Source organism: Cricetulus griseus, assembly GCF_003668045.3.
Source record: "Cricetulus griseus strain 17A/GY chromosome 1 unlocalized genomic scaffold, alternate assembly CriGri-PICRH-1.0 chr1_1, whole genome shotgun sequence".
In the NCBI taxonomy this organism is placed as follows: domain Eukaryota; kingdom Metazoa; phylum Chordata; class Mammalia; order Rodentia; family Cricetidae; genus Cricetulus; species Cricetulus griseus.
Genome location: NW_023276807.1, coordinates 3,133,434 through 3,205,522, shown reverse-complemented (window position 1 = coordinate 3,205,522; position 72,089 = coordinate 3,133,434). Strand labels below are relative to the sequence as shown.

At 40.7% G+C, this 72,089-nt stretch overlaps 4 protein-coding genes across 5 annotated transcripts; all 4 read right to left on the bottom strand.

Moving 5' to 3' along the window:
- Positions 1-245: 245 nt before the first annotated feature.
- LOC113838166 (casein kinase I-like) lies at positions 246-1,562 on the bottom strand. Its single transcript, XM_027433987.2, has one exon. It carries the CDS (start codon positions 1,560-1,562, stop codon positions 246-248), a length of 1,317 nt encoding a protein of 438 aa, XP_027289788.1.
- Positions 1,563-26,827: 25,265 nt separating this feature from the next.
- On the bottom strand, positions 26,828-28,151 carry LOC113838167 (sperm motility kinase-like). Its single transcript, XM_027433988.1, has 2 exons — positions 27,196-28,151; positions 26,828-27,065 (listed from the first exon to the last, which is right to left on the bottom strand). The coding sequence occupies exons 1-2, from the start codon at positions 28,149-28,151 to the stop codon at positions 26,828-26,830; spliced, it is 1,194 nt and encodes a 397-aa protein (XP_027289789.1).
- A 19,500-nt stretch (positions 28,152-47,651) lies between these two features.
- On the bottom strand, positions 47,652-56,597 carry LOC113838165 (casein kinase I-like). The gene is given in 3 exon segments (XM_035452415.1): positions 47,652-48,031; positions 55,342-55,405; positions 55,407-56,597. Coding segments are annotated over 3 exon segments (1,635 nt in total).
- An 11,885-nt stretch (positions 56,598-68,482) lies between these two features.
- Positions 68,483-70,180, bottom strand: LOC113838168 (zinc finger protein 58-like). Of its 2 annotated transcripts, none has more exons than XM_027433989.2 (2): positions 69,296-70,180; positions 68,483-68,838 (listed from the first exon to the last, which is right to left on the bottom strand). In XM_027433989.2, exons 1-2 carry the CDS (start codon positions 70,167-70,169, stop codon positions 68,483-68,485), a joined length of 1,230 nt encoding a protein of 409 aa, XP_027289790.1. In that variant the 5' UTR covers positions 70,170-70,180. The 2 variants fall into 2 exon arrangements, with proteins under 2 accessions (XP_027289790.1, XP_035308776.1); XM_035452885.1 differs by lacking the exon at positions 68,483-68,838 and having other exon boundaries at positions 69,444-69,445; positions 69,485-70,180.
- Between the last annotated feature and the right edge of the window lie 1,909 nt (positions 70,181-72,089).

Below are 72,089 nucleotides of genomic sequence, written 5' to 3'. Positions count from 1 at the left end.
GTACTGGAAGGCTACAATTTTAAGTTTCAGGACTTTACAATTCAGATACTAACACACTTCTACCTGGATGGTATTTTTCAGATCCCGAGTAGATCAAGATAGTAGGGTGGACTAATTCAATACAGAAATCACATAGATATTTCTTAGTCAATAACAAAAAGCAGCAATTATCTCAAAAAATGACTTTACCAAAGTCCACATGGTTAGAAAATTGGCACAGACACAATCAGTTAAATTGAAGCAACTCACCCCTGCTGTAAGTAGCCCATCTGAAAGGAACCCAAACTGCAAGAGCCAGCCAACATTCTACTAGCTAGGCTGAGAAGGACAGGGACGACAGTAGGTACCTGTATTGAACCCCCATGGCGGTCAGCGGCCAAGTGAGACATCAGGAATGAGGTATTGGTCTGCCAGCTGGGCTGGATTTCCCACTCTCCTGGGCGCTCTGATGATGCAGTCTGATTTTGAAGAGGCTGTTGTGGTGGCCGATCCCTGTGTGTGTGGCTTTCTTGAGTTATTGCTGATGCACCAGAATCTACATGAACTGATCCTACTGGAGTAGGAATAGGCCTTCCAACCCAATCATAGGCATAGTCAAAGGTGTAGCCTTTCCGTTCAAGCAGATCCGTGAAGAGGTTCCGTAAATACTCATAATCAGGTTTTTCAAAGAAGTCTAATCGCCTGACATATCGAAGGTAGGTTGCCATCTCCTCTGGGAAGTTCTCACAGAGAACTTGGATGGGAGTATTCCTTTTGGAATCACCAATTTTTTGATGTCTCTCTTTTAATGTATCAGCCTTGAGTTCTTCCCAGGGCAGGCTGCCACGGAGGAAGTACATGAACATATGGCCTAAGGCTTCCAAATCATCTCGCCGGCTTTGCTCTTTGCCCAGATGTGTGTTGATAGACATGTATAGTGGAGTTCCAGTTAACCTTTTGTGCTCTCCGTAAGGTATGTGTTTTTTGGTTTCAGGATCAATGTATTCCTTGGCCAGTCCAAAATCTATTATGTGTATTACATGTTCTTTCTTATTACCTTGTCGGCCAATCAAGAAGTTTCCTGGTTTGACATCTCTGTAAATGAGATTCTTTGAGTGTACATACTCCATTCGAGAAAGCAACTGGATGGCTATCATTAACACTGTCTTCAAAGTAAATGTTCGGTCACAGAGATCAAATAAGTCCTGTAAGCTAGGGCCAAGGAGCTCCAGCACCATGGCGTTGTAATTCCCACATGTTCCAAAGTAATATACCTGTGGGATGCCTTCACCTGCACTGCCAAGCTGTTCATAAAACCTGTACTCTAAATGAAGTTTTGGACGACCGGATTTTATTTGTTCCACTTTAATGGCTACATATTCATTGGTGTAGAGGTTTTCACCTAATCTGAGCTCTCCGAATTTCCCACATCCTATCTTCTTGCCAACCCTGAAGTTGGGTCCCACCATGAGACCCCCAGAGGATGCTGAGGTGCCAGATGGTCTGGAACAGTGTGTATTCCTTTGTGCCATGGTTTGAGTTGTCCATTGTCTGTCATCTTTCTCCCTGTTAGAATGGTCCATGATCCTACACCACAGTCTCTGAACAATGTGTGACCTCAGTGTGTATAGCTCTCTTCAACACAGAAGTATGTCCAAATTATCTGCAATCAGAGAATGAGAATGATGAGTTTTGGTACCATATTTATGCTTCTAGTGTACTTCCAGGAGATGTACACTAGATTAGCTCTTGAAGAACATATAGTCTGTAGGTCTCAAGCATAGGAGGACATTTTGTAACCAGTATTGGCCACCCTCCTTGGTTCCAAGAAGGCAGGCGCGGTCCCCTCTCTGAGAGAGGCTGAGTGCTTCTCTCAGCCACCCTTAAGCGATGGATCCCCTTTCCCAGGAGCAGGAGGGAGAGGAGGAGGCAGAACTTTTTTTTTGACAGGGTTTCTCTGTGTAGCTTTGGAGCCTATCCTGGAATTAGCTCTTGTAGACCAGGCTGGTCTGAAACTCTCAGAAATCTGCCTGCCGCTGCCTCCCGAGTGCTGGGATTAAAGGCGTGTGCCACCAACACCTGGTGTCTGGGTCTTGAGGAAGCAACAATATGAGATTTTGCCAAAGTCATAGTATCAATCACAAAGATATCCTGGAAAAAGTGAAGTAGTGTTTCCTAAATCAGCGGGATCCACCCACCCATAGACTGCCAATGTCCCGATTCCAGTCCTGCCAACATCTGGGGGTCTACATAAGCTTGGGCTTGTTTGCAGCCCTTCCTCTGCCCAGCTAGGGGTAGGTAACCTGAATCCCAGGAACTGCTCATGGGGGTTCCCAATTCAGTGGAATCCAGCCCACCCAGAAACTTCCAAGTCTCCAATATCATTTCAGCCTCCATCCATGGAAATAGATGAGACATCAGAGTATTGGACCCATTTACACCTACCAGAAGGGAACCTTGACCCATACCCACCAGGAGAGGAAGAGAGTCCTTTTACACCCACAGGAAGAAGGGATGGGAAGAAGACAATATAAAAATACATTCAACAACAGAAAAACCCAGATGAAACTACTAGAATCTAGGGACCCTACACCAGCACTACCTGAACATCACAACACAGATGAAGCAGAAGAGAATGAACTTAAAAACATATTTATGAAAATGATAGAGGGCCTCAGAGAGAATATGAGAAAACCCATTAAAATATGAAGGAAAAAAAACCAAAAAATTCTAGAAATCAACAAATCTCTTAAGGAAAGCCAAGACAATACAATCAAACCGATGAAGGAAACAATTTAAGACCTGAAAACTGAAATAGAGCCAATAGAGAAAACACAAATCGAGGGAATTTGGAAATAGAAAAGCTGGGTAAACGATCAGGTACTACAGATGCAATCATAACTAAGAAAATAAAAGAGATGGAAGGGAGAATCTCAGGTGTTGAAGATACTTTAGGACAAATAGACTCATCGACCAAAGAAAATCTTAAGTCCAACAAATCCCTAACACAAATTATCCAGGAAATATGGGACACCGTGAAAATACCAAAACTAAGAATGATAGGTATAGAAGGAGGTGAAGAAACCCAAGTCAAATGTGTAGAAAACATATTCAACAAATCAAGTAAGAAAACTTTCCCAATCTAAAGAAAGACAGACCAATGAGCATACAAGATGCCCACAGAACACCAAATAGAGTGGACCACAAAAATGGTCTCCTCCACACATAGTAACCAAAACTCCACACATACAGAATAAAGAAAGAATATTAAGATAAGCAAAGGAAAAAGGTCAAGTAACATATAAAGGCAAATCAATCAGAATTACACCTGGCTTTTCCATGGAAACACTGAAAGCTAGAAGGTCCTGGACAGCTGTTCTACATAAACTAAGAGACCATGGATGCCATCCCAGACTACTATACCCAGCAAAGCTTTCATTCAGTATAGATGGAGAAAACAAGATATTCCATGACAAAACCAGATTTAAACAATACATATCCACAAATCAAGCCCTCCAGAATGTTCTGGAAGGAAAACTCCATCCCAAGGATGTTGCAAATGAAAAGAACTCTGAGATACAGTCTTGGTCCTGTCAGAATTGCTAAATTCAAAAACACCAATGACAGCTTATTCTGGAGAGGATGTGGAGAAAGGGGAACACTCCTCCACTTCTGGTGGGAGTGCCAAGTCAAACAACTGCTTTGGAAATCAGTATGAGGATTCTCAGTAAAATTGGAATCAGCCTACCACAAGACCCAGCAATTCCAGTCTTAGGCATATACCCAAAAGAAGAAGCATATCCAAACAAGGACATCTGTTCAAATATGTCCATAGCAGCATTATTTGTAATAGCCAGACCCTGGAAGCAACCTAGATGCCCATCAACTGAAGAAGGGATAGAGAAAAGGTAATACATTTACACAATGGAGTACTACTCAGCAAAAAAAAAAAAGAAAAAGAAAAAAACAAGGGAATCTTAAAATTCTTATGCAAATCGATTCACCATTCTGAGTGAGGTTACACACTCACAAGAAGAGAAACATGGTATGTACTCACTCATACATGTATTTTAGACATAGAGCAAAGGATTACCAGCTTACATACAGTCCCAGTTGCCAGAAATGCTTGGAAAAAAGGATGACTCTAAGAGAGAGATACATGGTCCGCCAGAGAAGAGGAAAGGGAGAAGATCTCCTGAGCAAATGTGGAATATGGGTGGATGGGTGAGGGACCTAGGAGAATGAGGAGGTTCCAAGAGGAGAGGTTAGGAGGACATGGTTAGGTTAGGGAGCATGAAGTTTGAGATGAGGGAAGAATAGCAAGATAAGTGATAACATAATGGAGGGAGAAATTACAGTTTTAAAGAGAAATCTGGCACTACAGAAATGTTCAGAGATCTACAAAAATGTCACCAACTAGCAATCTAAGCAAGAGAGGAGAGGCTACCTTAAATTCCCTCCACTGTTTATAAGATTGATGACTAAGTTATATGCTATCCTATATCCTTCATCCAGCATTTGGTGGAAGTAGAAGCAGACACCCACAGCTAAACACTGAACTGAACTGGAACCCAGTTGAAGAAAAGGAGGAGTTATGAGCAAAGGGTTCAAGACAAGGCTGGTGAAACCCACAGAAATAACTCAATTGGACAACAGGGAGCTCTTGGTCCCTAGACTGGTAGCTGGGATACCAGGATGGGAATGACCTGAATGTGGGTGTTAGTGAGGAGACCTTGGAAATCTATGGTTCCATTTGTAGTAGATCAGTACATATCTCTAGCATAGGAACAGACTTTGGGAGCCAATTCCACATAGAGGGATGCTCCTTGAGACTATCCCAAAATATATGACAGACTCTGAAGACCCCCTATAGAAGGTCTCACCCTCCCTGGGTAGCAGAAAGTGTATGGGATTGGTAGAGTGTTAGTTGGTGTGGTGACTGGGGAGGAAGTGAGGGAGAGGGAACTGGGATTGACAGGTAAAACAAGATTTTTTCTAATTTAAATAAAAAATATTGGAAAAAAGTGAAGTAGTGCAAGAGAATATTATAAAAGTACAGTAAGGCGTGCATGGAATTGGTATAATCAGATTGGGCATTGTGATATATACTTAAATAAGTTTTAATACAGGAAAAAAGAATCCAAATGGAAATAAAAGACATAATAGTCAAAACCCAATATGAAACATTAATTAATGAAGAAAGGTAGTACACAGGCAAAAATTAACACTAGAACAAACCTAACATTTTAAATATGAGCATGAAATATCAATCATAAACCCCAGCAAGGAAAGCCAACCAAATGAGAAATAAACTCACTATGTTGAGGAGGTTCAGTTAATTAGGGAAGTCCAACACTATCAGGTTCATTGGTGCCTCATTACTGCTTTGTAGGCATCAAACAGTGACTCCAATGTTGAAGGACACGGCCTAGCTGCAGGCTGTGTACACATGGACTAGTATCTTGAATTAGTTATAATTCCTCTTTGAAATTCCACAGGTACCAACCATTCAGGGATTTCTAAGACTTGATAGTGTTGTTGTTTTGCTTTGCTTTCTCAGCTCCTGTAACTTAACAGTGCCCTGGCCATTTTTATTGTGGTTGTGACCAAGTCCCAGTTGAGGATCTGGGAAGGAAAGAATCCTAGGAAGGAAGGGTTAATGTGGACTCAGATCAAACAGATTCACAATCCATGTGGCTGTGGACATCGTGTTCCTTTTAGAGCTGGGTTATCAGGTGGCTGGTGCCATTGCACAGAAGTTCTCTGTCCACCAGTGACTTGCTTCCTAGAAAATTCACCTCCATGATTTCCACAGCTTTCCAAGCAGCAGTAGCTAATGGAAACCAAGTTCCCACAATGCCTGAGATGATGTGAACTAAATCACTGTGCTAGTTTGAATGAGAAGTGTCCTTAGAGTCTTGGGCATTTAAGCATGAGTGTTTGTCTGTGTTGTGAAATTCATGTGGCAGAGCCTTGGTGACTGTATGAGTCAAGGTTCTCTGAGCAAAAGAGCATCTTACACATGATACAATCCCCCCTTTCTGCGGTTTATTGGAATTACTTACAGGCTGAAGTCAGAAATCCCGCAATTTCTCTGTCCACAAGTCTGGATCTCTTGGCAGATCTTCACTGTATGCTGGAACACCCAAGAAATAGACACTAATTCCAGTGAAGGAATGGACTTGCTAACCAGGCCAGGGCAAGGAGCAAATGAACAAAAGCCTCATTCTTCCAAGTTGTTAAATAGTCATCCATCAGAAGGCGTGGTGATATTAAAGGTGTGTCTTCTGGCCTCAGGATTGGGATTAAAGGTGTGTGTTTTCACTCCTCTATACCCGCATAGAAGGAATATTTCCCTCCTCTTGACCCATAGCAAATCCATCAAAAATCATCTCTAACAGTGGTTCCTTAATGTCTGGCTTGTAGTTCATTAGAGGGGTAGTCAAGTTTACAACCAAAAATTGCCATCATAATGGCAGGAGTCCATCACTGGTTCCTTCACTCTCTCTGTGTCTGGATTTAATTTGAAGATGTGACAGTTAATCTTCCACTAAGGCCTTAGTGACATTGGAAAACTGCAGTGTGTCTCCCAGTACATTATTCTACCCAAGGATGTATAGGTGGAAATATTTAGTGCAATTAGTCTTCATTGGAATGGATCTTGTTTCTTTATGCATTCTTTCTGATTTCTTAAGTTTTTTAAAGATGTTTCACTTTGTATTATCTCTGGTTTTCTGGGAGTTCCATTTGAAAATCCATTTTTCATCAGCTCACAAAAATGTGTTTGCCTATGCATCAAGAATGCTGGGATTAAGCCGGGCGTTGGTGGCACATGCCTTTAATCCCAGGACTCAGGAGACAGAGACAGGTAGATCTCTGAGAGTTGGAGGCCAGCCTGGTCTCCTGAGGGAGTGCCAGGATAGGCTCCAAAGCTACACTACACAGGAAACCCTGCCTTGAGAAACAAAAAAAAAAAAAAGAATGCTGGGATTAAGTCAGGTGTTGGTGACACACGCCTTTAATCCCAGCACTCGGGAGGCAGATGCAGGTGGTGCCAGGATAGGCTCCAAAGCTACACAAGGAAAGCCTGTCTTGAAAACCAAAAAACAAAAAAATAATAATAATGCTGTGATTAAAGGCGTGAACACTACCACTATACTAATTGTTTTCTTTTTTTGTCTGTTGGTTTTTTGTTTGTTTGGTGCATTTTGTTTGTTTGTTTCTGTTTTGCAAGACAGGATTTCTCTGTATTGATTTGGAGCCTGTCCTAGAACTCACTCTGTAGATCAGACTAGCATCCTCCTCACAGAGATCCACCTGCCTCTAGCACCCGAGTACTGGGATGAAAGGCATGAGCCAACAACGTGAGACTGAAAGTCTGTTATTTTCTTTTTTTTTCCTGGAACAGAAATACTAGAACACCTTGGAATTTATTTGGGCTATCTTGCTGTTGCCCAGAGTTAGGGTGATCTTCTGACTAGGCAGGTCCTGGAGGGGTTGTGGAATGACCCAGGTGAGTTCCACCATGCCATCCACCTATTTTCCCTTAATTGGGGCCTCCCCAAGACTTGCTGGCTCTACCTGTAAACTTGTATCCCACAGGAAGCACTACATTGCTACTCCAACACCCCCACCCCACCGAATGAGTCTCCCAGCAGGGCAAGCAGTGCTGACTGAAGCTACAAAATATCTCCAAGTCAGGTGCTGGCAGGTGGACCTCAGAAGCTCACAATTCTGGGGAGACATAGGGTTCCCAAGACCCAGCTCCTCCATGGGACCCAGCAGCTTATAGATGGAGTAGCTGTGAGGCAGATGGACTCAAAGCATTGCACCTGGAGCCTGATTCTGCCCTAGTTGGTCAGCCTGACTGGTGCTTCCACCAGTTATGCAGGGCTGCAGAATATTTGTTTAAGTGGTTACCATTCATTGTGTCTTCTGAAAATTCTCAGTTTAGGTTGTTCCACAATTTTATGTTGAATATTGAGTTTTTTTTTTGGAATCTCCTTACTGAATTCTTTGTATATTGTGAATATTATCCTTCCATTGAATGTGTTGTTCGTGGAAATCTTGTTCCAATCTGTAATAAGAAAGATGCAAAATTCAAAGATCAGGAATTCTTCTTTGTGATTTCAGGTCAGCATCACTGTAGTCATCTCTGCATGGCAGTCAGAGCACTAGTGAGGAGACCATGAGAGTTCATCGCACTAAGGATGAGCATGAAGACTGGGTTGGCATTCTTAGACTAAAAGCTGTTGAGATCCTTAAGTTATAAGCCATTTGCTATGGAGAGCTGCAAATAGGCAGTAAAATTGTGCAAGAGGCAGGTATAGAACCATCCAATCTAAGCCTTTTGAAACTGTGACCTGTGTTGTTTGAAACAAAGCCAAAGGATTTGGTGTATTCTGGGCTTCAGTTTTTGCTTTCCTCCAAACTTTCCTCACTGTGGCCCTGTCATCTCCCATAGCTAGGGAACATATATATTCTGTTCCATTGAGTTTTGGAATTATAATTTCCTTGTAGACTACACAAGATGTCACAGTCAAGGTCGTACCATGCTAACCTGACAAAACATGGTATTCAGCCGGGCGGTGGTGGCACATGACTTTAATCCCAGCACTTGGGAGGCAGAGGCAGGTGAATCTCTGTGAGTTTAGACCATCCTGGTCTACAAGAGCTAGTTCTAGGACAGCCTCCAAAGCCACAGGGAAACCCTGTCTTGAAAAACCAAAAAAAAAAAAAACCAAAAAAAAAACCAGAAAAACCCCAAAACAACAACAACAACAACAAAAACCATGGTATTCATAATAAAGTAACAAAAGTGTGTTTTTAAAGAAATTTTGAAAGTCTGCACATTTAACATAAGAGACATCTGTGTGTTGAGTTTGATATGTGATTTAAGCTTTAGTAATATTTCCTTCATAGATGTGGGTGCCCTTCTATTTGAGGCACAGATGTTGAGAATTGTGATTTCATCTTGATGAATTTTTCATCTGATGAATATGAAGGGTCCTTCATCATCTCTGGATTTAGTTTGAAGTCTATTTTGTTATATATTAGGATAACTATATCATCTTCCTTCATAGGTCCATTGGATTATAAAGTCACTTCACAACCTTTAGTTCACGGGTAATTTGACATTGAGTTGTGTGTTTCTTGAATTTAGTAGAAGGTCAGCTCTGTTTTTTTTTTTTTTTTTTATCCATGCTATTAGCCTCTGTCTTTTTATAGGCATTATGAGTCCATTGATATTAAGGGATATTAGTGACCAGGTATATTTAAATCCTTTGATTTTTTGGTTTGTTCTCCCACCAGCAGTGGAGGAGTGCTCTTCTTTATCCACATCCTCTCCAGCATAAGTTATCATTGGTGATTTTGATTTTAGCCATTCTGACTTGAGCAGATGATATCTCAGAGTTGTTTTGTTTTGCATTTCCCTGATGGCTAAGGATGTTGACCACTTTCTTATGTGTCTTTCCGCCATTTTTAGATTCCTCTATTGAGAATTGTCTATTTAGTTTGGTACCCCACTTTTTAATTGGATTATTTGGTGTTTTGGAAACAAGTTTCTTGTGTTCTTTGGAAATTTTGGAGATCAGTCCTCTGTCAGACATTGGGGTTGGTGAATATCTTTTCCCATTCTGTGAGCTGTCATTTTGTTTTGCTGACTGTGCCTTACAGAAGCTTCTCAGTTTCAGGAGGTCCCTTTTATTGTCGATTTCAGTGTGTGTTCTACAGGTGTAATGTTCAGGAAGTTGTGTCCTATACCAATTCCTTCATGTGTACTTCCCAACTTCTTTCTGAGAGGTTCAGTGTGGCTGAATTATGGTGAGGTCTTTCATCCATTTGGGCTTAAGTTTTATGCGTGGCGATAGACATGGATCTATCCAAAGTCCTCTACATGACTGCATCTAGTCACGCCAGCACCATTTGTTGAAGATGCTCTCCTTATTGCATTGTATATCTTTAACTTCTTTGTCAAAAATAAAGTGTTTGTAGGTATGTGGGTTAATATCAGAGTTTTCAGTTGGATTCCATTGGTCTATGTGAGTATTTTTGTGCCAATACCTAGCTGCTTTCAGGACTATAGCTCTATAATAGAGCTTGAAGACAGGAATGGTAATGCCTCAGAATGTTCCCCTACTGTACAGGGTTGCTTTGGCTATCTTGTGTCTTTTGGTTCTCCATATCAAGTTGAGTATTGTTCTTTCAAGGTCTGTGAAGAATTTTGCTGGGATTGGGATGGGGATTGCATTGATCTGTAGATTGTTTTGGCAAGACTGCCATTTTTACTATGTTGATCCTACCAATCCAAGAGCATCTAACATATTTCCATTTTCTTGTATCTTGTTTAACTTCTTTCTTTATTAATTTATTTTTAAAAAAAATTAATGAGAAAAAAGATTATTGTACATGTCATTCCCAGGTCCCAATCACCCCCCCACCTGACACCCTTTCTCTCACACAACCTTTCTCTTCCCCAGGGAGGGTGAAGCCTTCCATGGGGGGGGTCTTCAGAGTCTATCATATCCTTTGTTATAGGGCTTAGGCCCACTCAAACCATACTGATTGGGTAACCCAGTCACAAAAAGACAAACATGCTATGTACTCACTCATATGTGGATTTTATTTGGGAGAACGAGAAGGGGAGAAGAGGAGAAGTGAGGAGGACATGATGGGTCATGGAGGTTGAGTTGGGAAAAGAACAAAACAAACTTCTTTCTTTCCAGACTTAAAGCTCCAACCGGGCGTTGGTGGTACACACCTTTAATCCCAGGACTCAGGAGGCAGAGGCAGGTGTTTCTCTGTGAGTTCCAGGCCAGTCTGGTCAACAGAGCATGTGCTAAGATAGGCTCCAAAGCTACACAGAGAAACCCTGTCTTGAAAAAATCAAAAAAACAAAACAAAACAAAACAAAAAAACACGCAAAGCTCTTGGTGTATGTGTCTTTCACTTGTTTGGTTAGTGATACTCCAAGATATTTTATGTTTTTTGTGGCTATTGTAAAGGGTGCTGTTTCTCTGATATCTTTCTCAGCCCTCTTATCATCTCTGTATAGTAGGGCCACTGTTTTTTTTTTTTTTTTTTGAGTTAATCTTGCATCCAGTCACTTTGGTGAAGGTGTTTATCACCTATAGGAGTTCCCTGGTAGAGTTTTGCCGGGTCACTATGTAAACTATCAAATCATCTGCAAATAGTGAAAATTTGACTTCTTCCTTTCCAATTTGTAGCCCCTTGATCTCCTTTTGTTGTCTTTTTCTCTAGCTAGAACTTCAAGTACAATATTGAAGAGATATAGAGAGAGTGGGCAGCTTTGGTTTGCTCCTGAATTTTAGCAGAATCATATTGAGTTTCTCTCCATTTAGTTTGATGTTGTCTGTTGGTTTACTGTATATTGTTTTTATTATGTTCAGGTATGTTCTTGTTATCCCTGGTCTCTCCAGAACCTTTATCATGAAAGGGTATTGGATTTTGTCAAAGGCTTTTTCAGCGTCTTATGAGATGATCATGTGGTTTTTCTTTTTCATTCTGTTTATATGGTGGATTACATTGATGGATTTTTGTATGTTGAAACAAACCTGCATCCCAGGGATGAAGCCTGCTTTATTATGGTGGATTGTTTTCTGAAATGTTTTTGGATTTGGTTTGCCAGTATTTTATTGATTATTTTCACATCAATGTTCATGAGGGACATTGGTCTGTATTTCTTTTTCTTGGTTGTGTCTAGGTGTGGCTTGGGTACCAAGGTAATTGTAGCCTTGTAAAAAGAGTTTGTCAATGTCCCTTCTGCTTCTGTTGTGTGGAACAATTTTAGGAGTACTAGTATTAGCTGTTGTGTGAATTTCTGGTAGAATTCTGGACTGAAGCCATTTGGTCCTGGGATTTTTTTTGGTTGGGAGACATTTGATGACTGCTTCTATTTCCTCAGGGTTTATAAGTCAGTTTAAGTTTCTTATCTGCTCTTGATTCAATTTTGATAAGTGATATCTGTCCAGAAAATGGTCCATTTCCTTAAATTTTCCAATTCTGTGGAGTGCCTGTTTTCAAAGTATGACCTGAAAATTCTCTGGAATTCCTCAGGTTCTGTTGTTAATCCCCGTTTAAAATTCTGATGTTAATTTGCATGTTCTCTCTCTGCATTTTAGTAGCTTGGATAAAGCTTTGTCTATCTTGTTGATTTTCTCAAAGAATCAACTCCTTGTTAAATTTATTCTTTGAATTGTTTTCTTTGTTTGGACTTCATTGATTTCTGGCCTCAGTTTGATTATTTCCTGGTGTCTACTCGTCCGGGGTTATTTTGCTTCCATTTGTTCTAGAACATTCAGTTTTGATGTCAACTCTCTGGTGTGACTATTCTCTAGTTTTGTGTGTGTGTGTGTGTGTGTGTCTGCATGTCTGGTACATCACTATAGGGATGAGGGTATGTTTCACGTCCTGACACATTACCAGGTGTGCATGCCTGTTTTTCCCTAAAAAGACTTTACACCTAACCATGGATGAGTATGTAGGCTTTTTCTATAGGTAAGCGGCTAATATGCAGTACCTGTCACCTAGTAGCACTTTTGTGTGTGTGGGGGGGGTGGGTGTGGGTGGGTGTGGGTGTGGGTGTGGGTGTGGGTGTGGGTGTGGGTGTGTGTATTTTGGCCATTCAAAAGTGTAAGCTCAGCAGGTCTAACACTTTACCCTTGGTGTTGGATTTGGCCATAGGGGAGGGGATACCTCCATTAACCTGACCCCTAACTATGTATGTTTTTGGAGGTTTCGTCTGGAAGTAGGGGAAAAGGCAGAACCAGATATATAGTCCTATGCTTGTGCCTGTCTGTGTGTTTCTGTCAGTTTGGGATGTAACGTATGGACAGCTAGCATGACCTAACATGAACAGATAGCATGACTGTCCCCATGGCTAACTTTGTGTTTCAGAACATTGAAAGTTGCTGTTAAATTATTATTTGGTTGCTAGTGTCATAGGGATGACACAATGTCTTCCCAGGTATAGCCAATGCTGCACATAGTCTCTAGGACCCTGGGAAGGATTTCTTTTTTTTATTTTTTTATTTTTACAAAATTATAATTTCACATGTCAAACCCTTCTGTCTTCCCCCTCCAGCCAGTCACCCCAAGTCCCCTCCCTCCTTCCCCCTCTGCTCCTCATAGAGTGTAGGGCTCTCCATGGAGCTCCCCAAATTTCACAACATCATCCTGGGTTGGGCTTATGCCCAACCCCATGGGTCCAGGCCAAGAGAGCATCATCCCTTCATGTGGGATGGGCTCCCAAATTCCCTTCCTACACCAGGGAAAAATACTGATCCACTACCAGAGGCTCCTTATGGTGCTGAGTCCTCCTGGTTGACATTCATTTTCAGGGATCTAGATCATTCCTGTGATGGCTTCCCAGACAGCAGACTGGGGGCCATGTGCTCCCCCTTGTTCAGGTCAGCTATTTCTGAGGGATTCACCAGCCGGGTCTCGACCCCCTTGATTTTCGGTTTTCATTCTCTGCATCTGGGCTCCAGACTTCAGTTCAGTGTACAGCTGTGGGTGTCTGCCTCTGCTTCCATCAACCACTAAATGAGGGCTCTAGGATGGCAAAGAAAGTAGTCATCAGTCCCATTATAGGTGAAGGGCATTTGGGGTAGCCTCTCCACCATTGCCTAGATTGTAAGTTGTCATCCTTGTAGATCTCTGGAAATCTCCCTACTACCAGACCTCTCCTCGGACCTACAATGGCTCCCTCTGTTATGATACCTCTCATCCTTCTTTGCTCGACTCCCTCCCCCCCAACACAACCTTTCTGCTTCTCCATTTCCTCTCCTCCCCTTGTCTTCTTCTCCTCACATTCTGCTAGCTCCCTCTCCCCTACTCTCATGCCCCGAATTAGCTTAGGAGATACTTGTCATTTCCATTCTCTGGGGACCATGCATTTTTCTCTTAGAGTCCTTCTTATTTCCTAGTTCCTTTGGTGAAGAGGATTAAAGCTGGCAATCTTTTGTTCCATGTCTAAAAATCATATTGAGTGAGTACATACTATGTTTGTGTTTTTGTGATGGAGTTACCTCACTCAAGATGGTTTCTTCTAGTTCCATCCATTTGCCTGTGAATTTCAAGGTTCTGTTGCTTTATTTCTTCTGAGCAGTACTCTATTGTATAAATGTACCACATTTTCTCTATCCATTCTTCAGTTAAGGGGCATCTAGGTTCCTTCCAGGTTCTGGCTATTATGAACATCGTTGCTATGACCATGGTTGAACATATGTCCTTTTTGTATGAAGGTGCATTATGGGTATATGCCCAAGGGAGGAATTGCTGGATCATACTGATTTCCAGCGTCGTCTTACAAGTTTGCACTCCCACCAGCAATAGAGGAGTGTTCCTTTTTCTCCATGTCCTCTCCAGCATAGATTGTCATTGATGTTTTTGATTTTAGCCATTCTGGCAGGTGTAAGATGGTATCTGAATTGTTTTGAGTTGCATTTCTTTGATGGCTAAGGAATTTGAGCACTTTCTTAAATGTCTTTCAGCCATTTTGGATTCTTCTGTTGAGAATTCTCTATTTAGTTCTGTGCCCCACTTTTTAATTTCATTGATTGGTGTTTTGGTGGCCAGCTTCTTGAGTTCATTGTATATTTTTTAAATCAGCTCTCTGTCAGATATAGGCTTGGTGAAGATCTTTCCCCATTCTGTGGGCTGTCATTTTGTCTTACTGACTGTGTCCTTTGCCTTATAGAAGCTTCTCATTTCAGGAGGTCCCATTTATTAATTGCAGATCTCAATGTCTTTGCTACTGGTGTTATGTTCAAGAAACAGTCTCCTGAACCAATATGTACAAGGGTATCTCCCAATTTCTTTTCTAGGAGGTTCAGTGTGGCTGGGTTTTGTTGAGATCTTTGATCCATTTGGACTTAAGTTTTGTGCATGATGACAGATATGGATCTATCTGCAGTCCTCTGCATGTCTGAATCCAGTTGTGCCATCACCATTTGTTGAAGATGCTATCTTTTTTCCATTGTATAGATTTAGCATCTTTGTTGAAAATCAGGTGTTCATAGGTGTGTGGGTTAATACCAGGATTTTCAATTCGATTCAATTGGTGTGTCTGTCTATTTTTGTGCCAATACCAAGCTGTTTTCTGGACTATGACTCTATAAAAGGGCTTAAAGTCAGGGATGATGATGCTTCCTGAGGTTCCTTTATTGCACAGGGTTCTTTTGGCTATCCTGGGTTTTTTGTTTTTCCATATAAAGGTGAGTATTGTTCTTTCAAGGTCTATGAAGAATTTTGTTGGGATTTTGGTGGAGATTGGGTTGACTCTATAGATTGCTTTTGTTAAGATTGCCATTTTTACTATGCTGATTCTACCTATCCACGAAAATGGGAGCTCTTTTCATTTTCTGGTACCTTCTTTAATTTCTCTCTTTAAAGACTCAATTTCTTGCTGAAGAGTTCTTTCACTTTTTTCTTTAGTATTACCCCAGGATATTTTTTGTTGTTTTTGGCTATTGTGAAGGTGATATTTCTCTAATTTCTTTCTCATTCTGTTTATCATCTTGTATAGTAGGTCTTCTGATTTTTTAAGTTAATTTTGTTTTAAATAACACAAAGCAGGTCCACAAACAGAAATCAGACATCTTATGTGCAGTCTAGGTCATGAGGAAGCAGGAAACTGAGCTTTTGCCAAAGTCATAGTACCATTGACAAAGATATGCTGGAAGGATGAAATATCCCAGGAGAATATCATCAAAGCACAGTAAGGCATGCATGGAAATGGTGTAATCAAATTGGGCATGTGTGATATATACTTAAATAGGCTATAATACAGGAAAAAAGAAACCAAGAGGAAATAAAAGACTTAATTTCCAAAACTAAATATTAGATAACAATGAAGATAGAGAGTACACAGGAAAAAAATTAGCCCTAGAAGAAACCAAACATTGTAAATATTAACAGGAAATGTCAACCATAAATCCCAGGAAGTGAAAACAAAAATCTGGGAAATAAACTCTCAATGTTGATGTTCAGTTTAACTCCAAGTCTATCAGGTTCATTGTTACCTCATGACTGCTATGTAGGCTTTGAACAGTCACTCCAATATTGAAGGACAAGTCACAGCTGTAGGCTGTGTACAAATGGACTAATATCTAGAATTATTCATAATGCCTCCTTAAAATTTCCCAAGCACCAACCATTCAGGGATTTGTAAGTATTGACAGTGTTTTTTTTGTGTTTTTTTTGTTGTTGTTCTTGGTGGTGGTGTTCTGTTCTGCTTTCTCAGCTTCAGTACCCTAACAGTGCCCTGACCATTTTGATTGTGACTGTGATCAAGTCCCAATTCAGAATCAATTCTACGGAGGAAGGGTTTATATGCACTCAGATATCCAACATACTCACAATCCATGTGGCGGGGGACATCCTGTTCCTTTTAGAGCTGGGTGATTAGGTGGCCATTGACATTGCATAGCAGTTCTCTGTCTGCCAGTGATTTGCTTTCTAGAAAGCTTCACCTCCATGATTTCCACAGCTTTCCAAGAAGCAGTAGCTTATGTAAACCAAGTGCTCACAATGCCTGAGATAATGAGAACTAAACCACTGTTCTAATTTGAATGAGAAGTGTTATTAGAGTCTTGTGCATTGAGCATGACTTTTTGTCCAAAGTGGGGAAATTCATGTGGTAAAACCTTGAGGACTGTGTGAGTCAGAGTTCTCTAAGCAACAGAGTATCATATACAATAATTCAATCACCCTCCTTTGTGGAATGTATTGGAATGACTTACAGGCTGATGTCAAATTCCAGGAGTTTCTCTGTCCACAAGGCTGGATCTCTTGGCTGATCTTCACTATATGCTGGAACACCAACAAAATAGACTCTAATCCCAGTTAAGGAATGGACTTGCTAACCAGGCTAGGGCAAGCAGCAAATGAGCAAAAGCCGCCTTCATCCATGTCCTTATGTTGTCATTCATCAGAAGGCGTGACCAAATAAACCTGTGTCTTCTTGCAACAAGATCTGGATTAAAGGTGTGTCTTCATACAGCATCATCCTCAGAGAAGAGGTGTTTCCCTCCTCATGATCCACAGCAAATTCATCTCTCTCAAGTATCCTTAGTGTCCGCTTGGAGTTCATTAGAGCTGTAGTCAAGGTTCCAACAAATAAATTGCCATTATTACAATAGCAGAAGTCCTTCCCTGGACTTGACCTTGAGAGCAAGTAGTCTAGCCTGGTTCATTCCCTCTAAATCCTAATTTACTTTGTAGATAGGAGACTTTCATTTCCCCTCAGACCTTAATGACATCGAAAACTGCAGTGTGTCACAAAGTATTTTATTCTGTCCAATGAGATTGACTTGCAAATCTTCAATGGAATTAGTCTTCATTGGTCTGGTTCCTGCTTTCTTTTTTTTTTTTTGCTTTCTTTCAGTTTTTTAAAGCTTTGTGAGCTATTCTTTTTTTCTTTTTTTTTCTTTTCAGACAGGGTGTCTCTGTATTGTTTTGGAGCCCATCCTAGAACTTGCTCTGTAGATCAGGCAGGCTTCCAACTCATAGAAATCTGCATGCCTCTGCCTCCAGAGTGTTGGGATTAAGGGTGTGAGCCAAGAAGGTGAGACTGAAAATCTGTTTTCTTTGCGTACATAAATACTAGATTCCCATGGAATTTATTTGGGATATCTTGCTGTTGCCCAGAGTCAGGGTGATCACGTGGTTAGGCAGGTCTTGGAGGGCTTGTGGAATGAACACTACTAAGAATGAGAACTACAGACCAATATCCCTCATCAACAAAAATACTCAAAAAAATACTGGCAAATCGAATCTAAGAATGCATCAGAGAAATCATACACCATGATCAAATAGGCTTACCCAAGGGATGCAGGGTGGTTCAACATACAAAAATCCATCAATGTAAACCACCATATAAACAATCTGAAAAGGAAAAACCACATGATCATCTCACTAGATGCTGAAAAGCCTTTGACAAAATTCAACATCCTTTCAGGATAAAGGTCTTGGAGACATCAGGGATAACAGAAACATACCTAAACATAACAACAGCAATATACAAGAAACCAACCGGCAACATCAAACTAATTGGAGAGAAACTTAAGGCGATTCCTCTAAATCAGAAACAAGAGAAGGTTGTCCACTCTCTCCATACCTCTTCAATATTGTACTTGATGTTCTTGCTAGAGCAATGAGACAACAAAAGGAGATCAAGGGGATAGAAATGGGATAGGAAGAAGTCAAACTTTCACTATTTGCAGATGTGATCTACGTCTACATAAGTGATCTGAAGAATTCTACCAGGGAACTCCAACAGCTGATCAGCACTTTCAGCAAAGTGGCTGGATACAAGATTAACTGAAAAAAATCATTAGCCCTACTATATATAGACAATAAATATGCTAAGAAAGAAATCAGAGATACAACACAGTTTACAATAACCAGAAACAACACAAAATACCTTGGGGTAATGCTAACAAGACAGGTGAAAGACCTTTATTGACAAGAACCTTGAGTCATTAAGAAAAGAAATGAAAGAATATCAGAAAATGAAAAGATCTCCCATGCCCTTGGATGGGTAGGATCAACATAGTAAAAACCACAATCTTACCAAAAGCAATTTAGAGATCCAAAGGAATCCCTTTCTAAATCCCAGCACAAATCATCACAGACTTTGAAAGGATAATTCTCAACTTTATATGGAAAAACAAAAGACCCAGGATAGCCAAAACAACCCTGTACAATAAAGGAACCTCAGGAGTAATCAACATCTCTGGCTTAAATCTCTACCACAGAGCTATAGTAATGAAAACAGTTTGGTTCCAGCACAAGAGTAGACATGTTGACCAATGGAATTGAATTGAAGACCCTGATATTAACCCACACACCTTTGAAGGAATGAACTTGGACAAAGATGCTAAAACTATATATTGGAAAGAAGAAAGCTGTGGCTCCCGCACAAGGACTAAGTCAAATGGAACCTCCACTTGGATCCATGCCTCGACTAAGTCCAAGTATCGGGCAAAAGACTTGACATTTAACAAAAAGTAGAGCTGTCTGTCTGCTTGATCTATGTGCATCTGTGGTTTTTACAGGGAGAAAGCAGCCTTATATACAGAATTACAGCAGAGTGGAAAAATCACAGGTCTAAGAGCTCCTGTTCTTGATGCTAATGTAACAAGGCCCGGACTGTAATCTAGGACTAGAAAGCGGGTTGCATCTGTGGTTATCAACTCATGGAGACTCCATGGGGGATGGAGCACAATATCTCTTCCAACAAGCACTCTCAATGAATGGTGCTGGCATAAATGGATCCTAATAAGTAGAAGAATGCAGATAGATCCATATCTCTCACATGTACAAAAATTAACTCTAAATGGATCAAAGATCTCCTCATAAATCCGGGCACACTGAACTTCTTAGAAAAGAAAGTGGGCATTAAAACAGACTCAGAGATTCACAATTAATAAATCGGCCTCCTGAAACTGAGAGGCCTCTGTAAGGCAAAGGACACAGTTAACAAGACAAAACAGCAGTCCACAAAATGGGAAAAGGTATTCACCAACCACACATCTAACAGAGGGCTGTTCTCCAAAATCTGTCATGAACTAAAGAAGCTAGTCTCTAAAACACCAAATAATTCAATTAAAAAGTGGGGTACAGAATTAAATAGACCATTCTCAATAGAGGAATCTAAAATGGCTGAAAGACATATAAGAAAGTGTTCAACATCCTTAGCCATCACAGAATGCAAATCACAACAACTCTGAGATAGGATCTTACACCTGTCAGAATGGCTAAAGTCAAAATAAATGAAAGGTTGTGCTCGAGAGGATGTGCAGAAAGGGGAACACTCCTCCTTGGCTGGTGGGAGTGCCAACTCATACAGCCACTTTGGAAATCAGTATGGTGACTCCTCAAGAAAATGGGAATCAGTCTACCACAAGATCCAGCAAGTCCTTGAGATTTATTTGGGATATCTTGCTGTTGCCCAGAATCATGGTGATCTTGTGGAATGTTCCATGTGAATTCCAGGGTGCCAACCACCTATTTTTTCCATGCTGATGGCCTATCCAGACTTGCCAGGCTCTACCTCTATACGTGTAGCCTGAAGGAAGCACCACTGTCCCAATCCACCCCAACTCCACATACCACACCTAATGAGTCTCCAAAAGGGCAAGCAATGCTGATTGAAGCCACAACATCCCCAAGTCAAGGACTGGCAGGTGGACCTGGGAAATACACTATTTACATTGGACATCTGGTTCCTTGGGACTAGCTCCTCAATGTGCTCCAGCAGGTTATAGATGGAGTAGTTGTGGGGCAGATGGATTCAAAGCACTGCATCTGGACCCTGATTCCACCTGAGTTGCTCAGTATGACTGGGCCTTCCATTAATCATGCAGGGCTGCAGAACAATTCTTTAGGTGGTTACCAATCATTTATGCTTCCTCTTTTGAAAATTCTCAGCTGGCCGTTGGTGGCACAAACCTTACTCCCAGCACTCCGGAGGAATGCAGATCACTGTGAGTTGGAGACCAGACTGGTTTTCAAGAGTTAATTCCAGGACAGCCTCCAAAGCCACAGAGAAACCCTATCTCAAAAAACAAAAACAAAAACAAAGAAACAAACAAACAAAAAAGAATAGTGTGACCAGGTATTGGGGTATTGGTGGAGCATTTCTTTAATCCTAGCACTCCGGAGGCAGATTCAGATAGATCTCTGTGAGTTCGAAGCCAGCCTGGTCTCCAGAGCGAGTACCAGGATAAACTCCACAGATAAACAGAGAAACCCTATCTCAAAATATATATATAAAAAACAATACAGTTTAGGTTCTTCAACAGTTTTTAGGTGGGATATTGGGATTTTTTTTTTACATCTAGTCATTGAATTCTTTTTATATTGTGAATATTATCCTTCTGCTTGATGTGTAGTTAGTGAAAATCTTGTTCCAATCAGTAGGCTTCCACTTTGTCTAAATGACAGTGTCCTTTGCAGTATAGAAGCTTTTCAGGTTCATGAGGTCCAATTTATTAATTGTTGATTTAGGTATGTATGCTAACGGTGTTGTGTTCAGAAAATTTTCCTTTGTCAGTGAGTTCTAGGCTCAATACCAGGCAGGGTATTGTTGTGAGAGGTCAGACCATGGTTTTGTCTGAAGGAATATGGACCATGGGACTATGGATTAGAAAAGCAGTTGAAAACTTTAAGTGCTGCTTAATGGGCCATACTAGTAAATTCAAGGAAGACAGTGGTGCTGAGTTTGTTTTGAACTGTGTGGGTGACTATATTACAAGGTATCAGATGACAAGAATATTAATACATGGCCTAGATATAATTGTGGTGATATTTGGTGAAGAATGTGGCTTATATGAATAGTCTGCCTGAGTCTACACAGAAGAGATTTGGGTTAATCCCTTTGGCAGAAGAAATCGCAAAACAGCCTAGTAAAGACTATATCGTGCCAATATTAGTGCCATCCCTAATGAGGATTTATGATGAAAAGGAGCAAACTGAGCAAGAAAAATACACACTGTAGAAGAATTTGAGTAGATCAAGAGAACAATTAAGCGGACTGGAGTTACACCCTGTGTTTAAGGAGATAAACAGTTTAAGACAGGGATCAAGGGAGTGGTGGCCTCATGGCAAGATCCCACCCAGTTAATTCTCCCTCCAGTAAAAAGGAAATGAAGAATAGTTTAGGGCCAGGTGTAATGGTGCACACCTTTAATCCCAACTCTACCAAGCCAGAGGCTGGATCTCTGAGTTTTAGGCAAGACCAGTCTATGGAGCAAAATCCAGAATAGTCAGGTTCAGCCTGTGAAGGAAACCATGGAAAACAGAAAACTGATTAAGATGTAATTTAACTAGAGGGCCTTGCCCCAGGCTAAGCAGCAGAACTTGGCACCATCAGCTATATGGTTCTTGCTTTAGGGTCCATGGTACAAGAAAGACATTGTAGAATCTCCCTCCCCAACTAAGGAAAGCTGTTGGTGCCAGGCTTTTGTCAGGAAGATCCCTGAATGTAGGCATGTAGAGTCCATTGCATGAAGCTATGTATGTGAAGCCTGCATTACTTAGATTACACCAAGATGTTGCAGATGACATGGGATGCCTGCCAAGGACAGCTGCTTATAAGGAGCAGAACCAACAGAGGAGAAAGAAGTAGTTTTCAGCGAAAATAGCTGAAATTATTTGGATACCTGAAGAGCATTTTTACATCAGATAAGAAGATGCAGAGTTTGTAGTTTGCTCAGCTGTTTTTCAATCTCATTTTGGTCCCGTAATTCTTCACTATATTTTGGACAGTAATGTATATCCTGTGCCAATATATGTTGGAAGTTCAATATTTGACTTTTGATTTTGAGTTTATACGGATTACAATTAAGAGATTATTGAACCTCAGAAGATACTTTGAGCTTTGGACTTCCACACATTGCTGAGACTGTGATAGAAAAAGGGGACTTTGAGGTTGGACTAAATGAATTTTGCAATATGATATTGCTACAAGCTTATGGAGACCAAGGGGGGAATACAGTAGGTGTAATGTAGCTGATCCCATAATTGCCTATGGAGTGGCATTATTAGGAGGCGTGGCTTTGTTGGAGTGGGTATGACCTTGTTAGAGGAAGTGTGACACTATGGATGTGGGCTTTGAGGTCACATATGTGTTCAAGCCATGCCCAGTGTCCCACACCACTTCAGTCATCTGCAGGATCAAGATGTAACTCCTTATCCATCCATCTCAGCTCCTTCTTCACCATGATGTCTGTCTGCATACCACAGTGTCTTGTAATGATGATACTATACTAACCCTCTGAAGTAGTAAGCCACCCAATTCAAAGTTTTTCTTCATAAGTGGTCATGGTGTCTCTTCACAACAATAGAAACCCTAATTATGATAGCATGTTGTATATTAATTAGCATCTGTTTATTTGTGCTTGTCTTATAGGAAAGTTTTTACCTAGCAGGTTCAGATACACATTTGTGTGTGGATATTCTGGCTGGCGCCCAAGTCTGAGGAGACTCTGAGCGCTGTTCCCCCCCCAACCTCCCCCAAAACCCATGCTTGATTCTGCTGGAGCACCTCCCCGGACAAGAGTGGACCTGCCCAGTCTGGAATGCCCACCTTGAGTCTGGACTCACCTCACCCCTGTCTGACATCTTCCCTCTGTTCTCTGGCTGCTGACTGAGCCTGAGGTGAATCTGAGCTCTGCTCTTCCCCAAGCCTCCCCCATCAACCCCTGCTCACTTCTGCTTGAGTCCCCCTCCCACCCCGGACAAGAGTGGATCTGCCCAGACCTGAAGGCCCACCCTGAGTCTGGACACACCTCACCATGTCTGCCCCCTGCAATCTGCCCTGTACCAGCTACCTGATTGAGTCTAGAAGCTGCTCTGCCCCCAGCCTCACCCATCACCCCCTGGCTTGCTTCTTCGTGAGCCCTCACAGACAAAAGTGGACCAGGCAAACCAGAAGGCCCACCCTGAATCCAGACACACCTCGCCCTTATCCATCCACTGCCCTCTGCCCTGTGGCTGCCACCTGAGAGAGGGAGAGACACCACCTGCACCCACTGGAAGAAGGGATAGGAAGACTACAGAGTAAGAAAGCAATCAACAACAGAAAGACCAATATGACACCACCAGAATCTAGGGAAAATATCACACTAATGACTTAACACACACCTGAAAGCTCTAGAACAAAAAGAAGCTAATTTACCCAGGAGGAGTAGACACCAGGAAATAATCAACTTGAGGGCTAAAATAAATGAAATAAAAACAAAGAAAATGAAAGAATCCATGAAACAAAGCACTGGTTCTTCAAGAAAATCAAGAAGATAGATAAACCCTTATCTAAACTAACCAAAGGCAGAGAGAGAATATCCAAATTAACAAAACCAGAAATGAGAGTGAAGACATAACAGAGGAGATCCGAAGAATCATCAGGTCATACATTAAAACCTGTATCTGACAAAATCTGAAAATCTAAAAGAAATGGACAACTTTCTGGATAGGTACCACATACTAAAATTAAATAAAGAGCAGATAAATAAATTTAATAGACCTATAGCCGCTAAGGAACTAGAAGCAGTCATCAAAATTACCCCCCTCAAACTTTTCCACACAATGAAACAGAAAGATCATTGTCAAACTCCTTTTCCGAAGATACGTTTACCCTGATATCCAAACAACACAAAGACTCAAATAAGAAAGAGCAGTACAGACCAATTTCCTTCAAGAACTTTGATTAAAAAATACTCAATAAAATACTGGCCTACTGAGTACAAGACCACATCAAAAAAGAAAGAAAGAAAGAAAGAAAGAAAGAAAGAAAGAAAGAAAGAAAGAAAACCATCCACCATGATCAAGTAGGTTTCATCCCAGAGTTGCAGGGATGGTTTAACATATGAAAATCTATCAACTTAATCCACCATATAAACAAACAGAAGAAAAAATACCATATGATAAACTCATTAGATGCTGAAAAAGAATTTGACAAAATCCAATACCCCATGATGATAAATGATCAGTGCTACAAAGCACATACCTAAACATAACATGAGCAATATTCAGCAAGCCAACAGCCAACATCAAATTAAATGGAAGAAATTTAAAGCAATTCCATTAAACCAGAAACAAGACAAGGCTGTCCACTTTCTATATATTTATTTTGTATAGTACTCATAGTTCTGGCTAGAGCAATAGTAAGACAACAAATGGAGACCACAGGGAATCAAATTACAAAGGAAGAAGTCAAATTTTCACTATTTGCAGAAGACATGATATTATAAAGAAATGATTCCCCAAATTCTACCAGGGAATGCCTACAGCTGATAAACACTGATGAGGGACGTCCTTCTCTATATGTTTCTCTTATTGGTTGGTGAATAAAACACTGTTGGGCAATATCCAGTAGAGGCAGGAAGATAGGTGGGACTAGGAGACAAGGAGAATTCTGGCAAACATAGGCAGAGAGAACCACCAGGTGGAAACTGAGAGGATACAACGTGCCAGGCATTCTCCAGTAAGATAAGGCCATGTAGAAATACATAGATTAGGGAATGTGTGGTAGGTTGTAACAACTAATTTGATGTATATAAGTGGGCTTTAAGTTGGTGGAGAAAGGTTATGTAGCAGGACATGATACCTAAATTTGTCTGCATGTGGACATCATTTATTAGAGGATACCTAAATTTGTCTGCATGTGGACATCATTTATTAGAGGAGACAGTCTCCTTACCAGGGACAGTGAACTATAGTATATAAGGTACTCTCTTGTAAAGCAGGGCATGAGGAAAGGGCACTGTCACCTAGCATTGTATTTGTGTGTGTGTGTGTGTGTGTGTGTGTGTGTAGAGGAAGTGAAATATAGAGAGAAGAGAGGAAAGATCCGTGTTGAATTGTCAGTAGGGAAGGGAATGCCTAGCAACACCTGACAAATACCCTTACATGTATATGAGGAGCTTTTCTGGTAAAGGATATGGTACTACTCCAATATGGAATGCTTGGAAGTCATGGTTGTATAGCTAGCAAGCTTGGAGAAAATGATGTATGTGTCCATGTATTCCTGTGTGTGGTTTTGTGTGTGGATTTGAAAATAGGGGAGAGATACAAAGCAGGTGCACTCAGAAAGGGTGTATTTTCAATTAAATACGATATTTACTAAAATAACATAGTCAAAATACAATGGAAGAGAACGTTTGGGTGGCCAAATCAAATGGGTCTCTTATGGACTGTAGTGTCCTCTCTTTTCTTTGTAGCTTACATGAGGATCCAGGACTCATCATGCAGTGTTGAGGAGCAAATCACAGTGCCCTCAGTGCATAGGACATTTGCTTGCTCATTGGGTTCCAGGCCCTGAATGGCCTCTATCCAGAGGTTGTGGGTCCAAACTTGTAGTGGTCATTGGGCATGTTTGCCCCCTGGATGATTGCCCCCAGAGAAGTCCATGTTCAGAAACCTGATGGGTGTTCCTTCCAGGGTTGACTCATATGAGGAGAGATCACCTGGCAGCCTGTCCAGAAATTCATGTTGAGTGCTGCCACGGACTACCCCAGACAGATATGGGAGTCCCTAGGATTCTGGCTCCAGGAAGACTAGGTGGGTAAGGAAAGGGCAATGACAAACAGAAACAAACACTTAAACAGTTTGAATCAGAGTGTATTTTGCAGTTCTCCAGCAAGGTTTTTAATACAGATTTATTTTTTCCTCAGGGGATGTTTTTGTGAAGCAAAAACAAACAGCTGACATTATTGTTCCTTGGTACAGTAATGCAAAATCCCAAACCATAAAATCATCCTGTGTTAACCAAAATACAGAAGCATCATTGGTTAATACAAACATAGGATCATTCAAGGCTAACTGAGTATTTCTTAAATCAAATTAATAAATTTTTATGGTTACTTATTGTTTAACATCTATTACCCAGTTCTTCTGAGTTTTTGAAATATTGGGCTATTTCAACTTTTTTATAAAAGCTTTCTTTACCAAACACTTAAGCCCACTCTTGGTTACACAAACAAAGTCATGTTAAATTTTATTCAGGGGAAAGTTTTTACTATTGTGCCTATGTGAATGACATGAATGATTTGGAAACCACCCTTTTTTTCTAGAGATGGGGTCATGGCTAATGAGCCCATCTCAGGGGATACAGTCTTGTCTATATCTCTTGCTTGAAATGTCAACATAGGAATATTTCAGGAACATTTTGCTAAATCAAAAAAGGAATAGAACAAACTGAAATTACCATAATAATCCAAGTCTCATATTTTTCTCGGGCCAAAGAGTTTCACCACCAGTTCCAGAAGATTGCCTTCTTTTGAAGTCATCCCCTCAGTCTGTGGAACTTGTCACACGGAATCTACTGGATTTGGTGTTGATAGACTGCAATGTGCACAGTGGCATTGGTGAAGACATTAGCCATTGGGACGCCTCCTTCTGGGATGATTTCATCTGATCTGGGTACCAGTTCCCTGTAGGTGGATTTGTTGATCATGATATAGCTTCGGCTTCTTTCTTGTTCCTTCCATATCCACCTCCTGAAAGTCACCGTTTCTAGCTTCTCTAAAGGTTGGAAAGGCTGGTTCACTGGCTCTTCTCTTCAAGGGGAGAAAAACACGAACAGGGCTGCTGATTAACCAGGGCTTCAAATTTTGATGGTGACTGTCCTCACAGGTCAACTTGTGTTTTAGAATATTGTATGTTGCTCTTACTTTATTATTTGGTTGCCTGTGTCTTAAGGATGACACAATCTCTTCAGAGATATAGCCTATATTGCACATATTCTCTACAACACTGAGATGGATTTCTTTACTTGCAGGTTCTCCATGCTCTTCAATGTGACCCAGCCATCTTCTTTCCAGGAGCTGACAGATTGTTATCCTGTGTTGGCTGGGGACCGTGAGTAACTGTGCAATGGTGATGAGACAGGGTTTTGACAGGTAGTAGGGAGTGGGATAATTTGTAGTAGTGATGAGCCTGGACAAAGCGGGACATGTGGTTTCTTCATATGGGAATTTTCCAGTGACTAGTACATATAGGACAACTCCTAAGCTCCACATGTCAACTGCCAGCCCATCATAGGGTTCCCCTGCCAACATCTCTGGAGCCATATAGAGCAAGGTGCCACAGACCTTCATCAACATCTCCCCCTCTTTGAGCCGAGTGGCCATTCCAAAGTCACAAAGTTTGATGTTTCCAGCTCCATCAATAAGGATATTCTCCAGTTTTATTTCACGATGAGCAATGAGTCTTTCATGGAGAAAGTGTACTGCTGTCACAACCTGTTGGAATATTGGTCTAGCTTCCTCCTCCTTTAGATAGTCAATGTCCCTAATGAACATCTCCAGATCCTGTCCTTCTACATACTCCATGACCACATAAAATATTTGCAGTGTTTCAATGGAGTGAAAAAATCGAACTATATTTCTGTGTTCCAAAAACTGAAGGATCTCTACTTCAGGGACATTGTGAGCCAGACTATTTTGCTTTTTTGCAATCATCTTGACAGCAACCTGTGTATTTGTTGGAAGATGGCAGGCAAGCCTCACTTCCCCAAATGTACCACAGCCTAGAGATTTTAAGATTCTGAAATCATTTTCCAGTATGTAGTCTTCCAAGGGGCCAGCCATGCTGTTTGCCTCAATTTCAACCACTTTTCTCTTGTTGGCAATTTCATGGGACATAATGCTAGAAACAAAAATTAAAGCAGTTTTAGGATGGAGGTTTACTACTATCTCTACCATGAAATCTCAGACAGCTCAAACAACTTAATGAAGTACTTCAATGGCATCCAATTACTGGAAAACCCAATTTCCCATGAATTGATGAAAAATCATTGAAAAGATCAAAGATAGAATACCTGAAGTGTACATGGAAATGAAATACCAGGATATCAAAAACAATGGTGAGGTTATTTTTAAGGTGTTATTTATTTATTATGTATGCAGTGTTTTCCCTTTGTGAATGCCTGCATGCCAAAGGAGGGCACCAGAACTTGGTATAGATGGCTGTGAGCCACCCTGTGATTGCTGGGAATTGAACTCAGGTCCTCTGGAAGAGCAACCAGTGCTCTTAAACTCTGTGCCATTTCTCCAGAACACATGAGGTTATTTTCAAGAATGTATCAGAATGAAAAACCCCAGCCTAAACTGATCAGTAGACATAAGATACAAATTAAATAATAGGTAAAGAAAGGTGAAGTCTTAACCAAATGATAAACCAGGTGATCTTTCAAGGTGGTTCACCTTGTATACCATAGGAAATTTGAAAATATGAAAGGAATTCCTAGACGTGTGTGTGTGTGTGTGAATATTGAAATCAGATAAAAGAAAAAAACACTGAAACATGAGAGTCACAAGCATGGATGATGGGGAATGTCCTACTGTGTATGTTTTTCTTACTGATTGTTAAATAAAATACTGTTTGGCTAATGAGAGAGCAAGTTAGATGGGACTAGAAATCACAGAGGAGTCTGGGAAATGTCGTAGAGAAGTGCTGATCTAGGCAGGAAGTGACATAGCAAGGAGACTCATATTTAAGCGAAGGAGAAACAGGAAGGGCCCCTTTTCCCCTCTGCTCCTGCTCCAGTGTCACAATGTGATCCACTAGCAAGGAGGGACGCCAATAAGGTGTCCGATAAGATAAGTCTTATAAAATATATAGATTTATGATAATTAAGACTGAGCTAACAGATGAGGAATCCTAGTCATTGGCCAAGCAGCTTTGAACCTAATACAAGTTTCTGTGTGTTCATTTGGACCTAACACGGGCGGGCTGCTGGCATAAAGCTCACACGTTGCAGTGGGGCTCAGGAGGCTTTTGGCAGAAAGACTTATTGTAACTCGTGGCTGGTAACAAAAATGGCTGCAAAGCAGGTAGAGCCCAGGCCTCTTGGATTCCCTGAATCTATTAAAACTTTGAAGAAGGATGAACACTGCATTGAAGGCATTTGTTTTCCATCCTAACACAAGCTAGAGTCAGAGAGGAATGGACTTCAGTTGAGGAAATGCCTCCATGAGATACAGGTGTTAGGCATTTTACCAATTAGTCATCAATGGGGGAAGACACAGTCCATTGAGATAGGCTCTGTACTTGGATTTGGGGCCTGGGATTGTGTATTAAAACAGACTGATCAAGCCAGTAAGCATCACCCTTCCATGAATTCTGCATCATCTCCTGCCTCAAGGAACCTGCTTTGTTTGAGTTCCCATCCTGACTGTCTTTAGGGGAGAACAATGATCCTGGAAGTGTAAGCTGAATAAGACCATTCCTTCTGAACTTTCTTGTTGGTCATGCTGTTTTGTTGCAGCAATAGAAACCCTAAGACAAACACCAAGGTTATAAAAAATACTTATTGAAAGGGAAAGGAATGTCTCCAAACTGATCCCTGTGCCAATATTACCCTGAGCCCCCAAGCAAATAATCACAAAAATAAAGTATAAACTCCTTTCTGCAATCAATAGAGATGAGAAAATCATTAATACTTCAGAACCATTCTAGCAACACACTACATATCCCTTCATTCAGGATCAAAATGGCCCCGCCCTAGGACAAGAGTATACTTCAGAGTAAAAAAATTGAACATTAACATAGTATATAAGGAATCTCTGGGTTAGAGACCACAGTAAGCACAGTGACTATTGAACCTCTGTGTAAATATGAAACTAGCTAGAGCCAGATATAGTTTTCATGACACAAAGCAGGTCCACAAGCAGAAACCAGACATATTTTGTATTCTCTGGGTCATGAGGAAGGAGGAAACTGAGCTTTTCTAAACTCATCCCGTCAATCACAAAGCTATGCTGGAAGGAGTGAAATAGTGCAGGAGAACATGATCAAATGCTGTGATCACATTGGGCATGGGTGATGTCTAGTTCAATCTGTTTAATACAGCAAGAAGAAATACATGATGTAGAAACATTTGAGTAGATAAGGATCACCAGTAAGGGGACTACAGTTAAATAGTGTGTTTAAGGCAATAAACAGGTTAAGAAATGGAAGGGATTGGTGAACTCCCTGCAAGATACCACCCAGTTAAGCTTCCAACTTGAGAAAAGGAATTAAAACAAAACCTTAGAGCCTCCTGTAGTGTGAATGCCACTAATTGCAACTTCTAGTAAGACAATGGCAGGTGGATCTCTGAGTTTTAGGCAAGTCCTGTCTACCAGAGCCAATTCCAGAAAGCAAAGTACAGACATCGAAGGAAATCATGAAGAACAGAAAGCTGCCAACCAGAGAACTTGCATGGGACTGACATAGGCCCTTATGCACATATGTTACTGTTGTGTAGCTTGATCTTCTTGTGGGACTCCTAACAGTGGGAGGTCTGACTCTGTTGCTTGCTTCTTGGACCCTTTTCCCCTACTGCATTGCCTTGTCAAGCCTAATAAGAGAGGAGGTGCCTAAACACACTGTAACTAGGTATGCCATGGCTAAATGATATTCATGGGAGCTGACACTTTTCTCAAGAGAAAGGAGAAAGAATGGAAGTGAAGGGTAGAGAGGGGAAGTTAGGGTGATGTACTGGGAGGAGAGGATGGGAGAGGAGAAACTGTCATCTGTGATCAGGTTTAGAAATTTTTAAATAATTAATAGAAAATAAAATTGATCTAGCAAACCTAAAAAAAGAAAGCTGGTTAACATGCAATTAAACAAGAGGGCTATGTTCCAGCCTTAGCAAGCAGCAGAACATGGAATCTTGAGCTACATGGTTCTGACTTTAGAGCAAATGGTAGAAGAAAGGCATTATGGAATCTGCCTCCCCAACTTAGGAAAGCTGTTGGGGCCAGGCATATGTCAGGGGTATTCCTAGATGGAGGCATATAGAGGCTATTGCATGAAGCTGTGTATGTGAAGCCTGGATGGCAGAGGATACCCTGAGTGTTGGAAATGTCATGGGGTACCTTTCAAGGACAGTTGCTTGTGGGGCTAGGACCACCCAAGAGAAAGAAGTATGTTACAGCCAACAAACTCTCATACAATGATTCAATTAGCCCACCCCAATCTCTGTCTTTCTGGACTTTATTGGAATAACTTACAGGCTGCAGTCCAAATAATCCAAAAATGGCTTGCCGTGAACTTAAAGTCCAAAAATCGAGGAGTTGCTCAATCCACAAGGCTGGATCTCTTCACTGATCTTCTGTATGTATATGCTGTAACTTGAAAGAAATAGTCTCTAATTCCAGTGAAGGAATGGACTTGCTAGCTAGGCAAGGGCAAGGGGAAAATGAACAAAAGCCAGCATCAAAGTCCTTATATAGTTATCCAGCAGAAGGCGTGGCCATATAGAAGGTGTGTCTTCTGGCCTCAAGATCCTGATTAAAGGCGTGTGTCTTCCCACCTCTAGATCATCATAGTAGTTCTGTTTCCCTCCTCTTGATTCAGAACATACCAATTAAAAATAATCTCTCACAGGAGTGCCCTCCATGTCTGAGTTGTAGTTCAATAGGATGTCAAGTGGACAACCAAATGTTGCCATTGCAGAGGCAGAATTCCATCACGGGGCTTGTCTTTGAGGCCAAGGAGTCTAACCTTCTTCATTCCTTCTCTCTTAATGACATTGGAAAAGTGCAGTGTGTTACACAGTATATTATTCTGCCCAATGAGATTTACATAAAAATATTCAATGCAATTAGTCATTGGACTGGTTTTGTTTTTGTTTGTTTTTGTCCTTTGGTTTTTCCAAAAAGGATTTCCCTGTGTTTCAGATCTGTTATCCTGGATCTCCATTTGTAATCCAGGTTGGACTTGAACTCACAGAGATCTATGTGCCCCTGCTTACAGAATGTTGGGTTAAAGGTGTGAGCTAACACCTCATATTTTTCTCATTTATTTTGACCATAAATACTGGACCTTCACCTGGATTCATCTTGGCTATCTTGATTTTGTCCAGAGTCAGGGTCATCTAATGTCTAAGCAGGGTTGGGGAGAGTGTGGAATATTCCCTGTGAGTTCCAGGCAGCCAGCCACCTCTGTTCCCTTGTTGTAGACCAAGACTTGCTAGGCTCTAACTTTATTCGTCTTGGAGCCTGCAGATAGCAGCACTGCCCCTCTCCTACCCCCAACCCGATTCCATGGGTCTCTCATCAGGGCAAGCAGTGCTGACAGAAGCCACAACAGTCCCAAAATTGGGGTTGGCAGATGGAAGTAGGGCTTTCCTATTTAGGGAGGACCTTTGGTTCTGCAGGACCAACTCATCACTGGATCTAGGTCCTAATGGCACCAGAGTTGGTCAGCCAACTTGGGGCTTCCACCAGACTTGCAGGACTTCATAACTATTTTTAATTGCTTAATTTAATTTAATTTTCAATTCATTTGAGTTTCCTTTTTTTTTGAAAATCCCTTGTTTAGCTTGTACCCAATTTTTAGGTAGATTATTGTTTTGGTTCATATCTAGTTATTGAGTTCTGTATATATGGTGAAAATCATCCCTCTATTTTATATGAAGTTAGGGAAAACCTTATCCCATTCTGTAGGCTGACACTTTGATTGACAGTGTCCTTTGCTATGCTGACACTTCTCAGTTTCACGAGGCCCAGTTCATTCATTGTTGATCTTAGTCTGTGTGCTAAGGGTGTTTTATTCAGAAAGTTTTCCTGTGCCCGTGATTCCAGGCTAGTCTCCATTTTCTCTTCTATCAGGTTCTGTGGACCAGGTTTTATGTTTTGTTTTTGTTTTATCTATTTCAAGTTGTGTTTTGTGCATGTTGATAAATATGGACTTATTTGTATTCTCTACATTCAGCCATCCAGTTTGTTTTTGTTTTTGTTTTTGTTTTTGTTTTTGTTTTTTTTTCAAGAAGGGTTTCTCTGTGTAGCTTTGGAAGCTGTCATGGAACTTGCTTTGTCGACCAGGTTGACCTCTAACTCATACAGACCTGCTCTGCCCTCTTGAATGCTGAGATTAAAGGCGTGTGCCACCACTGCCCAAAACGATCCAGCTTGATGAGTATGGTTTCCTAAAGTTGCTGTCTAATTTCTAGAGTGTATTTCTGGTTTCTTTCTTTCATTTTTTTTTGTTTGTTGACTTTTCGAGACAGGGTTTCTCTGTGTAGCTTTGGAGCCTATCCTGGCACTCTCTCTAGAGACCAGTCTGGCCTTGAACTCACAGAGATCCGCCTGCCTCTGCCTCCTGAGTGCTTAAATTAAAGGCCTGTGCCACCATTGCCCAAAGCCATCCAGTTTCACTAGTACTGTGAGCTAAAGCTGCTGTCTAATTTCTAGAGTGTGTTTCTGGTATCTTTATCAATAATTGGGTGTCTATAGGCGTGTGGCTCTATGTCTTTGCCTTCAATTTGATTACATTGATTAGCATATTTTGGGGGCCATACCATGCAGCTTTTATGACTAACTCTGTAATAGAACTTAAAATAAAAAATAGTGGTATCTCTCACAGTTATTTTATTATTCAGGATTCTTTCAGCAATGCTAGATATTCCGTGCTTCCATATAAAGCTGAAAATTATCCTTTTAAGATCTGTGAAAATTTTTTTTTGACTTTTGGACTTTTGGTGGGAGTTGTATTGAATTTGCAGATTGCTTTTGGTAGGATGACCAGTTTTTCCTACTGATCCATGAGCTTGGAAGAGCATCCATCTTCTGATATCTTCAATGTCTTTAAGGTTTGTTTTGTTTATCATACACGCCTTTCACTGGCTTGGTTAGTTTTACCCCAAGATACTTTATATTATTTGAGGCTGTTGTAAATGGTACTATTTCCCTCACTTTATTTTCTCAGTTGGCGTTTCAATTTTAAATAAGAGGGCTATCGAAGTTTTAAAGTTAATTTATATACAGATTCTTTGTTGAAAGTGTTTATTACCTGTAGTAGTTTCCTAGTGGAATTTGTAGAGTCAGTTTTGTATACTTATATCATCTACAAATGAAGATACTTTGTAACCTACTATATTGAAGAGGTATGGCCAGAGTAGAAAACCTTGTTACTGATTTTAATAGACTTGTTTTGAATGTCTCTCCATTTATGTTGTTGTTGGTTTTGGGCTTGCTGTAACCTGTCTTTAATCTGTTTATGTATGTCCCCTGTATCCTTAATCTCTTCATTACTTTTACCATGAAGAGGGTTGGATGCTGTCAAAGGTCTTTTCTGCACCTAATGAGAAGATCATGTGATTGTGTCTTTCACAGGTCACATCTATTGATTTATGTGTATTGAAACATCCATCCACCTTTGGGATGAAGCCTACTTGATCATGGTGAATGATCTTTTTATGTGTTTTGGATTTGATTTGCAAGGAAGGTCATAGTGAAATATGCATTTTCCTGATGCTGTACCAGGTCCAAGGCCAAGTCCAGAGAGGATCCTCATGTATCCTCATACAATTCTAGAGTTTAGCAGTTTATTCAGGAGTTAGCCTCATGCCTAATTCAAAGACAGTATGAGGCAGAGACAGCACAATGGATCCTGGGGCATCTCCTGGCTGATATTGCCATGTAGATACCATGCTCTATTAGCTCTATTTGCATGGAAGTTTCATGCACTGAGAGAATGATGTACCCGCATGCCCCATTGCACTGTGTTCCTTCCCATGACACATTGCAGAGGATAAGGACAACTGAGCCTCCTGTCTGCACATGGTACAACATACACTCATGCAAGTCAAAAACATGTAAGCAAGCATATTCTCACTCATACATAAGAATGCATGTATGTGTCCTCACTCACACACTCACACATGCTCCTGTATGTGCAAAATACACACACACACACACACACACACACACACACACACACACACACGCACGCACTGGCATGCAGTCTTACATGTATGGATGTATAAAACATTTTAAATAGAAAATCAGGAGAGAACAATCTGTGGCCAGTGACCTATCATTTCCATGTAAAAAGGAACATTTTGACTGACTGAGTTTTCAACAATTCCTCATGTCTTAACATACTTCAGTAACCATGACAGACTGAGACAAGCCAGGACTGAAGTAAACAGGTGTTCGTTTCTCATTTATTTTCTTTAAGAGGCTCCCATAGTTACATCTGAGTATCCACTAATCATGCAGGACTGCAGAACATTTCCTTTAGTATTTCACATTCATTTGTGTTTCCTCTTGAAAATTCTCAGTTGAGGGTGTTCCTCATTTGGTGGTATATTGTTTTTTTGATATCTAGTTATTGAATTCTTTGTATATTGTGAATATTATCCTTTTGTTGTATCTGTAGTTAGGGAAAAGCTTGAACCAATCTATAGTATCCAAATTGTCCGAATAACCATGTCCTTTGCTGGGATAAGACTTCTCAGTTGCATGAGGTTCAATTTGTTAATTCTTGATGTATGTGTGTGTACTAATAGTGTTGTATTTAGAAACACTTCTTGTGCCGATGAGTTCCGGGCTACTATTGACCTTGATATGAGAGCCAGATCCTGCATTTGCTTGAAAGAATATAGACCTAGCACTTGAAAACTTTTAAGTGCTGCTTATGGGCCATACTAGGAGAAGCAAGAAAGACAGTGGTGCTGAGTTTGATTTAATCTGTGTGATGCCTGGATCAAGAGGTTTCAGAGAAGAAGAATATGAATATGTGGCCTAGAGATAATTCTGATGATATTTTGGTGAGGACCATGCATGCCGTTTGCTCTTGACTGAAGATTCTACCTGAGACTAAACTGTGGGGATTAGGAGTAATCCCTTGGCAAAAGAAATCTCAGAACAGTCTAGTATTGACTCAGCCATGCCAATATCAGTCAAAAGTCTAATGACAATTTGTGATGAAAAGGAGCAATCTGAGCAAGAAAAATACTTGCTGGAAAAGAATTTATGTAGATCAAGAGCACCAGTAAGTAAACTGGAGTTAAAACCTCTATTTAAGAAGATAAAAACATTAAGGCTTTGGATAAAGGGAGTGGTCACCCAAGGGCAAGACCCACCCAGTTAAGTTTCAAGTTGTGAATAGGAGTTAAAATCTTAGAACTTGCTGTAATGTTGTACACATTCAATCCCAATTCTAGTAAAGCAGAGGCTGGTGTAACTGTGAGTTTTATGCAAGCCCTATCTACTGAGTAAATTACAGAACTTCCAAGTACAGACAGTGAACTAAACTATGGAAAACAGGAAGCTGGATAAGAAGTAATTTGAAAAGACGATCATGTTCCAGCCTCAGCAAATAGTAGAAATTGTTGGCTTCTGCTACAGACTAGTGGCTTAAGTGTCCACAGTTGGAAAAAAAAACAGGCATTATGGATTCTCCCTCCCCAACTGAGGAAAGCCACTTAGGACAGTTATGTTAGGGGTATCCACGAATGATGGCATATAGAAGCCATTGCATGAATCTCTGTATGTGAACCTAGCATTGCGTACAATACCACAATTAGTAGCAGATGCATGGCTTTGTTGGAGTAAGTGTGCTCATGTTGGAGGAAGTGTGTCATTATGGATGTGGCTTTTATGTCACATATGTGCTTATGGCATGCTCAGTGTCTAACTACTTCCAGTGGATGCAGGATGTAGATGTGACACTTACCTACTCTCAGCTCCTTCTTCAGCACCTTGTCTGTCCTCATGCCACCAGGTCTTGGCATGATGATACTAGACTAAACATCTGGTCCTGTAAACCATCCAATTAAATGGTTTCCTTTCAAGCAGTAATGGTGTATCTTCTTGGCAGTAGAAATCATAATTAAGGTAGCAAGCTGTATGTTAATTAGCATCTCTTCATATGTGTTTTTGTTATAGAAAAGTTGGTACCTAGTAGGAGCTGGAACATATCTCGTTATGAGGTTTGCAGCTCTTGAGAAATAGATACACATTAGGACCTGACATCTACCTTATTGTGCCATGGTAGGTTTTTGGATGTAGGAGAGGGACTCCAGTGCAGGCCCTAACACTTAGTCATCCATGTGTATGTGGAGCTTAACGGGAGCAAAATATAGAAGGACTTGACACTTGCTCTGTATGAATTCAGAAACTATAACGTAAAACAGATGTTATGTGGAAGGTTGTAACAGCTAATTTAATATATGTAAGTCGGCTTTAAGTTGATGGAGAAGCGTCATGTAGCAGAGCCTTAAATGTAGATTTGAATGCATTTACTTGAAAAAGAGGCTACCTAACAGGCACAGTAACCAAAGTATATATGGTACTCTCTCTGTAAGGTAGGGCATGACTAATGTGTCTTCTCACCTATCATTTTGTGTGAGGGTTTTAGTGAGTTTATGAGTGTTTGTGTGTGTGTCTGTGTGTGTTTGTAGAGAATGAGAGAGCAGTTAGGAGAGGCTAGAATAGATGCAGTGTGTTGCTTTGGATGTAGGGAAGGGAATAGCTAGCAAGACATGACAAATACATATATGTATAAGTGGTGCTTCATGGTAAAAGAATGTGATAAAAAACAGGTCCTGAAGCATATACATGTGGAAGGCTGGGACTTTATGGTGTTACAGCTGGCAAACTCTGAAAATATGATGTATGTGTCCATGTATTCAAGTGTTTGTGTGTGACTTTGACTATAGGGGAGAGAAACCAAGCAGGTGCCCTCTGAGTGGTACCTTTTACATTAAGTATGGGATATTTATTAATATATTATAGACAACATACAATTGAAGAGAATATCTGTCTGGGCAAAGCAAATGGGTGTCTTATTAATTGCACAGTCCTCTCTTTTCTTTGTAGCTTACAAGAGTATTCAGCACTCACCATGGGGTTGTGGAGGAGCTGTGAAGTGACCTCAGTGCATAGGACATTTTATGTTTATCAGGTTGTAGGCTTTGAATGGGATGTATCCAGAGGCTGTGTGTTCAAACCGGTACTGGTCTTTGGGCATGTTGATGCCATGGATGGTTGCTCTGTGGAGAAGTCCTTATTCAGAAAACCGGTGGGTGTTACATCCAGGGTTGACTCCCATGAGGAGAGATCACCTGGCAGGTTGTCCACAGAAATCATGTTGACAGCAATGTCCCCAGAGGCACAGTTTTTTGACATTAGCCATAAGGACACCTCCTTCTGGGAATATTTCATCAGATCTGGGCTTCAGTTCAAGGCAGTAGCATTTATTGACCATGGTATCAATTCAGCATCTCCTTCCTTTTTCTTTCACACCACCCTACTAAAAGCGACTCTTCCCTGTTTCTATAATTGATGGAAAGGCTGGTTCACTGGCTCTCCTCTTCAAGGGGAGAAGTGGTGGTAGAGCACCAACAGGTCTACTGATCAACCAAGGCTTCTCATTTTGATGATGACTGTCTTCACAGCTCAATTTTTATTTCAGAATATTGAAAGTTGCTGTCATTTTATTATTTGGTTGCCCGTGTCTTAGTGATGACATAATCTCTTCACAGGTATAGCCAATTGTTTTCATAGTCACCTTGACCCTGTCAAGGATTTCTTTACTTGCAGGTTCTGCATGCTCTTCATTATGGCTCAGCCATTTTCTTTCCAGGAGCTGACATATTGTTATCCTGTGCAGGGGGTTGACCTATAGTAATTGAGCAATGACGATATGATAGGGTTTTGACAGTTGGTAGGGAATGGTAAACTTTTTGCTGGTGAGGAGCCTGTACAAAGCATGAGCTTTGTTTTCAAAATATGGATATTGTCCTGTTACCAGTACATATAGGACCACTCCCAAGCTGCACATGTCAACTGCCAGCCCATCATAGGTTTTCCTTGCCAAGTTTTCTGGAGCCATATAATACAAGGAGCCACAGATCCTCTTCAACATCTGCTCCTCTTTGACCTGAATTGCTATTCCAGAGTCACAAAGCCTGACATTTCCACCTCTGTCAAAAAGGATCTTTTCCAATTTAATGTTTGGATGTTCAATGTGTCTTTGGTGGAGAAAGTGTACTGCTGTCATGACCTATTGGAATATTGGTCTAGCTTTCTCCTCCTTTAGATATCCAATGTCCCTAAGGAACCTCTCCAAGTCCTTTCATGTAATATACTCCATGACCACATAAGTCATTTTCAGTGTGTCAATGACATGAAAACCTTGAACTATGTTCCTGTGTTCCAAAGACTGAAGGAACTCTACTTCACAGTTGATGGCAACCACAGCATTGTGATTTTTCTCCAGTATCTTGACAGTGACACGTGTATTTGAAGGGATCTGGGAGGCAAGCTTCACCTCCCCAAATGTACCAAATCCCAGAGATTTTAAGATTATGAAATCTGTTTCAATGATGTCCTCTTCAAATGGACTGAACATGATGCTCACATGCATTGCAAGCAATTTATCTTGTTGGCAATTCCTGGGAAAATCAATGCTAGAAAAAAAGTGAAATCAATTTCAAGATGGAGGATTTCTGCTGTGAATTGTCTAGTATGAAATTAAACATAGCCCAAAGAAACAATTGATGTAGCTCAATGACATCCAAACACTAGAAGTCCAACCTCAAAGCACTACAGGAGAAATCATTGCGAATATCAAAACTGGAATCACTGTGTGTACATGGAAAGGACAATCCTGGGGAAAAAGAAGCCATGAGGAGGTCATTGTCATGAATGTATCAAGATGAAAAATCCTGGCCAAATGATCAAGAGACAAGGATGTAAGTTAAATTCGTAGAAATAAATGGTTAAATCCTAAATCACTTACAATCCAGAGGGTCTTTCTTGGAGGTTTTAACTATTGAACCATAGGAGATTTCAAAGTATGAAAGGACTTCCCAGATATGTGTGAAAATTGAAATCCGATAAAAGTAAAACACTTCAACACCTGAGGCATAAGCAACAAGTGTGGCTGGTAACAAAAGGACTCCAAACAAGGATGAGCCCTGCTGTCTTGGATCCCCTGAGTCTATCAAATCTTTGGAGAAGAAAAAACACCATACTGGAGGGATTTGTGTCACAACCCGACACAAGCTAGAGTCTTTAGAGAGGAACAGACCTCAGTTGAGACAATGGCTTCATGAGGTACAGCTGTTAGGCATTTTCAAATAGGTCATCAATGTAGCAGGACACAGCCCATTGGGAGTGGTTCTCTACCTACTTTGATGCTGGGTTCTACACTAAAATAGGCTGATGAAGCCAGGAATCAGCACCCTTTCATGGTTTCTGTGTCAGCTCCTGCCTCAAAGAACATGCTCTGTTTGAGTTCCTGTCATGACTTCCTTTAGAGACAAACAGCAATCTTGGAAGAGTAAGCTGAAAAACCCTTTCCTTCTGAACTTTCTTGTTGGTCAGAGTGTTTTGTTTCAACAATAGAAACCCTAAGAGAAACACCAGGTTACAGAAAATACTTCCTGAAAGAGAGAGGAAAGGAATGTCTCCAAACTGATCCCTGTGCCAGTATTACCCTGAGACTGCAAGCAAATAAGCACATAAATGAAATATAAACTGCTTTCCTCCATAAACTTAGATGAGAATGTCATTAATGAGAGTCTTTGATACATCCATTTCAGCAACACACTACAGATCACTTCATTCAAAATAAAAATGACCTCACCCTGAGACAGCAAATACTTCAAAGTAAACAAATTGAACTTTAGCATATAAAGAGAGTCTAGGGAAGAGACAATAATAAGCACAGTGACTAGTGAACTCTGGTGTTATCATGAAATTAGCAAGACTGCATATAGTTTTAAATGACACAAAGCAGGTCCACAAACAGAAATCAGACATCTTTTATGTTTTTAGGTCATGAGGAAGCAGGAAACTGAGCTTTTGCTGAAGTCATAGTACCATTCACAAAGATATGCTGGAAGGATGAAATTGTGCAGGAGAATATCATCAAAGCACAGTAAGGCATGCATGGTAATGGTGTAATCCAATTGGCCATTCAAAATTGGAATAAAAGCAGGGTCTAACACTTAACCCTTGGTGTTGATTTGAACAAGGGAAGAGGATACCTAGTTGAACCTGACACCTACCTATGCATGTGTTTGGAGAGTTTGCCCTGATGTACGGGGGGGAAATGCAGGACCTGGCAGGTATTCCTCTGCATGTGGGTGTCTGTGTGTTTCTGTGGATTTGGGTTGTAAGGTACAGAGCATCCAGCATGACCTAACATTATCTCTACATGCATATATTATGTGTGGCATGGGCAATAATGGAGAGTATACCTAACATACTGTTTCACCTAGACATGTGTGTATATGGAGCTTTGCTTTAGGGGAGTTGTTACTGAGGGTGGCCTGACACACAGGTATGGATGGGCCTTTTTACCATAGGAGTTACCACATGGTATTTAGTTAGAAGGATTTTTTTTTTTTTTTTTTGCTCAGAGTGAAAGAAATCATAGGGCACCACATACGGTCATATGTGTGTCAGTGTATAGGCAGTGCTTGCCAATAAGTGAAGGATGCCTAACAGGACCTGAAACCAAGTCATGTTTGTGTGCTTTTATGTGTGTGATGCATGAGTATACGTGTGTTTATTTACTTGTTTTAACATCCACATCACAGATTCCCATCTCCTTTCAGTCCCCTCCATGCTCCCCCATACACTTCTGCATTTCTCTTCAGAAAATGGCAGGCATCCCATGGATATCAGCCAGATCTGGAATACTAAGTTTCATTGAGACAAGGCACCTCTTCTCCTATTAAGGCTGGCCCAGGCAACCTGGTAGGAGGAAATGGTCCCAAAACAGTCAACGGAATCAGAAACAGCCCCTGTTCCCAGGGTCAGGTGTCCAAAGTGAAGACCAGGATACACAAGTGTAACATATATGCAGAGGGCCTAGGCCAATCACATGCAGGCTCTCTGGTTTTGAGTTCATTCTCTGCCAGCCACTTTGGGACCTGGATATTTCATTTTGTGGATTTTCTTCCATTGTCCTAGACCTCTAAGGCTGCTATGATTCTTCTTCCCTGTGTTCTGCAGGACGCCATAGTTCTAATTTGTGACTGTGGGCCTCTCCATCAGTTTCCATCAGTTGTTGGTTGAAGACTCTATGATGACAATTTTGCTAGGCTCCAGTATATGAGATTAGCAGAATATCATTTGGAATCATTTCATTCACATTTTCCAGTTGTGTTTGTCTCTATTGAAGGTCTATGACCTATGTATTCAGCATCTCATTCTTGGCCCTCCAGGCAGTGTCAGGGGTGGGTTCACTCTCATGATATGGTTCTCAAGCAGGAACAGTCATTGGTAGCCAGTCTCACAATTTTGGTGTCACCTTTCCCACAACATGCCTTGTAAGCAGGAAAAATTGTAGGTTGAAGGCTTCCTGGCTGGTTTGGTGTCTGAATCTGCCCAGTAAAAGTCTAGCCAAGTAGCAGAAGATTACTAGTTCAGGCTCAATATCCCCATTGTTCAGTGTCTTAGCTAGGTTCACCCACGCAGAATCCTGGGAGTTTCTATTGCACTAGGTTTCTAGCTTACCATAGTGATGCAGCAGATTCCAGCGGTCTCTCCCACGATTGGATTGGATTTGCCAGTATTTTATTGAATATTTTTGCATCAATATTCATGAAGGATATTGGTCTGTAGTTTCTTCCTTAGTTGTGTCTTGTGTGGCTTGGGTACCACCGATATTGAATCTTAGTAATAGGAGTTTGGCTATGGCCCTTCTGCTTCTATTGTGTGGAATACTTAGAGGAGAATTGCTTTTAGCAATTCCTTGAATGTCTGGTAGAATTCTGCATTGAAGACATCTGGCGCTTGGCTTTTTGGGGAAAGAGAATTTTGATGAATGCTTCAATTTCACTAGAAGTTATAGGTCAATTTTAATTGCTTATCTGTTCTTGATTTAATTTTGGTAAGTGAAATGTATCCAGAAAATTGTCTATTTCCATTAGATTTTCGAGTTATGAGGAATACAGGTTTTTGGATGACTCTCAGGATTTCTACTGTATCTCTTGTTATGTCCCCATTTTCATTCCTGATTTTATTAATTTGCATGTTCACTCTCTTCGGTTTGGTAAGTTTGGATACAGGTTTGTCTATATTCTAGATTTTCTCAAAGAACCAACTCTTCATTATATTTATTCTTTGTATTGTTCTCCTACTTTCCACTTTATTGATTTCAGCCCTCAGTTTATTTCCTGCCATCTATACCTCCGGGGTGTGTTGACTTCTTTGTTTAAGGGAGCTTTCAGTTATGCTGTTAATTCTCTAATGTGACTATTCTCCAGTTTCTTTATGTGGTCACTTAGTGCTATGAACTTTTCTCTTAGCACTGCCTGCAAAGTTTCCCATATGTTTGGGTATGTTGTGTCCACATTCTCATTGTATTCTAGGAAATATTTAATGTCTTTATTTCTTCCTCAAGCCAGGAATGGTGCAATTGTGTGTTATTCAATTTCCATCAGTTCGTAAGTTTTCTGCAATTTGTGATGTTGTTGTATTCCAACTTTAAAGCATGGTGGTCTGATAAGATACAGTGGTTATTTTAAGTTTTTTGTACCTACTGATGTTTGCTGTTTTTCTCAGTATGTGTCGATTTTAGAGAAGGCTCCATGTGGTGCTGAGAAGAAGTTATATTCTTTCATATTTAAATGGAATGTGTTATGGATGTATGTTAAACCAAATTGGGCCATGACTTCTATTAGTTCCTTTTTTTCTTTGTTGAGTTTCTGTCTGGTGTTCCTGTCTACTGGTGAGAGTAGTGGGTTGTAATCTCCCACTATAACTGTGTGAGGTTTTATGTGTGATTTGAGTTTTAGTGAAGTTTCTTATATGAACATTGATGCCTCTGTATTTGGGGCATATATGTTCAGAATTAAGATTTCGTCCTGATGGATTTCTCCTGTGATGTGTAGGAGTGGACCTCCTCCAACTCTTTTAATTGATTTTAGCTTCAAGTCTAAATTGTTGGATATTAGGATTGCTACCCCAGCTTGTTTCTTGGGTTCATTTGATTGGAAAATCTTTTCCTTACCCTTAACTCTTAGGTACTGTCTCTCTTTGAAATTTAGGTGTATTTGTTGTATGCAGCAAAAGGATGGATTGTGTCTTCTTATCTATTCTGCTACCCTGTGTCTTTTTATAGGTAATTTAAGACCATTAATATTGAGGGATATTAATGACCATTAATTGTTCATTTTTGTTTGGTTAGGATTTAGGAGTGGTGTGTGGATTTCCACCCCATGTTTCTTTTGGCTGTTGGTAGACTCGATTATCTAGTGCCTATATTTTTCTGGTTGTTGTGAACTTCCTTGGCTTGTAGCTTTCCTTCCAGAACATTCTGTGTGCTTTATTGGTGGATATTTGTTGTTTTAATCTGATTGTGTCATGGAATATCTTGTATTCTACCTCTGTATTTATTGAAAGCTTTGCTGGCTATAGAAGTCTGGGCTGGCATCCATGGTCTCTTAGTGTATGTAGAATATCTGTCCAAAATGTTTTGGCTTTCAGAGTTTCCATGGAAAATTCAGGTGTAATTCTGATAGGTTTGCCTTTATATGTTACTTGAACTTTTTCCTTGGCTGCTCTTCATATTCTTTCTTTATTCTGTATGGTTGGGGTTTTGATTATTATGTGGGAGGAGACCTTTTTTGCAGTCTACTCTATTGGTGTTCTGTAGGTGTCTTGTACTTTCATTGACATGTCTTTGTTTAGATTGGGAAACTTTCCTTTTATGATTTTGTTGAATATGTTTTCTGCAGCTTTGAGTTGTGTTTCTTCACCTTCTTCTATAGCTATCATTCTTAGGTTTTCTCTTTTCACGGTGTCCCATATTTTCTGGATATTTTGGATTAGTGATATCTTGGACTTAAGATTTTCTTTGTCGATGAGTCTATTTCTCCTAGTGTATCTTCAACTCTTGAGCTTCTCTCTTCCATCTCTTGAGTTCTGTTGTTTATGCTTGTATTTTTAGTTCCTGATCATTTACCCAGCTTTTCTATTTACAGAATTCCCTCAGATTTTGCTTTCTTTATTGTCTCTATATCAGTTTTTGGTTCTTGAACTATTTCCTTACAAGATTTATTGATTTCTTGTATTTTTGGTTTGTTTTCTTCTTCCATTTCTTAAGGGATTTTCTCATATCCTCTTTGATAACGTCTATCATGTTCATGAAGATGTTTTAAAGGGCATTCTATTCTGCTTCATCTGTATTGTGATGTTCAGGTCTTGCTGGTGTAGTTTCCCTAGATTCTGGTGTTGTAATGTTTATATTGTCTGTTGTTGAATGTATTTTTATATTGTCTTCTTCCCATCCTTTCTTCCTGTTGGTATAGAAGGAGTCTCTTCCTCTCCTGGTGGGTATGGAACCAAGGTTCCCTTCTGGTAGATGCAAACAGATCCAGTTCTCTGATGTCTCTCCTCTTCTTATGGATGGAGGCAGGACTGGGACTGGGGCCTTGAGTATCTGTGTGTGTTTGATCCCAGGGAATTCAGGTCTGTGAGCAATCCCACAGACTCAGTTGTCCCTGAGCAGCTCTGGTTTGGCATTTCTTGGCTCAGGTATGTGCTGCATAAAGTTCAGCTGTGGAGACTCATAGTGCTTGTTTATCAGTAGGATGGCAGAGATGATGCCAGGTGAAAGGTAGATATAGGAACTCATGCTGAAGATCGTTATTAAGACATTGTCAGACAATGCTACATTTTTATAACATGTTTATTGTTTTAATTTTTATTATACATTCCAAATCAGTTTTCCCTCCTGCCCCCACATTACCTCACCCACTTGACTTCCTGAGTCCACTGCTCCTCAAAGGTAAGGACTGCCATGAGGAGTCAAGAAAGTCTAGCACATTAAGATGGGGTGGTACCAAGCCCCCAACCCCTGCATTAAGGCTGAGCATGCCATCCCACCATAGGGAATGGGCTCCAACAAGCTAGCTCATCTATCAGTCTTAGATCCTGGTCCTACTACCAGGGATCCTCAGGTAGTTCAACTTTCACAACAGTTTTCCACATACAGATGGCCTAGTTTGGACCTGTGGCATGTGAAAACCTCTTGGTCTAGTGTTCATGAGTTTCCACTAGCTTAGTTCAGCTGTGTGTGTAGATTCCTCCTTCATGATGTTGAACTACGTGGCTCATACATCCCCTACCCGCTCTTAGACTGGATCCTGGAGCTTGGCATGGAGCTTAGTGAGGATCTCTGCATCTGGTTCTATCAATTACAGGATGATGGATCTGTGATGATTGTTGGGGTATTCATCAATCTGATTACAAGGGTAGGCCAGTTCAGGTTTCATCTCCACTATTACTAGGAATCATAGATGGGGGTCTTCTTATAGATTCTTGTCCTTATCAAAGGGTTATTTTTTAAAATAACATAGTCAAAATACAGTGGAGGAGAACATCTTGGTGGTCAAATCCAAGCTGTCTCTTATGGACTATATTGTTCTCTTTTTTTGTGCTTACAGGAGGGTGGAGGACTCACCATGAATTGCTTCAGAAACTAAGCACAGTGCTCTGAGGGCATGGGAAATTCATTTCCTTATCATGTTCCAGGCCCTGAATGGCCTGAATCCACAGGTTGTGGGTCCAATCCAGAGCTGGGCATTGTGCATGGTGGGTTGCAAGGATGGTTGCTCTGTTGAGAATACTGGTAGCTGTTCCATCCAGGATTGATTCACATTAGAGATCACCAGGCAGTCTGTCCACAGAATTCACATTTATTTGAATGTCCCCAGTCACACGGTGAATAACGTTAGCCTTCAGGACACTTCCTTCAGGAACTTCTTCATCTGAACTGGACATCAGACCCAAGCAGGAGTATTTGATAAGCATGTTGCAGCTTTGGCATCTCTTGCCTCTTCCTTCCTCACCATCCTCCCTAACGTCACCCTTCCCAGCTTGTCTAAAGGTTGGAAATGCTGGTTCATTGGCTGCCCTCTTCAAGTGGATAAGGGAGTGAAGAGGACCTACATGGATGCTGTTTAACTACAGTTTCCCATTTGGCTGATGACTGTCCCCATGGCTAAATTTGTGTTTCAAAATATTGAAAGTTGCTGTTATTTTATTATTTGGTTGCCAGTGTCTAAGGGATGACACAATCTCTTCACAGGTATAGCCAATGCTGCACATAGTCTCTATGACACTGGGGAGGATTTCTTTACTCATAGGTTCTCCATGATGTTTAATTTCACCCAGACATATTCTTTCCAGGAGCTGACAAATTGTTATCCTTTGTTGCCTGGGTTTCATGAGTAACTGTACAATGATTTCGAGACAGGCCTTTGACAGGTGTGGTAGGAAATGGGATACTGTGTGTTGGTAATGAGTCTGTGCTTATGTTGAATTGTGGATGCTACATAAGGAAATTGTCCTGTGACCAGTACATATAGGACCACTCCCACGCTCTACATGTCAACAGCCAACCTATCATAGGGTTTTCCTTGCCAAGATCTCTGGAGCCATATAGAACAAAGTGCCACAGACTTTCTTCAACATCTTCCTCTCTTTGAGCTGAATTGCCATTCCAAAGTCACAAAGCTTGATGTCTCCAGCTCTATCGACAAGAATGTTCTCCAGTTCAATATCACAATATGCAATGTGTCTTTTGTGTAGAAAGTGCACTGCTGACACAACCTGTAGGAATATTGGTCCACCTTCATCCTCCTTTAGATAGCCTTTGCCATTGAGGATCGTTGCCAGATCTTTTCCTGCAACATACTCCATAACCACATAAATCAATTTTAGTGTGTCCATGACATGGAAAAATCGAACTGTGTTTCTGTGTTCCAAAGGCTGAAGGATCTCTGCTTCAGAGATAGGTCAGCCAAAGGTTTGTGATTTTTCTCAACCACCTTGATAGCAACTTCTGTATTTGTAGGAAGGTGGCAGGCAAGCTTCACCTCCCCAAATGAACCACAGCCTAGGGATTTCAAGATTCTAAAATCATTTTCAAGAATGTCTTCTTCCAAGGGGCTGGCTATGATGTTTGCCTCAATTTCAACCTCTTTATCTTGTTGGCAATTCCTGGGGAAAACAAAGCTGGAAACAAAAATTAAAGTAATTTTAGGATGGGCATTTAGTGCTATGAACTCTCTAACATGTAATCTGAGATAGCCCAAAAAACCTATGGAAAGCCTTCAATGACATCCAAATACCAGAAGAACATAAGCTCAAAACACTAGATGAGATATCATTTCAACGATCAAAGCTGGAATCACTGTTATGTACATGAAAAGGACAAGGAAACATTGATGAGGTCAATGTCAAGAATGTATCAAAAAATAAAACCCTGGCCAGTACTGATCAATAGACACAGTACATAAAATAAATAATAGGAAAAGAAAGGTGAATTCTTAACCAAATTGGAACCTAGAGGCTCTTTCAGGGATGTTTCAACCATCCAAACCATAGTAAATTTGAAAATATGAAAGGAATTCCTAGTCCTGTGTGAATATTAAAACAGATAAAAAAAACTCACTTAAACACATGAGTCATAATCAACAATTGTGGCTGGCAAGAACATGGCTGTAACCAAGGTAGAGCCCAGGCCTAGTAGATTACCTGAATCTATCAAAACTTTGGAGGCATTTGTGTGCCAACCTAACACAAGCTAGCATCATCAGAGTGGAATGGACCACAGTTGAGGAAATGCCTCCATGAGATAGAGCTCTCAGGCACTTTTTCAAGTAGTAATCAATGAAGAAGTGGCCAGGAAAGGTGAGTTTTGTTCTGTCTACTTGGAATTTTGGTCCTGTGCTCTACACTAAAATGATCATGCCATTAATTAGCCCCTTTCCATGGCCTCTGCATCAGCTCCTGCCTCAGAACCAGCTCTGTATGAGTTCCTGTCCTGATTTTCTATAGAAGTAAACAAGAGTCTTGGAAGTGTAAGCTGAATAAACATTTCCTTCTGAACATTATGTTTGGTCATGGTGTTTTCAGGCAGCAAAAGAAACGCTAAGACGAACACCAAGGTTATAGAAAATAAATCTTGAAAGGGAAAGGAAAGGAATGTCTCCAAACTGCTCCCTGTGACAGAAATACTCTGAGACTCCAAGCAAATAAGTACAACTATAAACTATAATCACCTTCCCTGAATTAACATAGGTGAGAAAGTCTTTAATGAGAGTCTGGATACTTCACATCCATCTTAGCAACACACTACAGATCCATTCATTCATAATAATAATAGCCTCACACAGGCACATGACTAGACTTCAGAGTAAACAAATTGAACATTAGCATGGCATAAGAGGAGAGTCTGGGGAACAGACCATACTGAGCACAGTGACTGGTGAGCCACTAGATATAGATTCCCACATAAAAACAGATCCACAGACTGAAATTAGACATATTTTGTATTGTCTGGGTCATCAGGTAGCAGGAAACTGACCTTTTGTTAAAGTCATTGTTTCATACACAGAGATAGGCTGGAAGGAGTGAAATGGGGCTGGAAAATATGATCAAAGTAGAGCATAGGCATGCATGGAAATGGTATGATCAAATTGGGCATGTGTGACACATAATTAAATAGGTTTTAATAGAGGGAAAAAGAATCCTGAGATATATGAGACTTAATTTCCAAAATTACATATTAGATGATTATTATTAAGAAACAGACAATAAGGCATGTATTAACCCTAGAACAAAAACTTACATTGTAAATATAAATAGGAAAAACCAAACATAAATCCCAGGATGGAAAACCAAGAAAGTGGGAAACAACCTTCCTACACTGAATCTACTTGATTGGAAAGCTTCACTCCTAGTAGATGTTGACTTCATTTGTATGAATGGCTGCTATAGGTAGAATTTCTCCCCTCCCCCTCCAAAAAGATACACTAAAATAGTACTCCGGTCAATACTTCCAAACATGGCCTTACTTACGCATATTAATGTTAGGTCTCAAACAAAGAACACACAATGTGCCTATTTAATATATCAGAGCAGACCTGGCTACCTGGCTGCTGGGTTCTCCCAGCAACTCTCTGTCCCTACCTGTTACAGGGTTTGGCTGGCAAGTCCGGCTCCCTACCCTAAACAGTGGTGATTGTATTTGAATGAGCATGTTGGGTGGGTGGGTCTTGGTCTATTAAGACATTCCTTTAGGAGGGGGAATTAAGAAAAACAACAGCAACAAACAGATGTTTCAGGATGTCCAGGCTGTACCACAGACTACTGGAATGCAAGAGATCCCTCTACTGAAGTCTCCTGAGTTGCTGGCATCACAGTCATGCACTACCATGACTGGGAGATTCAGTTACTGGTTTGGTTACACAAAGAGGGGACTGTGCCTGGTAATGACCATGGATGAAAATTCCTGGAAGGAAGACTGACCGCCTTGCCCATATACTGATTAGAACTATAATGATTGTGGAGAGGTTGGAGTATTGCAAGTCCATAGTCAGTCTTTAGCTGCTTTATAGCCATTTATTGAATACTCTGTGTTTGACCTAATATCTTTGTGGCTGGTAAGTAAACACTCTGAAATATACAAACAGATCCAAAACAAACAATAAGCATCAGGGACCTACAGCAGAGACACCCCCAATTTGCTGTAACCAAACTATCTGATGTTTCCACAAATGTGTTTGGAATGTGTCTTTACTTATGACTTCCTTTTTTATGTTTCTATAGAAACTTCATGAAACCAGTAAAAAAAAAAAAAAAAGCTTCACTCCTATGCTTTCCACAGCTTTCTTTGAAGCAGTAGCTAATGGAAGACAAGTGCTCAACAGCCTGTGATACTGTGAACAAAACCACTAAGGAAGTTTGAATGAGAAATGTCCTACAGTGTTAGGCATTTGAGCGTGAGTTTTTCTCTTATGTTACAGAGACTTGGTGTCTGTGTTAGTCATGGTTCTCAATAGTAACAGGGTGTTTTATCCAATAATTCAATCGTCAAACCCTTCTGGAAATAATTGGAGTGACTTACCATCTGTAGTCAAAAATCCAGGGGTTTTTCCATCCTAAAGTTCAATCGGTTGCCTTATCTTCACTATGTGCAGGAACACCAAAGAAAGAGACTGTAATTCCAATGAAGGAATGCACTTGCTATCAAGGCACAGGCAAGCAGCAAATGAACAAACAGCCATCGTCTTCTCAGTGCTTATAAACTAATCCAGAAAAAGGTGTGGCCATAATCTGGCCTCAAGATCTGGATTAAAGGTGTTTGTCTTCACACCTCTTTTTCCTCATAGAAGGGAAATTTGCCTCATGTTGCTCCACCACAAATGAATCAAAACTAATCTTTACATGTGTGCCCTTCATGTCAGAGTTTTATTTTATTAGAGATGTAGTCAAGTTGACAAGAAAAAAATGCTGTATGCAACTCAAATAAATAGTTCTTTTTATAAGCAGAGTTGGTGTATATTCTCAGCAGTAGAAACCATAATTAAGTATGCATGCTGCGTGCTAATTAGCATCTGTTTGTTTGTATTTTCATTATAGGGAAATTGGTACCTAGCAGGAGCTGGAACATATCTGTGTATGAGGGCCGTAGCACTTGAGGAGGGGATACACAGTAGAACATGACACACACCTTATTCTTCCATAGTAGTTCTTTGAAGGTAGGAGAGTGTATTCTGTGCATGACCTGACACCTAGCTCACCATGTGGAGCTTAATTGGAGAAAAATATAGCAGAACATGACACTTACTCTGTATGAATACAGGGACTACCATGGTCATGCAGGCGTTATGTAGAAGTTGTAAAAAACTAATTGGATATATGTAAGTGGTCTTTAAGTTCATGGAGAAAGTTTATGTACCAGGGCCTGATATGTAGATTTGTATGCATATGTGCAATTTTTCTGGAGGAGAGTGGCTACCTAGCAGAGACAGAGTATGGAAGTATATATGGTCCTCTCTGTATGAGGCAGGGCATGCCAAATGGATCCTGTAACCTAACATTGGTTCTTTGTATGTGCATGTGCATAGAGAATGAGAGAGAAGTTAGGAAAGGCTAGAATAGATGCAGTGTGTTGTTTTGGAAGTAGGGAAGGGAATACCCAGCAAGACATGACAAATATGTATATGTATAACTGGGGCTTCATTGTAAAATAATGTGATACTAAACAGGTCCTGAAGCATATACATGTGGAAGGCTGGGACTTTATGGTTTTATAGCTGGCAAGCTCTGAAAATTTGATGTTATGTGTCCATGCATTCAAGTGTGTGTTTGTGTATGGCTTTGACTATAGGGTAGAGAAACCAAGCAGGTGCCCTCTGAGACAGTAATTTTACATTAACTACAAGATATTTATTAATATATTATAGTATAGAGAAAATAAAATGGAAGAGAACATATAGGTGGGCAAAGCATATGGGTCTTTATTAACTGCACAGTCCTCTCTTTTCTTTGTAGCTTATAAGTCTATCCAGCACTCACCATGGGTTGTGGAGTAGCAAATCACAGTGCCCTCAGTGCAAAGGACATTTGCTTGATGATCAGGTTCTAGGCCCTGAATGGGATGTATCCAGAGGTTGTGTGTCCAAACTTGTCCTGTTCTTTGGGCATGTTGACCTCATGGCAGGATGCTCTGTGGAGAAGTCCATGTTTAGAAATCTGGTGGGTGTTCAGTTGAGGGTTGACTCCCATGAGGAGATATCTACTGGAAGGCTGTCCACAGAATTCTTGTTGACAGCTGTCCCCAAAGGCACTGTTTGTGACATTAGCCATAATGACTCCTTCTGGAAATATTACATCTGATCTGGGCTTCAGTTCAAGGCAGTAGCATTTATTGACCATGATCTAGATTCACGAACTCTTTACTCACTCTTTCATACCATCCTACTGAAAGTGACTTTTCCCTATAATTGATGGAAAGGCTGGTTCACTGGCCTTCCTCTTCAAGGGGAGAAGTGGTGGTAGAGCACGAACAGGTCTGCTGATCAAGCAGGGCTTCTCATTTTGATGATGACTGTCCTCACAGCTCAACTTGTGTTTTAGAATATTGAAAGTCATTGATTTTTTTTTATTTGGTTGCTTGTGTCTTAGCGATGACATAATCTCTTTGCAGGTATAGCCAATTGTTTTAGTAGTCACTATGACCCTGGATAGGATATTTTTACATCCCCAAAGGAACCAGAGTGTAGAGATTTTAAGATAATGAAATCATTTTCAATGATGTCCTCTTCAACCTGGCGACCATGTTGCTTTCTTCAATTTCAAAAACTTTATTATGTTGGCAATACCTGGGGAAAACAATGCTAGAAGCAAAAACAAAAAGAATTTCAGGATGAAGGTTTACTGCTGTGAATTGTCTACTATGAAATGCCACATAGCCCAAAGAAACATGTGATGTAATTCAATGACACCCAAACACTAGAAGACCCAACCTCAAAGCACTACATGAGAAATCATTGCAAATATCAAAACTGGAATCACTGATGTGTATATTCGAAGGACAAGCCTGGGTCCAAAGTAGACATGGGGAGGTCATTGTCAAGAATGTATCAAGATGAAAAGCCCTGGCCAAAAGTGATCAAGAGACACAGGATACAAATTAAATTTGTAGAAATAAAAGTTAAGTCCTAAACAACTTAAAATCCAGAGGGTCTTTCAGGGAAGTTTCAACTATTAAACCATAGGACATTTCAAAGTATGAAAGGACTTCCTAGATATGTGTGAAAATTGAAATCTGATAAAAGAAAAACACTTCAACACCTGAGGCATAAGCAACAAGCGTGGCTGCTAACAAAATGACTCCAAACAAGGATGAGCCCTGCTGTCTGGATCCCCTGAATCTATCAAATCTTTGGAGAAGAAAGAACACCATACTGGAGGGATTTGTGTCACAACCCGACACAAGCTAGAGTCTTTAGAGAGGAACAGACCTCAGTTGAGACAATGGCTTCATGAGATACAGCTGTTAGGCATTTTCAAATAGGTCATCAATGTAGCAGGACACAGCTCATTGGGAGTGGTTCTCTACCTACTTGGAATTTTATCCTGGGTTCTACATTAAAATAGGCTGATGAAGCCGGTGATCGCACCCTTCCATGGGTTCTAAATCAGCTCCTGCTTCAAGGAACCTGCTCTGTTTGAGTTCCTGTCATAACTTCCTTTAGAGACAAACAGCAATCTTGGAAGAGTAAGCTGAAAAACCTTTCCTTCTGAACTTTCTTGTTGGTCAGAGTGTTTTGTTGCAACAATAGAAACCCCAAGACAAACACCAAGGTTACAGAAAATACTTCTTGAAAGTGAGAGGAAAGGAATGTCTCCAAACTGATCCCTGTGCCAGTATTACCCTGAGACTGCAAGCAAATAAGCACATAAACAAAGTATAAACTGGTTTCCTCCATAAAGGTAGATAAGAAAGTCACTAATGAGAATCCTTGATACTTCACCTCCATCTTAGCAACACACTGCAGATCCCTTCGTTCACAATAAAAATTGGCCTCAACCAGGAGCAGACATATTTTATGTTGTCTGGGTTATGAGTTTTTTTTTTTGAGGCCTATTAATGTTTTTTTACATGCAGGAAGTTCATTTATACACATCAACTAGGTGATCAGTATGACAAAAATATTCAACTGAAATTTTTTCCTGGTTGGGATTTAAAAGTTGTACACAAGGAAAGTGAAGAGATAGAAGATATACCTGGTACCAAACAGAGAAGAAAACCTCAGGCTAGCCCAAACCAAAAAAAGAAAACATTTCTAAGACCAAATTTATTCCAGAGAGAAAATAGGAAACAGCTCACCTTCTTGAATACCTGCTCAGGAAATCCCCCAATCCATACTGCCAGGCTATTAGGTGCTAAATCATCTGTCATCATGCATTGAGCTACACAGGCATACCGCTAGTACTGGAAGGCTGCAATTTTAAGTTTCAGGACTTTACAATTCAGATACTACCACACTTCTACCTGGATGGTATTTTTCAGATCCCGAGTAGATCAAGATAGTAGGGTGGACTAATTCAATATAGAAATCACATAGATGTTTCTTAGTCAATAACAAAAAGCAGCAATTATCTCAAAAAATGACTTTACCAAAGTCCACATGGTTAGAAAATTGGCACAGACACAATCAGTTAAATAGAAGCAACTCAACCCTGCTGTAAGTAGCCATCTGAAAGGAACCCAAACTGCAAGAGCCAGCCAACATTCTACGCGCTAGGCTGAGAAGGACAGGGACGACAGTAGGTACCTGTACTGAACCCCCATGGCGGTCAGCGGGCCAAGTGAGACGCCAGGAATGAGGTATTGGTCTGCCAGCTGGGCTGGATTTCCCACTCTCCTCGGCGCCCTGATGATGCAGTCTGATTTCGAAGAGGCTGTTGTTGTGATGGCAGATCCCTGTGTGTGTGGCTTTCTCGAGTTATTACAGATGCACCAGAATCTACATGAACTGATCCTACTGGAGTAGGAATAGGCCTTCCAACCCAATCATAGGCATAGTCAAAGGTGTAGCCTTTCCGTTCAAGCAGATCCGTGAAGAGGGTCCGTAAATACTCATAATCAGGTTTTTCAAAGAAGTCTAATCGCCTGACATATCGAAGGTAGGTTGCCATCTCCTCTGGGAAGTTCTCACAGAGAACTTGGATGGGAGTATTTCTTTTGGAATCACCAATTTTTTGATGTCTCTCTTTTAATGTATCAGCCTTGAGTTCTTGCCAGGGCAGGCTGCCGTGGAGGAAGTACATGAACATATGGCCTAGGGCTTCCAAATCATCTCGCCGGCTTTGCTCTTTGCCCAGATGTGTGTTGATAGACATGTATCGTGCAGTTCCAGTTAAGCTTTTGTGCTCTCCGTAAGGTATGTGGTTTTTAGTTTCAGGATCAATGTATTCCTTGGCCAGTCCAAAATCTATTATATGTATTACATGTTCTTTCTTATTGCCTTGTTGGCCAATCAAGAAGTTTTCTGGTTTGACATCTCTGTAAATGAGATTCTTTGAGTGTAAATACTCCATTCGAGAAAGCAACTGGATGGCTATCATTAACACTGTCTTCAAAGTAAATGTTCGGTCACAGAGGTCAAATAAGTCCTGTAAGCTAGGGCCAAGGAGCTCCAGCACCATGGCGTTGTACTTCCCACATGGTCCAAAGTAATATACCTGTGGGATGCCTTCACCTGCACTGCCAAGCTGTTCATAAAACCTGTACTCTAAATAAAGTGGTGGACCACGGGATTTTATTTGTTCCACTTTAATGGCTACATATTCATTGGTGTAGAGGGTTTTACCTAATCTGAGCTCTCCAAATTTCCCACATCCTATCTTCTTGCCAACCCTGAAGTTGGGTCCCACCATGAGACCCCCAGAGGATGCTGAGGTGCCACATGGTCTGGAACAGTGTGTATTCCTTTGTGCCATGGTTTGAGTTGTCCGTTGTCTGTCATCTTTCTCCCTGTTAGAATGGTCCATGGTCCTACACCACAGTCTCTGAACAATGAGTGACCTCAGTTGTCTTCAACACAGAAGTATGTCCAAATTATCTGCAATCAGAGTATGAGAATGATGAGTTTTGGCACCATATTTATGCTTCTAGTGTACTTCCAGGAGATGTACACTAGATTAGCTCTTGAAGAACATATAGTCTGTAGGTCTCAAGCATAGGAGGACACTTTGTAACCAGTATTAGCCATGCTCCTTGGTTCCAACGGGGCAGGCGCGGTCCCCTATCCTAGAGAGGCTGAGTGCTTCTCTCAGCCACCCTTAAGCGATGGATCCCCTTTCCCAGGAGCAGGAGGGAGAGGAGGAGGCAGATCTTTTTTTGTTTTTTTTTTGAGACAGGGTTTCTCTGTGTAGCTTTGGAGCCTATCCTGGAATTAGCTCTTGTAGACCAGGCTGGTCTGAAACTCACAGAGATCTGCCTGCCTCTGCCTCCTGAGTGCTGGGATTAAAGGCGTGTGCCACCAATGCCCAGCGTCTGGGTCTTGAGGAAGCAGGAATATGAGATTTTGCCAAAGTCATAGTATCAGTCACAAAGATATCCTGGAAAAAGTGAAGTAGTGTTTCCTAAATCAGCGGGATCCACCCAGCCAGAGACTGCCAATGTCCCAATACCAGTCCTGCCAACACCTGAGGGTCTACATAAGCTTGGGCTTGTTTGCAGCCCTTCCTCTGCCCAGATAGGGGTAACCTGATTCCCAGGAACTGCTCATGGGGGTTCCCAATTCAGTGGGATCCAGCCCACCCAGAAACTTCCAAGTCTCCAATATCATTTCAGCCTCCATCCATGGGAAGAGATGAGACATCAGAGTATTGGACCCTTTTACACCTACCAGAAGGGAACCTTGACCCATACCCACCAGGAGAGGAAGAGAGTCCTTCTACACCCACCGGAAGAAGGGATGGGAAGAAGACAATATAAAAATTCATTCAACAACAGAAAAACCCAGATGAAACTACTAGAGTCTAGGGACCCTACACCAGCACTACCTGAACATCACAACACAGATGAAGCAGAAGAGAATGAACTTAAAAACATATTTGTGAAAATGATAGAGGGCCTCAGAGAGAATATGAGAAAACCCATTAAAAATATGAAGGAAAAAAACCCAAAAAATTCTAGAAATCAACAAATCTCTTAAGGAAAGCCAAGATAATACAATCAAACCGATGAAGGAAACAATTTAAGACCTGAAAACTGAAATAGAGTCAATAGAGAAAACACAAATCGAGGGAATGCTGGAAATAGAAAAGCTGGGTAAATGATCAGGAACTACAGATGCGATCATAACCAAGAAAATACAAGAGATGGAAGGGAAAATCTCAGGTGTTGAAGATACTTTAGGACAAATAGACTCATCGACCAAAGAAAATCTTAAGTCCAACAAATCCCTAACACAAATTATCCAGGAAATATGGGACACTGTGAAAATACCAAAACTAAGAATGATAGGTATAGGAGGAGGTGAAGAAAACCAAGTCAAATGTGCAGAAAACATATTCAACAAATCAAAGAAGAAAACTTTCCCAATCTAAAGAAAGAGAGGCCAATGAGCATACAAGATGCCCACAGAACACCAAATAGAATGGATCACAAAAATGGGCTCCTCCACACATAGTAACCAAAACTCCACACATACTGAATAAAGAAAGAATATTAAGATAAGCAAAGGAAAAAGGTCAAGTAACATATAAAGATAAATCAATCAGAATTACACCTGGATTTTCCATGGAAAAAACTGAAAGCTAGATGGTCCTGGACAGCTGTTCTACACAAACTAAGAGACCATGGATGCCAGCCCAGACTACTATAACCAGCAAAGCTTTCAATCAGTATAGAGGGAGAAAACAAGATATTCCATGACAAAACCAGATTTAAACAATACATATCCACCAATCCAGCCCTAAAGAATATTCTGGAAGGAAAACTCCATCCCAAGGATGTTGCAAAGAAAAAGAACTCTGAGATACAATCTTGGTCCTGTCAGAATTGCTAAAATCAAAAACACCAATGACAGTTTATGCTGGAGAGGACGTGGAGAAAGGGGAACACTCCTCCACTTCTGGTGGGAGTGCCAACTCAAACAGCTGCTTTGGAAATCAGTATGAGGATTCTCAGTAAAATGGAATCAGCCTACCACAAGATCAGCAATTCCAGTCTTAGGCATATACCCAAAAGAAGAAGTATATCCAGAAAACAAGGGCATCTGTTCAAATATGTTCATAGCAGCATTATTTAATATCCAGATCTGGAAGCAACCTATATGCCCATCAACTGAAGAAGGGATAGAGAAAAGGTAATGATTTACACAATGGAGTACTACTCAGCTGAGAAAAAAAAAGGGAATCTTAAAATTCGTATGCAAATGGATTCACCATTCTGAGTGAGGTTACACACTCACAAGAAGAGAAACATGGTATGTACTCACTCATATATGTATTTTAGACATAGAGCAAAGGATTACCAGCCTACATACAGTCCCGGTCGCCAGAAAAGCTTGGAAACAAGGATGACTCTAAGAGAGAGATACATGGTCCGCCAGAGAAGAGGAAAGGGAGAAGATCTCCTGAGCAAATTTGGAATATGGGGGGATGGGTGAGGCACCTAGGAGAATGAGAAGGTTCCAAGAGGAGAGGTTAGGAGGACATGAGGGGGCAGGAAGTTTGAGATGAGGGAAGAATAGCAAGATAAAAGATAACCTAACGGAGGGAGCCATTACAGTTTTAAAGAGAAATCAGGCACTACGGGAATGTTCAGAGATCTACAAAAATGCCACCAACTAGCAATCTAACCAAGAGAGGAGAGGCTACCTAAATTCCCTCCACTGATCATGAGATTGATGACTAAGTTATATGCTATCCTATAACCTTCATCCAGCATCTGGTGGAAGCAGAAGCAGACACCCACAGCTAAACACTGAACTGAACTGGAACCCAGTTGAAGAAGAGTCATGAGCAAAGGGTTCAAAACAAGGCTGGTGAAACCCACAGAAATAACTCAATTGGACAACGAGGAGCTGTTGGTCCCCAGACTGATAGCTGGAATACCAGCATGGGAATGACCTGAACGTGGGTGTTAGTGTGGAGACCTTGGAAATCTATGGTTCCTCTTGTAGTAGATCAGTACATATCTCTAGCATAGGAACAGACTTTGGGAGCCAATTCCACATAGAGGGATGCTGCCTGAGACTATCCCAAAATATATGACAGACTCTGAAGACCCCCTATAGAAGGTCTCACCCCCACTGGGTAGCAGAAAGTGTATGGGATAGGTAGGGTGTTAGTTGGTGTGGTGACTGGGGAGGAAGTAGGGCAGAGGGAACTGGGATTGACATGTAAAACAAGATTTTTTCTAATTTAAATAAAAAATAGTGGAAAAAAGTGAAGTAGTGCAGGAGAATATTATCAAAGCACAGTAAGGCATGCATGGAAATGGTATAATCAGATTGGGCATTGTGATATATACTTAAATAAGTTTTAATATTTATATAATAATATATATTAATATATTATATAATATATAATATATATAATGTATAATAATTAATATATAATAATATATTAATATATAATTAATAATATATTAATATTATATATAATAAAAATTAAAATATTAAAGGAACAAAGAATCCAAATGAAAATAAAAGACATAATAATCAAAACCCAATATGAAATAATAATTAATGAAGAAAGGCAATACACAGGCAAAAATTAACACTAGAACAAACCTAATATTGTAACTATGAGCATGAAATATCAAACATAAACCCCAGCAAGGAAAACCAACCAAATGAGAAATAAACTCACTATGTTGAGGTTCAGTTAATTAGAGAAGTCCAACACTATCAGGTTCATTGGTACCTCATTACTGCTTTGTAGGCATCAAACAGAGACTCCAATGTTGAAGGACAAGGCCTAGCTGCAGGCTGTGTACACATGGACTAGTATCTTGAATTAGCTATAATTCCTCTTTGAAATTCCAGGTACCAACCATTCAGGGATTTCTAAGATTTGATAGTGTTGTTGTTTTGCTTTGCTTTCTCAGCTCCTGTAACTTAACAGTGCCCTGGCCATTTTTATTGTGGTTGTGATCAAGTCCCAGTTGAGGATCTGGGAAGGAAAGAATTCTAGGAAGGAAGGGTTAATGTGGACTCAGATATCAAACAGATTCACAATCCATGTGACTGTGGACATCGTGTTCCTTTTAGATCTGGGTTATCAGGTGGCTGGTGCCATTGCACAGAAGTCCTCTGTCCACCATTGACTTGCTTCCTAGAAAGTTCACCTCCATGATTTCCACAGCTTTCCAAGCAGCAGTAGCTAATGGAAACCAAATTCCCACAATGCCTGAGATGATGTGAACTAAATCACTGGGCTAGTTTGAATGAGAAGTGTCCTTAGAGTATCAGGCATTTAAGCATGAGTGTTTGTCTGTGTGGTGAAATTCATGGGGGCAGAGCCTTGGTGACTGTATGAGTCAAGGTTCTCTGAGCAAAAGAGCATCTTACACAGTGTCCAATCCCCCCCCCTTTCTGCAATGTATTGGAATTACAGGCTGAAGTCAGAAATCCTGAATTTTCTCTGTCCACAAGGCTGGATCTCTTGGCAGATCTTCACTGTATGCTGGAACACCCAAGAAATAGACACTAATCCCAGTGAAGGAATGGACTTGTTAACCAGGCGAGGGCAAGTAGCAAATGAACAAAAGCCTCATTCTTCCAAGTTGTTAAATAGTCATTCATCAGAAGCCGGGGCGATATTAAAGGTGTGTCTTCTGGCCTCATGATCCGGATTAAGGGTGTGTTTTCACTCCTCTATATCCTCATAGAAGGAGTATTTCCCTCCTCTTGAACCACAGCAAATCCATCAAAAATCATCTGTAACGGTGGTTCCTTTAATGTCTGGCTTGTAGTTCATTAGAGGGGTAGTCAAGTTTACAACAAAAAATTGCCATCACAATGGCAGGAGTCCATCACTGGTTCTTTCCCTCTCTCTGTGTCTGGATTTAATTTGAAGATGTGACAGTTAATCTTCCACTAAGGCCTTAGTGACATTGGAAAACTGCAGTGTGTCTCCCAGTACATTATTCTACCCAAGGAGGTATAGGCAGACATATTCAGTGCAATTAGTCTTTATATTCACACACAGAAGGGATGCTATTTTTTTCTCTCTTTTTATTATTATTAATTCAAGTTAGGGAACAGGCTTGTTTCACATGTAATTCCCCTCTCTCTCCCCTTACCCCCATTCCTTCTCCCCCACCTCCAACCTACCCCCTACCCCATCCACCCACCACTCCCCAGGCAGGGTAGGGCCCCCAACCGGGGCTCCACCAAGTCCACCAAATCTTCCTGTGCTGGGCCTGGGTCCCTCCCCATGTGTTCAGAGACAGAGTGCATCCCTTCAAGTGGATGGGCTCTCGAAGTCCCCCACATACACCAGGGCAAAAAGCCAGTCCACCTCCGGAGGCTCCCAGGAGTTCAGGGGCCTCCCCGATGGCATCCATGATCAGGGGGCTGGATTAGTCCCGTACTGGCCTCCCAAAAAGCGTCTGGGGTCGATATGCTTTCCCTTTTTCAGGCCAACTGTTTATGTGGGTTTCTCCAACCTGGTACAGACCCCTTCATTCTTCATTCCTCCCTCTCTTCAACTAGGTTCCAGAATTCAGCTCAGTGTTTTTCTGTGTATGTCTCTGCTTCCATCAGCCACTGGATGAGGACTCTAGGATAGCATAGAGAGTAGTCATCACTCTCATTCTAGGGGAGGGGCTTCTAGGCCATCCTCTCCTCCACTGCCCGGACTGTCAGATCGTGTCATCATTATAGGTCTCTGGAGATCTTTCTAGTTCCAGATCTCTTCTCGGACCTATAGTGGCTCCCTCTGATATGGTATCTCTCATCCTGCTCTCTCTCCACTATTCTTCCCCCAACTCAATATATCTGCTTCTCCATTTCTTCTCCTCTCCTCTTCTTCTTGTGCTCTTATTGTGGCAGCACCCACTCCCCTACCCGAAGGGATGCTATTTAGCCCTCAAAAAAGTGTACTCAAAAGATTTACAGAAAAATTGATGGACATCAAATGTATATAAGTTGAGGCCACCCAATTGTTGATTGTTTCACTTTCTGTGGAGGGTGCCCCCCAGGTCCTAAATAAATATATGGAGTGTTATTACTTACTTAATTATAAATGCTTGGCATTAACTTGTCTTGTTTCTTGCTAGCTTTCCTTAACTTAAATTATCCCCATCTATGTTTTGTCTCTGGTCCTTTTCTTACTTCTATAATCTTACTTTCACTCTTACTCCATGGCTGAGTAGCTGGGTAGCTAGCCCCTGATGTCCTCCTCAGTTGGGCCCCAGCAACCACAGGGTCTCTGTGAGTTGCTTATCAACCAATAACCGCAGGTGCATCCTGTTTTCTAGTCCTGGCTCACAGTCCCGGCCTTGCCCCACTGGCATCGACATCTAGTTGTGAAAACACCAACTCTTGCACCTGGAGTTTTTCCAATGTGCTGTAAGTCTGCATATAAAACTGCTCCCTCCCTGCAATAAAGACTGACACACACATTCTCTTAGCACAAATGATTGTCAGGCTTTCACCTGATACATTAGACTTGTTCGTGCACTCTTCCTTCTTTGTCTTTTTTTTTAAATCCCAGATTTCTCCTTCTATTTATTCTTTCCATCTCTCAGCCCCACCTATTCTTGTTTCTGCCTCTCTATTGGCCATTCAGCTCTTTATTAGACCATCAGGTGTTTTAGACAGGCACAGTAACACAGCTTCACAGAGTTAAACAAATGAAACATAAACAAAAGTAATACACTTTAAAATAATATTCTACACTTCCCCTTTTTGGTCAAAAAAGGTTTTAACTCTAACAAAGTATAACTACATACAGCAAAAACAGTTATCGGGTAAAGTTACATTATAATATTCAGTTCCTTTATGTTTAGGAAATTTAGAGAAAATAATCCATTATCTATCCTATCTTAGTGAAACCAAAGTTTTATACAAAATTTCTTTCTATCATAACTAAGAAAAACAACGACTATAACTATCTAGTCTTCACCTCCATCAAAGACCCAGAAGGATGTTATATTATCTAACAACAGAGACATTAGGCTACCTGGACAGTCACCCAGAGTTCCCCTACAATGTTGGGGCATCCACCTTCAGCCTACAGGCCTAAAGTATCTGGCAGATGTTATGAAGCAGGAATTTTGGACTGTCCTGTCTTATTTTGGCAAAGTTCGTTAGTCACTTTCCCTCGTGTCTGGCAGACTCTTCTGTGAAGTAGGAATTTGAAGGACTCTCCTGCTTTGTTTTGACAGAGTTCAACAGTTTTTCCTGTGTGTCCTGCATGTCTATAAGCGGTTTCTTCAATGATCATCATCTCTGAAGTAAATTGGTACTACCAGTAGTAGATGTGTGTCATTGTCATGAAAAACCCTGTGTTAACAAAACATTTTAAATACCATATTCTGTGGATATTTGGAATGTTTGAAGGCCATCTAGTGATTCAAAAAATATCTCTATATGATCTTGAAAACATGCCTAACATATCTACAAATCGGATTTTTAGATGACTAACTACTAACTTATGTTTCCTGATTATCCTAAATAGTTTATAATAATAGCTTTCAAAAATTAGAATTTTACCTAATATATTTAAATGATCTACATAGGTACAATATCTTAAAAGTAGAAACTATATAGTGTGTTGTAAAAACAGTTATATACAAAAGTCCTTTAAACAAGAGTAGAAAATATATACAGTGTAACAAATATAACTTTAAATTTGTATCAATACACTATATTCCCCTAAATGATAACAAACATCCATGACACACCAAATAATCAAAGACAATCCCCAAACCACAACGAAATCATGGGAATGTAGACCTTGTTTTCTGTTCAATACTTCCTCCTGTCTGTGGATGAAGTGTCTTTAGGGTCCCAGAGAGAAAATTTGAGATAATGGCCAAGTCCTGACTAAACAACCTGATCCATATTATCCCTGAAAGAATCCACATCCTCTCATTGCCTGTGGGAACAACTCCAAAGCATTTTTTATTTCCATTTGAAAAATACATTTTTAGGCTGGGCAGTGGCCCACGCCTTTAATCCCAGCACTCGGGAGGGCAGAGGCAGGCGGATCTCTGTGACTTCGAGACCAGCCTGGTCACTAAAGAGGTGTAAATGTATAGGGTTGAGAGACAGTAAAAATAGTTTTGGCCAGGCAGTGGTAGTGTAGGCCTATAATCCCAGCACTCGGGAGGCACAGGCAGGAGGATCTCTGAGTTTGAGACCAATCTGGTCCACAAGAGCTTGTTTCAGGACAGCTTCCAAAGCCACAGAGAAACCCTGTCTCGAAAAACAAAACAAACAAACAAACAAAAACCACATTTTTTAACTTCCTTTTTAAAGTTAAGATAACTCTAAAGTATCAAGGTTGGTTCAGTTTTGCAGTCAAGTTCACAGCTGTTGACTGCCCCTCAACAATCAAAAAATTCAAAATCAACACAATAACATACAGGATCCAGATTCCCAGTGTATTTCCCTTCTTACATGTCTCTTTTCTTTTACATTATTTTACTTCTCTTAGAGATAGAAAGACTTCATTTTTAAAAAAATTCTTTCTGTGACTGTCTATACTTATTTTCTTTTCTTTCTTAAGCCTACACCATTGTTAAACACACTGGAACCTATTGAGGGTTTTTCCATTTGTACCTTTTATTATTGCTTATCTTTTAGCCTCTTCAATTGCAAGTACAAAATTTAAACTGCTAAGTGGTGTGTCTGCAGCTATGGTAGCTGGCTCCATCCACTTTCTTAGCTGTGAAAGCAAGACCTAAAGCACACAGTCCTGTTGGAAGTCTGGGACCAAGAACTGTATTGAACCTCCCTAGAGTTCTAGAATGATACTGCTTGCAGTGTGGCAGGCATTTTTACTTAGATTTTTGTTCCTACTTCACATACTGGCTGCTTAAGTGCTCCGCAGCAGGCAGAATCACTTAAAGGAGCTGTATCCTTTTGTTCAAGCTTTCTCAGGCCCTATGTAAATTTGAGGCCCACGGGTATGCCAAAATATTCTTGGTTGTTTTATTCTATGGGGGGCCGGCCACCAAGCTCCCAAATAAATACATAGAGTCTTATTATTTTCTTAAGTATAAATGCTAGGCCTATCTTGGCTTGTTTCTTGCCAGCTTTCCTTTTATTGCCACCTACCTTTGTCTTCTGGGCTTTTACTTTTCTTACTTCTATACTCTTATTTTCACTCTTACTCTGTGGCAAGGTGTGTAGCAGGGTGATTGCCCCCTGCCTTGTCCCTCTTTGGCTACTTCTTTTTTTCTCCCAGATTTCTCCTGCTATTTATTCTCTCTACCTGCCAGCCCCACCTGTCCTTTCTCCTGCCTCTCTATTGGCTGTTCAGTTTTTTATTAGACCATCAGGTGTTTTAGACAGGCACAGTAACAATGCTTCACAGAGTTAAACAAATACAATATAAACAAAAGTAACACACTTTAAAATAATATTCTACAACATTTTCCCTTTTCTGTCAAAATGGAGAGGCAGACTGGATAATGTAAATTAAGAAAAGCAAGTCAAAACGAGGCCGGGTATAGATAGATAATAATAGGACTCTATGTGTGATTGATTTGAGTGCTGAGTGGTAGACCTGCCAAAGAGCAAAAATATCATACAACACAAATGTGTATCCATTAAGGTTACTTCCATTCGTAAGGAAATCTCCCTCTTGTGTTCTGAGGAAATTACTAACTAGGTCTGCAAGACTCAAACAGGACAAAAACATAGACTCACATACACACAGCAAACTGATCTTTGTTCAAGATGCTTGAACAAAGTTTCTGTTTTTTTAAAAAAAAAAACTTTAGTCGGGCGTTGGTGGCACATACCTTTAATCCCAGGACTTGGGAGGCAGAGGCAGGCAGATCTCTGTTCGAGGCCAGCCTGGTCTCTAGAGCGAGTGCCAGGAATAGGCTCCAAAGCTACACAGAGAAACCCTGTCTCGAAAAACAAAAAACAAACAAACAAACAACAAAAAAATCTCCACTTCTTCACAGCAGACTTTCTCTGTTATTATCTATGACGGAAATTAAGCCTGGAAGCATATTCTGTTTGCCATGTAATCTGGAGGTTTATTCCTGTCTCTGCTTTCTCTAATGTGCATATGACATTTTCATGTTAATAAACTATTTTTAAGAAAACTCAATGATGGAAGGTATGTGATGTATGGTCTTCTAACTTTCTAAACAGCAAAATCAGTTGCCTGCTACACTTCCTTCCTAACTCTAAAATGATAGATGACCAGGAACAAAACCAGCTGTGATCACTATGGATGCAGGAGGGAGGGAAGGAAAGCTGGGGGGAGGTGGCATGGCTTATCGTTCCATTATTATTGTATGGCAGGGATTAGCCTGTGTAAGTGTTGTCTAGGTAGTAACAGCCACAGTATGTTCAAACATGAAATGGTACTGACATGTCTAGCAATGTTTCAGTGTTCTAGAAATGTTTCAAAATTTCTAAGGTCACACTGCAGGTATCTAGTATATCTGGCCCTGAAAGTCATTCTCCCACTTTTACTTCAGGAATCCCTGACTTTGGGCTTTAGATGTGTGTAGGGAACTTCTTTTACAATGTGTGACACAGGTGTCACTTTTAGATTGGGCATCTCCACAGGCTAATATTCTTTATATTTTGACTAACTTGCATCTGTGTTTATTCTTCAACTACAACACAATTAAAATTTTCTGGTGGGTATTGAAGGGTTGCTGACACTGTCAGTATAATGATGAGAACTTGGGTTCCATTAGATTGTATCCACTTATTAGAATTTGTTCTAATTAGCATTATATTCTCTCTAGGCCTTATCACCTAGCTAGGCACAAGTATATCACCAAATTAACATCACTTCAGTTACCATCAGTGGAATACACTTTAAATCCAGTCAAAAAACGACTGAGAACTCTAGAACTCTCCTGCGGTTATTGCTCTGTGAGCAGCTGTACCTGATACTCTCACTGCCTCACCTGATGACTGGGCCTCTACAGCTGCTGCAGCCACCTTGCTCCTGAGGCCTTAGACTGGAAGTGCATTCTCTTCCTTTTAACTGAGTTTCTATCTCTTTATTCTACCAATAAGAGTTAAGATGCTGGTTGAAAACCTACTACCCCAGAGAGAAAGAGCTTCCTATACACCAGGGGAAATATGACAGGAGCTTAGAGGACTCCACTGGGAAAAACACTCAGTAACTATGCCACAGCGCAGATCTTAGATTTCAGGAAACCAATGGACAAATTTATGACATTGGAAAGGTTTCCTGGAACATTTATAGTTACAAAAGAGACTCACTAATCAAGGCAAGTTTCAGACACGCTGCTTGAACAAACTGTTGGGGTTACTGCAAAGAGAAATTTCTACCATTCTGTGATGACATTCTTAGCATTTGTGAGATGTTCATGTTGACATTCCAAAATAATTAACTTAATATTTTCCATTAGGCATTCATTAAAGTTGGATAGGATCTGAATTCTTAACAAAAATTTTGCCACACTTCACACTCTCATGGAGTTTGTACTGAGAATGAATCATTTAACATGTTTTAAGGATTGAAGAAGTAAACTTTTAAAGACATTTGTAGGATTTCTCTCTTGTAGGAAGTGTATTGTGTTGAGTAAGGATATAAAGATTAGCTAGGTCTTTGCCACATTCATCACACTTTTAGAGACTGTCTTCAGAATGAATTTTGTTTTTTGTTTTCTTTCTTTTTTTATGTCGTCTAAGAGATGAAGATGAGGAAAACCATATGCCACACTCTTCACATTTGTAGAATTTCTCTCAAGTATGAACACTCTTGTGTTTCCTAAGGGATGATTGATAATGAAAGGATTTGTGACATTCCTCACAGTTGTATGGTTTCTCTCCAGTATGAACTGTCAGATGTTCCTGAAGACACCTAGAATAGGAAAACTGTTTGCCACATTGTACACACTTATAGGGACTGTCTTCAGAATGGATTGTTTGATGTATTCTAAAGGAAAATGATGAGTAAAAACACCTGCCACACTCTTTACACTTGAAAGGATTCTCTTCACAGTGACTTGTTTGATGTCGTATAAGGGATGAAAAGAAGAAAAAAGATTTTCCACACTCCTCACACTTGTATGGTTTCTCCTCACTATGGACTCTCTGATGTTCTTGGAGGTATGTAAAGGAGGAAAACCTTTTGCCACACTCTGCACACTTGTGGGACTTGTCTTCTGTGGGAAGCCACAGCCCCAAGATGGCACCTGGCTGGAAGCCAGGGAGACCAAGCTTAGCTGTAAACAAGCCTTATTTGGAAGTGCTTAGTGGATCTGGTGTGCCTCCTCCAGCTGTGACCTATCCGGGATCGCCAGGTGGCGTGAGCTAATTGGGTAATGAGCTTGCTTTTAAGGGCTTGCCAGGGGGCTAGTAGATCTAGAAGCAGATATAGAAGTAGAGATAGAAGCTGAGGTAGAAGCTGAGGTAGAAGCCGAGGTAGAAGCTGAGGTAGAAGTAGAAGAATATTGTTCAAGGTTCCTGAATAAACTGCTTAAAGAAGAGTTTGTGTGTTACATTTCCCTTGCTGGTCGAGGCAGACGCAACAGTTTTCAGAATGGATTGTTTGATGTTGTCTAAGGTATGAAGATGTGCAAAAACACTTGCCACACTCTTCACACTTGTAGGCTTTCTCTGAAGGATGAGCTGTCTTGTTCTCATTGAGGAGAGCAGGCTTAGTAAATCCTTTTTCACTCAGTTTACACTGGTAAAGTTTCTCTCCTGTGTGCACTGTCTTGTGGTTCTTAATGCTTGAATGACAATGAAAAGCTATGTGACATTCTTCACACTTGTAGGGTTTCTCTCCACAATGAATCTTTTGATGTTTCTTCAGTAATGCAGGATCATAAAATGCTCTGCCACATTCTTCACACTTGTAGGGTTTCTCTCTAGAATGAATTCTTTGATGTTGCTTTAGCTTTGAAGGATAGTAAAATGATCTGCCACATTCTTCACACATGTATGTTTTTTCATCAGTATGGTTTTTCTGGGGAATAAAAAATGATGAGCGTGTATTAATCGCCTTATGACATTCTATACACGTGTAGGATTTTCCTCCAGTGCGAAGTCTCTGATGTATAGAAAGTGTTTTAGAAGAACTAAGGGCCTTAGCACATTCTTCACAATTGTAGAGTTTCTTTCCTTCGTGAATTCTCTTGCATGGAATACATAGTGACTTACAATCAATAGTCTCATTATAAATGTTATAATCATTGGGTATTCTTCCTGGGTGCACGGTGGCTGCTGCTTGTCTCTTCACTCCTGAAGACTCTTGTCTTTGCTCCAGAAATGTCACCAGGTGTGGCTTAGGGACAGCAAGACCCAGGAATAGAAGGTTGCTGTAATTCTCCAACATCACATCCCTGTACAGGCTCCACTGAGCAGGATCTAGGCATTCCCTCTCTTCTGGAGAGAACTCAATGGCCACATCCCAGAAGGACAGCATATCCTCCAAGTCAGAGACACAGCAGGACTCACACCCAACTTTGGGGAAAACATGCAGGAGTGGATATTTTAAGGTTTTTGAAGATGTTTTACTGTGTATTATTTCTGGCTTTCTGGGAGTTCCATTTGAAAATCCATTTGTCATGAGCTCAAAGAGATGTGTTTGCCTATGCATCAAGAATGCTGGCATTAAGCCAGGCATTGGTGGCACACGCCTTTAATCCCAGCATTCAGGAGACAGAGGCAGGCAGACCTCTGAGAGTTCGAGGCCAGCCTGGTCTCCTGAGGGAGTGCCAGGATAGGCTCCAAAGCTACACTACACAGAGAAACCCTGTCTCCAGAAACAAAACAAAACAAAACAAAACAAAAACAAAGAATGCTGGGATTAAGTCAGGTGTTGGTGGCACACGCCTTGAATCCCAGCACTCTGAGGCAGATGCAGGCAGATCTTGCAAGTTCAAGGCCAACCTGTTCTCCTGAGTGAGCGCCAGGAGAGGCTCCAAAGCTACACAGGGAAACCCTGTCTTTTAAAACAAACAAACAAAAAAAACAAAATAATGATAATAATAATAATAATGCTGGGATTAAAGGCATGAACCACTACGACTAGACTAATTCTTTTCTTTTTTGTCTGTTGGTTTTTTGTTTGGTGCATTTTGTTTGTTTGTTTCTGTTTTTCTAGACAGGATTTCTCTGTATTGATTTGGAGCCTGTCCTAGAACTCACTCTGTAGAGCAGACTAGCATCCTCCTCACAGAGATCCGCCTGCCTCTAGCACCGGAGTACTGGGATTAAAGGCATGAGCCAACAAGGGAAGACTGATAGTCTGTTTTTTTCTCCCCCCCCCCAACAGAAATACTAGAACACCTTGGAATTTATTTGGGCTATCTTGCTGTTGCTCAGAGTTGGGGTGATCTTCTGACTAGGCAGGTCCTGGAGGGGTTGTGGAATGACCCAGGTGAGTTCCACCATGCCATCCACCTATTTTCCCTTAATCAGGGGCTCCCCAAAACTTGCTGGCTCTACCTGTAAACTTGTATCCCACAGGAAGCACTACATTGCCACTCCAACACACCCAACCCCACCGAATGAGTCTCCCAGCAGGGCAAGCAGTGCTGACTGAAGCTACAAAATATCTCCAAGTCAGGTGCTGGCAGGTGGACCTCAGAAGCTCACAATGTTTGGGGAGACATAGGGTTACCAAGACCCAGCTCCTCCATGGGACCCAGCAGCTTATAGATGGAGTAGCTGTGGGGCAGATGGACTCAAAGCACTGCACCTGGAGCCTGATTCTGCCCTAGTTGGTCAGCCTGACTGGTGCTTCCACCAGTTATGCAAGGATGCAGAATATTTGTTTAAGTGGTTACCATTCATTTGTGTTTCTTCTGAAAATTCTCAGTTTAGTTTGTCCCACAATTTTTCATGGAATATTGAGGGTTTCTTTCTTTCTTTTTTTTTTTTTTTTTGGAATCTCCTTACTGAATTCTTTGTATATTGTGAATATTATCCTTCCATTGAATGTGTTGTTCATGGAAATCTTGTTCCAATCTGTAATAAGAAAGATGCAAAATTCAAAGATCAGGAATTCTCCTTTGTGATTTCAGGTCAGCATCACTGCAGTCATCTCTGCACGGCAGTCAGAGCACTAGTGAGGAGAGTTCATTGCACTAAGGATGAGCATGAAGACTGGGTTGCATTCTTAGGCTAAAAGCTGTTGAGATCCTTAAGTTATAAGCCATTTGCTATGGAGAGCTGCAAATAGGGAGTAAAACTGTGCCAGAGGCAAGTATACAACCATCCAATCTAAGCCTTAAAACTGTGACCTGGGTTGTTCGTAATAAAGCCGAAGGATTTGGTATATTCTGGGTTTCAGTTTTGCTTTCCTCCAAACTTTCCTCAGTGTGGCCCTGTCCTCTCCCGT

What these genes read in the sequence shown, in the direction of transcription:
- LOC113838166 (XM_027433987.2), bottom strand. Translation starts at nt 1,562, where the DNA reads ATGGACCATTCTAACAGGGAGAAAGATGACAGACAATGGACAACTCAA.
- LOC113838167 (XM_027433988.1), bottom strand. Translation starts at nt 28,151, where the DNA reads ATGTCCCATGAAATTGCCAACAAGAGAAAAGTGGTTGAAATTGAGGCA. An exon ending in GTGTCATCCTTAAGACACAG is followed by an intron (nt 27,066 to 27,195) that starts GCAACCAAATAA and finishes CTCCCCTTGAAG; the next exon opens with AGAAGAGCCAGTGAACCAGC.
- LOC113838168 (XM_027433989.2), bottom strand. Translation starts at nt 70,169, where the DNA reads ATGCTGTCCTTCTGGGATGTGGCCATTGAGTTCTCTCCAGAAGAGAGG. An exon ending in ATCTTCATACCTTAGACAAC is followed by an intron (nt 68,839 to 69,295) that starts ATCAAACAATCC and finishes ACCTCCAAGAAC; the next exon opens with ATCAGAGAGTCCATAGTGAG.